This window comes from Solanum verrucosum, unplaced genomic scaffold (genome assembly GCF_900185275.1).
Source record: "Solanum verrucosum unplaced genomic scaffold, falcon-dt-bn FXZP01000231.1, whole genome shotgun sequence".
Taxonomy (NCBI): domain Eukaryota; kingdom Viridiplantae; phylum Streptophyta; class Magnoliopsida; order Solanales; family Solanaceae; genus Solanum; species Solanum verrucosum.
The window spans coordinates 1,000,805-1,072,893 of record NW_026020176.1 but is presented as its reverse complement, the minus strand read 5'-3'; the positions used below and the strand labels follow the sequence as shown (position 1 = coordinate 1,072,893).

General features: G+C 37.5%; 1 protein-coding gene and 2 pseudogenes across 1 annotated transcript; 2 read left to right on the top strand and 1 right to left on the bottom strand.

Annotated features, from left to right (window-relative positions):
* Positions 1-28,636: 28,636 nt before the first annotated feature.
* LOC125828983 (uncharacterized) lies at positions 28,637-38,315 on the top strand (annotated as a pseudogene).
* Positions 38,316-45,274: 6,959 nt separating this feature from the next.
* Positions 45,275-45,883, bottom strand: LOC125828981 (secreted RxLR effector protein 161-like). Its single transcript, XM_049508276.1, has one exon. It carries the CDS (start codon positions 45,881-45,883, stop codon positions 45,275-45,277), a length of 609 nt encoding a protein of 202 aa, XP_049364233.1.
* Positions 45,884-51,137: 5,254 nt separating this feature from the next.
* Positions 51,138-52,969, top strand: LOC125828997 (transcription factor GTE4-like; annotated as a pseudogene).
* Positions 52,970-72,089: the final 19,120 nt, after the last annotated feature.

Genomic DNA, 72,089 nt, shown 5'->3' with positions numbered 1-72,089 from the left:
ATACCGATTGATCATTTGGGAATACTTTCGGAAACTCGTTAACAAAGGGACCGACTCAAGAGTAGGGGTTTCAAAATCTACATCCCTCACCCTAACTAGATGGTAAATGCAACCCTTAGTAATCCTCTTTCTAGCTTTTAGACAAGAAACAAATTGACCCTTAGGCATATAATTTCCCCCTTTCCATTCCATTCTAGTATAGGCTCATTCGGGAACTGAAAATTAACTACACGAGTTCTACAATCAACAGAAGCATAAAATGAGTGCAGCCAATCCATACCATCTAAATCTAGAGGACATATCTAGCTCTACCAAGTCAGCACAAGTAACTCTTTGAGACAAGGAGACTGGACACTTTCTATAGACTATCTTAGCCACAGTAGAATCACCAACATGAGTAGAAACAAAAAAGGGTATCAAACCTCATCGCCACATATGGCGTCACAAAAGACTAGGTAGCACCAGGTCAAGTAAAGCATAAACATCAAGTTGGAAGACTTTCAACATATCGGTAACCACATCGAGAGAACCCTCTTGTTCCCTACGAGTCTGGAGTGCATACAATCTGTTTTGCTTGGGAGCATTGGAACCCGAACCACTAGGAGGTGCTTGCTTACCCTCTCTTCCTTTAGCCATAAGCATTGGACAGTCCCTCATCTTATGACCACTTTTACCACAATCAGAGCAAGCATCCGTGTCGGTTAGGCACATGCCTCGTGCTTCTTCCCACACCTAACACAAGTAGACATAGGCAATGATGATCCACTACTACTCCCTCCTTGAGGCTTAGGGTTAGACACCCTATTTCTGTTGAACTTAGAAGGAGCATTGGAGGAACCTTGGCTGAAAAATCTTTGTCGAAACTTGGGACGACCATGTCCATCAGACCTTGCATGAGAGAAATTACCATCATTGGTTTTAGCCGTCTTTGCCTCCCTAGACCTTTCCTGAAGTTTCTCCTCTTCGATCTGTTGATCATGTACCATGAGATGAGAGATGTCCATGTCATTGATGAGCATGACGGTACGACATTCTTTAACCACCATTTCAGACACACCCGAAACGAATTTACTCATCCTTACCCTAGGATCGGCAATCATGGTGGGAGCATATCAAGATAGTTGTGTGAACTTCGAAGCATATTCTTTCACACTAATATTTCCTTGACGGAGGTTGATAAATTCAAGCACCTTTGCCTCCCTCATTTCAAGGTGAAAGAACCTATCAAGGAAAGCAACCTTAAACTTTTCCCAATCAGGAGGACCCACATCAACTGCCCTCTCTTCCTTCCATTGGTTGAACCAAACTTGAGCAACACCCTTAAGTTGGTAAGCAGCCAATTTCGTCTTCTCCACCAGCGTCACTCCCATGATCTTCAACGCGTTATACATTTCATAAATAAGCTCTTGAGGATCTTCCTCAACCTTGGACCCATGAAACTATGGGGGATTCATTCTAGTAAAGTCCCTCATTTTAGATGTCGTCGTACCCACATTTGGGTTCACGGGGGCCAAAACATTCCTATACCAAAACTTGAAAAGCAGCCCTAATCTCCACATTAGTCAGTTGCTCGGCAAAAGGGTCGATCGAAACTTGAGGAGGAGCTTCTTGTTCCACATTCTCATTCGCGTTCCTTTTAATGTAAACTCTTCGAGGGGCCATAGCCTGAAAATCACCGGATAAGGATTAGGAGAAAGACATATAGAGTTATACTCTACCGCATGACTTTAGAGTAATGAAAGAAGTGGAGTTTCTTAATCATCTTATAACATCTTATTCATAAATGTGGCGCGCTTCACACTCATGAACAAGACTACTGGACGTGGATTATGAGACTTTCTAGGACCTTTTTAAACCTGGTTCTCAGATTACTAAGTTTGTCACGAACCAAGGTCCCCTTAGGCGTGACATGGCGTATAGGATCCTGAAAGTCCCCATCTCCGACCCACCTATATTTTACTCTCAATTCTCTGCATTTGGAGAATAAAATAGAGAATGGGCTCTCCAACCATTCTCGAAATGATTGCGGTTGTGCTTGTTGATTTTGTTTTCCAGTTATTTGTTGTTGTTCTTGTTGCATGAAAATCTCGGATTTGAACAATCTATAGCTAGACATAAAATAATTAAGGGTAAAAATGTTAATTTTGAACTTCGGAATGCATTAATAGAACATTTATGGGAGCAATATAATAATCTTAAAAGTAGAGTATTTATGTAATTATATTTCATTAATAATTTCACTTTTATTTGAATTGTCCATTAATTTGTATATTATATAATATTAGCTTGCAATATATGTTTTTTAGAATTTGAGGAAAAAAATATAATTTTATATGAAGTAAAAATTTGAAAAAGTAAATTTTTTTATTACATGAAAGTTATAAAAAGTGATTATTTGAAAAAAAGAAATAAAGGATGTAGATTATGAAATAAGAAAATAAGAATGAAATAGAAATAATAATTGTTAGAATAGAAATATGTACATATACTCCTACTTAGAATAGGAATAGGAATCCTAGTTAGAAAAGGATTTCAATGTATTGTTTATAAATAGGGTTTCAATGTAACAATTTAGATACACAATTCAATAATATCTTCCCCATATATTTCTCACATGGTATCAGAGCATTGGTGAGAAATTTTAAGTCATCGTGTCAAATTCCGGCGACGACGGTTGGGATTGATTTGTGTCATCTTTCGTTCTGAAGGTGTTGTGTGAAAGACAACACCATCACGAGGCTTGAGAAGCTCAGGCGACCGGACCCCAATCAGATGCACCGAAAAACAACCCCCCACGCGCCTCCACGCATCGGTCGGAGGTGGAAACTTTCCGGCGAGATCTGTTCACGCGCTGGCGCGTGACTGCTGCTCCGGTCATCTGTTTTTGAGCTGTTTTCTTCTGTTGAGGTCGCCCAGTATTTCCGACTAGATTCCATTCAGTTTTCTCTAGATCTGATCACCGGAATTAGGGTTTCGGTGATTTTCAGGCAGTTTCCGGCGAGTTCCCGGTGAAATCAGATTTTTCAGGCCACTGTGGGTAGATTCCGGCAGTTTCCAGCTCTTTTTTTTCAAGTCAAATTTCGAAAAATGTCTTTTGGATGTGATGTTTTTGGCTCCAAAATTACGGGGATTGGAAGTTCAAGCCTTACAATCACTTCAGAACCATTAATGGGAAGTTCAAACTATTTTGCTTGGGCTTCTTCAGTTGCGTTGTGGTGCAAAGGTCAAGGTATTCACGATCACTTAACAAACAATGCTTGGGTTGAAGATGAAAAGACAAAGTCTAGTGACGAAGGTGCAAAAGCCAAAGCACAATGGGAGAAAGTGGATGCCCAATTATGTAGTCTCCTTTGGCGCTCTATTGATTCTAAGTTGATGCCCTTGTTTCGCCCATCCCAGACATGTTATTTAGTTTGGGAAAAGGCACGTGCTTTATACACTAATGACATATCTCGATTCTATGATGTGATATCTCGGATGACCAACTTAAAGAAACAAGAATCCGATATGTCTACTTACTTGGGACAAGTACAGGCAGTTATGGAGGAATTTGAAACATTGATGCCTATCACTACAAACGTGGAAAAGCAACAAGAGCAAAGACATACATTGTTTCTAGTTCTTACACTTGTTGGACTTCCTATTGACCATAACTCTGTGCGTGACCAGATTCTAGCCAGTCCTACAGTTCCCTCAATTGATGAATTATTCTCTCGTCTGATTCGTCTTGCTGCACCTTCTAGTCACAAAGTGGATGACTCCTCTATTCTTGCATCTCAAACCACAGAAAAGCGTACATACCAGTCTATGGAGAATCGGCGAGGGGGAGGGCGTTTGGGAAAACCTCGATCCAAGTGTAGTCATTGTCATAAACCTGGACACACTCGTGATATATGTTATATTTTGCATGGTCCACCACCCAGTTATGATCCTATTGTTCTTAAGGAATATAATGAGTTCCTTTGATATCGCGCAAGTAAACAGACATCTCCACCAGTAGCATATGGTGCTCAACCTAATCAACCATCCAATAATGCTCATATTGCTCAGACAGAATATGATGAGTTCCTTCAGTATCGTGCAAATAAACAAACGTCTCCACAAGTAGTTTCGGTTGCACAACTTGATGTTTCTGTTGCGGGTAATTCTTTTGCTTGTGTGTCAGAGTCTAGTACTCTTGGATCATGGGTCATGGACTTAAGGGCTTCTGATCATATCTCTGGTAATAAATCACTTTTGTCCGATATTGTTTATTCACAATCTCTTCCTGCTATTACTTTAGCTAATGGGATCCAAACAAAACCAAAAGGGGTTGGAAAAGCCAAACCCTTATCTTCTGTCACCCTAGACTCTGTTCTTTATGTCTCTGGTTCTCCTTTTAATCTAGCATCTGTTAGTCGTTTGACGAAGGCTCTACATTGTAGCATAACTTTTTTTGATGACTTTTTTCTCATGCAGGACCGCAGTACGGGACAGACGATTGGAACAGGACATGAATCACAAGGCCTTTACTACCTTGCCTCTCCAAATTCCTTGAAAGCATGCTTCGTTACAAATTCCCCAGATCTAATTCACAAACGTTTGGGACATCCGAGTCTATCCAAACTGCAAAATATGGTGTCTAGTTTATCCAAATTAGATTGTGAGTCGTGTCAACTTGGGAAACACACTCGTGCTACATTTTCACGTAGTACTGAAGGTCGTTCAGAGTCTATATTTTCATTAGTTCATTCTGATATTTGGGGTCCTAGTAGAGTCAATTCCACCTTAGGATTTCGTTATTTTGTTAGTTTCATTGATGACTATTCAAGATGTACTTGGGTTTTCTTAATGAAAGATCGTTCTGAGTTATTTTCTATATTTAAAAGTTTTTTTGCTGAAATAAAAAATCAATTTGGTGTTTCTATTCGTACTTTTCGTAGTGATAATGCCTTAGAATACTTATCCTCCCAATTTCAGGAGTTTATGACTCACCAAGGCATTATTCACCAGACTACTTGTCCATACACCCCTCAACAAAATGGTGTAGCAGAAAGGAAAAATAGGCATCTTATTGAGACTGCTCGTACTCTTCTCCTTGAATCCCATGTTCCGCTGCGTTTTTGGGGAGATGCAGTTCTTACGTCTTGTTATTTAATAAATAGAATGCCCTCATCTTCTCTTCAGAATCAGGTTCCACACTCCATACTGTTTCTTGAGTCACATCTCTATCCTATCCCCCCTCGTGTCTTTGGGAGCACATGCTTTGTTCATAACTTAGCCCCAGGGAAAGATAAATTAGCCCCTCGTGCCCTCAAATGTGTCTTTCTTGGTTACTCTCGAGTTCAAAAAGGGTATCGTTGTTATTCACATGATCTTCATCGTTACCTTATGTCCGCTGATGTTACATTCTTTGTCTCAGCCTTACTATACGTCTTCTGATCATCCTGATGTTTCTATGGTCTTACCCATTCCTCAGGTTTTACCTATACCAACTTTTGAGGAATCTGCGATTACTTCTACATCTCCAGATGTAGTGCCACCACTCCTAACTTATCATCGTCGTCCGCGTCCAGCACTAGTACCAGATGATTCATGTCTTGCGCCAGACCCTGCTCGTACTGCGGACTTGCCTCCTCCTAGCCAACCACTTGCACTTCAAAAAGGTATACGATCCACTCGAAATACTAACCCTCATTATACCTTCTTGAGTTATCATCGTCTATCATCACTCCATTATGCCTTTGTATCATCTTTGTCTTCTATTTCCATTCCTAAGACTACAGGTGAGCACTTTCTCATTCTGGATGGAGGCAGGCTATGGTTGATGAGATGTCTGTTTTGCATAAGAGTGGTACTTGGGAGCTTGTCTCTCTTCCTGCAGGTAAATCTACTGTTGGTTGTCGTTGGGTTTATGCAGTCAAAATTGGTCCAGACGGTCAGGTTGATCGGCTTAAGGCTCGCCTTGTTGCCAAAGGGTATACTCAGATATTTGGGCTAGATTATAGCGACACTTTCGCCCCTGTGGCTAAAATAGCATTTGTCCGTCTTTTTCTATCTATGGCTGCTGTTCGTCATTGGCCTCTTCATCAGTTGGACATTAAGAATGCTTTTTTGCATGGTGATCTTGAGGAGGAAGTCTATATGGAGCAACCACCTGGTTTTGTTGCTCAGGGGGAGTCTAGTAGCCTTGTATGTCGATTGCGTAGGTCACTCTATGGTCTGAAGCAGTCTCCTAGAGCTTGGTTTGGGAAGTTCAGCACAGTTATTCAACAATTTGGCATGACTCGTAGTGGAGCTGATCACTCTGTGTTTTATCGGCATTCTGCACCAAATCAGTGTATCTATTTGGTTGTGTACGTTGATGATATTGTTATCACTGGTAATGATCAAGATGGTATCACCAAATTGAAGCAACATCTCTTTAAGCACTTCCAGACTAAAGACCTTGGCAGATTGAAGTATTTTCTAGGTATTGAGGTTGCTCAGTCTAGATCAGGTATTGTTATTTCTCAACGCAAGTATGCCTTAGACATTCTTGAGGAGACGGGAATGATGGGATGTAGACCTATTGACACTCCTATGGATCCGAATGTTAAACTCCTTCCAGGACAGGGGGAGCCACTTAGTAATCCTGAAAGGTATAGACGGCTCGTTGGAAAATTGAATTATCTCACAGTAACTAGACCTGACATCTCTTTTCCTGTGAGTGTTGTAAGTCAGTTTATGACTTCCCCTTGTAATAGTCATTGGGAAGCAATTATTCGTATCTTGCGATATATAAAGTCAGCTCCTGGTAAAGGACTACTCTATGAGGATCAAGGTCATGAGCATATCACTGGATATACAGACGCTGATTGGGCAGGATCACCCTCTGATAGACGTTCGACATCCGGATATTGTGTTTTAGTAGGAGGTAATTTGGTGTCGTGGAAGAGTAAGAAACAAAGTGTGGTTGCTCGATCTAGTGCAGAATCAGAATATCGAGCAATGGCAGCAGCAACTTGTGAGCTAGTCTGGATCAAACAGTTGCTGGGAGAACTAAAATTTGGCGAAATTGATCAGATGGAACTTGTGTGTGACAATCAAGCAGCTCTTCATATTGCATCAAATCCAGTGTTTCATGAAAGGACTAAGCACATTGAGATTGACTGTTCACTTTGTCAGAGAAAAGATACTCTCAGGAGATATTGTTACGAAATTTGTGAAGTCAAATGATCAGCTTGCAGATATCTTCACCAAGTCCCTCACAAGTCCTCGTATTAATTACATCTGTAACAAGCTAGGTACATATGATTTGTATGCACCAGCTTGAGGGGGAGTGTTAGAATAGAAATATGTACATATACTCCTACTTAGAATAGGAAGAAGAATAGGAAGAAGAATAGGAATAGGAATCCTAGTTAGAAAAGGATTTCAATGTATTGTCTATAAATAGGGTCTCAATGTAACAATTTAGATACACAATTCAATAATATCTTCCCCATATATTTCTCACAATAATATAATATTGAGGAGAGAAAAAAAGATTCTTTTTTAGATAGTAAACTAGAGAATTGGGTTGGAGTTGGTTGTCTCATAAAATAGAGAACTCTATATTTGGAGAGTAAAATAAAGATTAGGGTTGGAGATGCCCTTAGCCATCTAGTACATAATAATCAAATTGGGCCTAGCCCATATATCATGTCCAAAACTGAAAGTAAGAAAGAAAACTAAAACAATGAAAATTCATCCTCGAAGCATGAGGACTCACAAAAGCTCGAAATCTCTCAAATCAACCTCTAGCCACGAAACTGAGAACCCTGACTGTCAGACCCTACATTTGGGAACATGTAGGCAAGAGTACGTGTTTATACAAAACAATGTACCAAGTATGATAGTTATGCAAAAAACATTTAAGCATGCTAAAAAGGGACAGTTTCATAAGTAAGCAATGATCAAGCTAAAACATAAATCTTGAGAGATAGAAACCATAAGTCATAAAACATGATCAATGCAAATAGACATCATTTTTGTCACGACCCAAGGGTACCCCCTAGACGTAACAACGCACATAATACTCCGAAGGGCACCAAGTAAGCCACTTAGCATATCATGACATAAATCATTATAACAATGAAGAGAAACACATTTAAGTCCAAATATCTTTATAAAGGAAAAGTGAAAGTCTAGACTTGTCTCAATTAGCCATCTATTACAATAGTTCAAATGAAAGGGGCATAGCCCATACAACATAGTTCGAAAATGAAATACTAGAGATGACACTCAAAATGAACATCCGTCCTCAAATCTTGGGGACTCACCACAAACAATGAGATTAGTTAAATCCAAGCTTGAACCAAATGAAGATCGCCTTAAGAACCGGACCCTACACTTTATGGAAAAATGTAGAAGAAATATGGGTTAGTACAAAAATGCACTAAGTATGATAGTCATGCATAAAATCCTTATCCTTGAAAACATGCTAAAAATGACATTTTAGTTGAATGCATGCAATTTGTAAGTTAAAACATCATTTAGAAGACAACGGAAGAGCATAAGTCATAAGCATGTTCATTACATAAATACTCATATCATAAGAGAACCGCACCATTTGTACCCTCAAAGCATACTTGTGCAATGCATGAATAAGATCCCATAATTCTACCCAAGCTAAGTAAAGCTTATTCGGTAACCATCATTCATAGTTTATGTTCTTGTTCATAATCTTGTCATGGTGGGATAAGCCTTAACCGACATAGACCATGTGAGCTTAACATGGAATTCGGTGTCATGCCCCACACCGAAAAGAGGTGTCCTACTTTCCTAAGGTAGAACTAATATGTATTAGCTTTTAGGTGGGTCCACTAGCTAAATAACCTATGGGGGCACATAGTTATGGAATAAGGAGATTGTTACTAGAAACTCGGACTCAACTGTGGTAAAAGGTCTCCATCTCATGAGATACATGTTTTGGGAACCCGAACTCAACTGTGGCAGAAGGTTCCATCTCATATTTAATATCCACTCGGTGCTAAGCATTACTTCCCACAATTTCATATTTAGTCTTGAGTCAAGTTCATTATTATGGAAGAATGCCTTGACAGTCAATCCTTCATGGTTCATGAGATAGCTCTTAGATTCAATAGGTGAGAATAGCCTTTCAACCTTAGAATCATTGCATTGTGAGAAAACCTTTCACATCATGTTCATTATGTGTTTATGAGAATGACCTTTCAATCAACACAACAATTAGAATATAATCATGTTCATAAAGCTTATTATACAATGAGCCCACAATCATGTATAATTCTCACGGTTCACCCCTCTTGGGTCAAGGATCACATTCCATAACACATCTAGACTTACTACATTAGATATGGATTATAACATGATTCGATTAACTAAATTACTACAAGCATAATCTCATAGTACTATTCCTTCATCAATTCACCGACATCACAAAGACATAAATTGGGGGATATGGGGTTTCATGGTTCTTGGGATAATTCATCATAAATCAACAATAAATCATTAATTCAATCATAATCCATCATAAATCAACCATTAAAAATATTTTTGGAAAGAACCAATAAGATTGACGTCAAACCCTAACTTTTGGGGAAAATTACTAGTTTAGAAATTTAGTTTGGAAGGGATCCATGGATGAAGGAGTATCATACCTTAGTTATGATTCTCCAAAGAAATTGAGTGAAATAGCCTTGTTTCTTCAAGCCCTATCTCCAATTCTACTCTTCTTCTTCTTTGAGTTCTAGAGAGAGAAATTTTGTATAGACGATGAACTTTGTGGTTTTGATTTGAGTGTTGGGAAATAATGGAGTGAATGGGTGTATTTTGACTTAAAAGACTTACATACGGTCTAGGATTAGGATTATAAAATGATTTAGTTTAGGTATTAGATGCATAGGATATGACCCATATAACCTACAAAAAGTTAACTGACGGGTACGTTTCAATGGCGGCTTTCACCGGCCATTCTTTGATTCACGGCCAGTAAAGGCTCCCGTGAAGTAGAGGCTTGCAATTTTTTTCTAAGTAAATCTGCACGGATGGGTCTACCGTCTGTGGACCATTCTACCGGCCGTGGACACGCCCGTGAATCATTGCCTTAGAAAATTTTTCTACAAGGCTTGGGTTCAAGGACGGGTTCACTGACCGTGGACTCTTCCACCGTCCTTGAACCCTTCCTAGACCCTTGCCTTAGAATATATTTCACAAGGCTTGGGTTCAAGGATGGGTTCACCGGTCGTGAACTCTTCCACCATCCTTGAACCCTTCTTTAGAACCTTGCCTTAGAATATTTTTCACAAGGTTTAGGTTCAAGCAAGGGTTCACCGGCCTTAGACTCTTCCACTGTCCTTGAACCCTTCCTTAGAACCTTGCCTTAGAAAATACTTTTCACAAGGCTTGGGTTCAAGGTTGGGTTCATCGGTCATGGACTCTTCCACCGTTCTTGAACCCTTCCCTGGACCCTTGCCTTAGAATATTTTTCACAAGGCTTGGGTTCAAGGTTGGGTTCACCGGCCATGGACTCTTCCACCGCCCTTGAACCCTTCCTTGGACCCTTGCCTTGGAATATTTTTCCCAAGGCTTGGGTTCAAGGTTGGGTTCACTGACCGTGGACTCTTCTACTATCCTTGAACCCTTGCCTTAGAATATTTTGAGGTGTTACAATCTTAAGTCACATGTGAGATTCTTTTTTGAAGTAACCTTAGTTCATTATTGTGGGAGATTTACCTTTAACCGACATATAAGACTAGGTGAAATCATGTGTCTACCCCACACCAAAAATGAGTGTACTACTTGCCATGGTAAGACCATGAACTTCCAACTTATGTGGATCCACTAACTAATGTCTATCTAAATGTCTATCTAAGACAATCATCCTATGGGGGCACATATGTATGGGATAAAGAGATTGCTTCTAGAAACCCAACCTCTACAAACGGGAGAGCTCCCATCTCAATATCCTCTCGATGCTAAGCGTAAATCCCACGGAATAGTCATTTTCTTAACTTGTCTTTATTATTCATAGAAGGGCATGTCATCTTATCAATCCACGCTATGTCATATGTCATCCATGGAAAGGTACAATGAAGTAACCAATCCAATCTAGGTTTCATTAGAATAACTCCTTATCTTTGATTCATTTTAGGTGAGAAGACCTTTCAACCTTAGAATCCTTAATGTGAGAAAACCTTTCACATTCATGCATGTGTTAGTTATGTGAGTTATGTGAGCAATCATTTCACAATAATTAACCACAACAACAACATATATGCTTTTACTCTCAAAACAATCTACTTCATGTCTCATCAATTCCATAAGAACATGCATAATTCCATAATTCACCTTTCATAGTTCAAGATCCACATCATATCATCATAATTGGAAAACATGGGATATGGGTTCATGGGAAATTATCATAAAAATCATAGTATTTCATCAATTCATGCATAATAGATCATAATTCAATCATTTAAATCAACATTGAAGAGAACCCATGACAATTGAAGAAAACCTTAACTCAGTTGAGGATTTCTAACTTTGAAAATAATAGAATTTGGGAACTCCATGAATGGAAGGAATCCATGGATGAAAACTATCATACTGTGATGCCAAAAGCTTGCAATCAATGGAGGATTAGAAGACTTGGTCTTGAAAACCCTAGCTTGACTTCAGCTTCTTCTCTTAGAGAGAAATATTTGGGGAAAGAACTTGGAGAGATTTGGGGAAATTTAAAGAGTGATTTAGAATGGTTAAATGTTAGGCTTAAAAGCTTATATAGGGTCTAGGATTTAGATTAAAACGACCTAGTTTTGGTAGTTGATGCATAGGAAAAGACCCATATACCCTTGAAAAAAATAACTGACGAGTTTCATATTTTTAAGTCAATCTCCACGGACGGCTGTGAATCATTGCCTTAGAATATTTTTTCAGTGACCGTGGACTCTTCCCCCTTTCCTTGAATTCTTCCTTAGACCCTTGCCTTAGAATATTTTTCACAAGGATGGGTTCACCGACCATGGACTCTTCCACTGCCCTTTAACCTTTCCTTAGACCCTTTCCTTAGAATATTTTTTACAATACTGGGGTTCAAGGATGGGTTCACTGGCCGTGGACTCTTCCACCTACCTTGAACCCTTCTTAGACCATTGCCTTGGAATATTTTTCACAGTGCTTGGGTTCAAGAATGGGTTCACTTACCATGGACTCTTCTACCGTCCTTGAACCCTTCCATAGAACCTTACCTTAGAATATTTTTCACAAGGCTTGTGTTCAAGGATGAGTTCATTGAACGTGGACTCTTCCATCTTACTTGAATATGCATAATTTCATAATTCACCTTTCATAGTTCACGACCCGCATCATATCATCATAATTGGAAAACATGGGATTTACATGGGTTCATGGGGAATCATCATAAAAATCATAGTATTTCATCAATTCATGCATAATAGATCATAATTCAATCATTTAAATCAACATTGAAGAGAACCCATGACAATTGAAGAAAACCTTAACTCAATTGAGGATTTGTAACTTTGAAAATAGGAGAATTTGGGAACTCCATGAATGGAAGAAATCCATGGATGAAAACTATCATACCTTGATGCCAAAAAGTTGCAATCGATGGAGGATTAAGAGACTTGGTCTTGAAAACCCTAGCTTGACTTCTTTTTCTTCTTTTAGAGAGAAAAATATTTGGGGAAGAACTTGGACAGATTTGGGGAAATTTAATGAGTGATTTGGAATGGTTAAATTTTAGGCTTAAAAGACTTATATAGGGTCTAGGATTATTTTTGGCTTAACTGACGAGTTTTATTTTTCTAAATCAAACCCGTCCGTGGACCATTCTACCATTCTTGAACCTGTCCGTGAATCATTACCTTAGAATAATATTTTTACAAGGATGGATTCACTGATCGTGGACTCTTCCACCTTCGTTGAAATTTTCCTTAGACCTTTCCACCGTTATTGAACCCTTCCTTGCAAGTCATTTTTTTTTTGGAGGTGTGACACCTTTCATTGCACCACATCACTTGATGAGGTGCAATGGATTATGCATTGGTAGTTTTGCTTAATTGTATTATGTTTTATTCTCGGCACCACTGGGACTGTATGCATTATCAATTGTTCTTAACATAAATAACATGAGTTGGGTATGCATTTAACATGAATATGTTGATGAGGTCAGTATTTACGGATATGAGTCTACATTATTCCTTTCTAATAACTTTATGGTCATGTTGTTCAGGACTATGATCTTGGATTTCCTACATGAATAATTTTAGTTGTGTGTGGATTCTTCGTTATTGTAAGAGTATATTTGATAGTAGAAGTGTCTGCCCCGAGCCTACACCCTGAACGTGGACGACACTCGTGAACAATTGTTGCGAATCCTTGGTCTGACTTACTACTTAACGGAAGAGTGACTCAAGCAGATATAGACTTTATAACTAAAACAAATCACTAAGTCAAATCACTCAATTAAACTGTCTGAAAATACTGAATGAAAGTAGTAATAGTTTGAAGAAAACATTTGAATAGCAATACTTAAAGACTCTCAATACTATCTATCTATGAAGCCTCTGCCGTTTTAAGATAGGCGTCGTGACAAGACCCACGACAACCTTAACAACTACTAAAAGTAAACTAGAAACTGGAGTCCTCTAAAAGCTAGGAGGCCTTACCATAAGTTGTCGAGTGACCGGGTGATCTCTATGAAATACCTGTTGATAATCCTGAGCACCTGTATCTGTGTAAGAAAATAATGCAGGCCGAATGACATTAATTCATTGAATGTCTGAGTATGTTATATGGCTGAGTGAAACAATAACTGAACTGAAAAGCTGAAATATAACTCAATTGAAGTAAAGTATAAGCAAAAGATAAAATTATTTAAGCTTCACAAATAAAATGTAATAATAGCAAATACTGAACTATATATATATATATATATGTATATAATTACTCTTTACTTTACTAGGGAGTTTCTCTATCGACAACCATTACTATGAGCCTTGTGATGATACAACGTGTTACCCACGTTGCCAGAGCCGTCCTATACCTTGTCGGAGTATAGAACACAACTAAACTGATTGATCCACTAAAAGGGCCTTCTTGAGGCAATAAGGAGTCATCCAAATGTCCGTACAATCCTATCCTACGCTGGCTACGTAGTTTATGGGATTTGAATTGTCTGAACTCTTACCCCATATCGGTGCTCAATACTACTCCCAAAAATATATATAACTGAAATGCTCACGTACAATATTCTCTGAGTTGAGATAATTTCTCAAAGACTTCTTTAAGAAGTGACTAAAGTTGTACTAAGTAGTTTTGAATTACTCTGGAAACTCTTTGTACTTTTCTGAAAATAGTGTGCTCTTTTCAAGGTAAAAAAGAGACTTTGATTCTACACCGTTGGAGAGTGCAGTTATATAAGTACTATACTTGTTTGATATTTCATCATAACTCATGTATTGTTGCAGACCATAGCTTTAATCCCGATGGATGTTGAGAGATACAAATTCTTTCATCAAAATAGGTGGCTTACTGCCTCCAGTGGATCTCCTTTCTGGTTGATTGTTCTCAGGAGGTGGCTGTACAGGTAACTGTAATGGTTCACCATTCAAATCAACTATCAAATGATTGTGTTGATCTTCCTCTTTGGTTATATCATTTGTTATCCTAGACCCTTCCTCAGTGCTTGTATATTTACCAGGTTGTCGTGAACTAACAGGAATGCCTAGGCCAATGAGTTGAGTAATCCAAAACTGAATGAGTCTCAGTCTTTAAAGACAGGAACTGGTGTAGCTTTTTCATTGAAGAATAGAAACACTGTTTCATTGAATAGTACAAAGAAGACTTTATCAATTAAATCATACAAAATGTATCCTTTTTTTAATTCAGAATAACCCATATGGACAGATATGCTAGACCTAGACAATAGCTTATCATGTTGATTAGGCATATCAGCAAAAGCATAAACAACCTAGTACTTTCGAATGAGTAAGAGATGGATCCGTTTTCATAGAATTTGGCAAATGGCGATTTACCATTTAAAGCTGATTTAGGAAGCTTATTTATCAAATAAGCTACAGCCAGTACACAATTTCCCCAAAATTTAGTAGGTATATTAGCTTGTAATCTAATGGCCCTAGTCACTTCAAGAATATGTCTATGTTTCCTTTCAGCCACATCATTCTGTTGAGGATTGTAAACCCATGTTGTCTGATGAACAATTGCTAATTGTTTAAATAATTGATCGCATATTGTGTTGATGAACTTAGTGCCGTTATCAGTCTTTATTATTTTTTACTAATTTTCCAAACTGATTTTTGGTATAATTCATAAAGTATTGAAGGGATATACAAACATCAGATTTCCATTGTAAAAGAAACAACCATATATATCTTGAAAAATCATCTACAACTGTCAAGAAATATTTGTTCCCATCATATGTATCAAGTCTTGTAGGGATCCCAAAGATCTACATGAAGCAATTCAAAACAACTAATACTTTTTATGCTACTAGACTGGAAAGGTAATCTACATTGTTTAGCACAAGGGCACTGTGCGACACTGGACAACTCACTCACGAAACTTTCACGATTTTGCAAGCTCAAGTAAGCCTTTTTATAGTAGATCGCTAAGAGAACGAAGAAAGACACAAGAGAGTCTATAAGAAGACTTTTTGTATTGCTTTCGAAGTTTGCTTGCTTTTGCTTGGTCGATTCACAAATGGATGTCCCTCTATTTATACTACTAACTTAGGGGCTAAAATGTAAATAATAATTGTAAAATAAGTCCCTATATATTTACAAATAAACCATTTTCTCTAGAATTCTCTAAATGCGTAGAATATTCTAAGGCTTTTCAAGAATTCTTCCTAGATATTCTAGAGTCTTTCCAAGAAGTTCTTCATCGTTCTAGAATCTTCTCATAAAAGCTAGCATACTTATGCTTCCAAATGGACAACTTTATGCTACGTGGCGCTTATGTGGTGTGATAAAGTGGCGGGTCATGACACTCTTCCCCACCTGATATTGCGACGACCGTGGCACATTGTTGTTGTATGAACATCTGAATCTTGCCTTCTCACATGTGTGGCCAGTAGAATATTGACTCGATCAGTGCCCTTGTGCAACTCCTTAGACATTACATCCTTATTCTCTTCCAGTATTTTCTCTATACGTGGTGATAAAAATGCTCTAGGTCTATTATTTTTAGTCACTCTAAGAATGGTGGCTTTGAGCGTGACTCCTCTTTCTTAAGGCCCATCATGAGCTACATAGCCTATAGTTGAGCTTGTCCTTCTATCTTTAGTTCCTTAATCAGGGGCATTATACATGATACTTTTTGCTCCTTGACTAAGAGTTGTTGGAGGTAAGAAGTGGTCATCGTGTGACATTTCTAGAAGATATTTTGCCCAAGAATTATGCCAAAGATATCTAACAGAGCGACAATAAAGTTGATTTTACCTTGACACGTGCCTTTCGTGATGCTTACTCCATGAGTGAGTTAGCACAAAGGAGTCAATGGAGCATTGACTGTCTTGAGGTGAGTGTTACTTGGATTGTAACTCAACCTCAACTTTGTTGCTTGGCTCTTGGTAATTATGTTGGCCTCTTCACCTGTGTTGACCATATCATGAGCGGGTCTTCCATTGATCGTGATGTCTACTTATTGTGCACCATATTCTTTTGGATTCTCTGATTGTTTTGTGATGGATCCACATAGACAAATCAAGCCCAACTGCGTCATGCCCAAACCTTGCCTAGGTTCTTGTGTATCTTTCTCCTTCCATTCTTGTTATATGTCACAAAGATGATTTTGTTCAGGGCGTCTTGCATAGCCATGCAGCCCACCACATATGTAGCAACTGTTTCCCTTTGTAGTGTGTGTTTTCCTGTAACATCACTCTAACGTCCAAACTTTTTCCCATCAGACTTATAGGTGTCATGATTCTTGGGATGTGGTTGTTGCTCTCTGCTTTTTACATGATCTCCTCTACCTTGGTCATGACTACCTCTGTTCTCTTCTCCTTTTCCTCTGTCATGCTTAAAGGATCCCGAAAGGCCCATCTCCAACCCACCTCTATTTTACTCTCAATTCTCTGCATTTGGAGAATAAAATAGAGAATGGGCTCTCCAACCATTCTCAAAATGATTGCGGTTGTGCTGGTTGATTTTTTTTTTCAATTATTCGTAGTTGTTCTTGTTGCATGAAAATCTCGGATTTGAACAATCTTTAGCTAGACATAAAATAATTAAGGGTAAAAATGTTCATTTTAAACTTCGTAATGCATTAATAGAACATTTATGGGAGCAATATAATAATCTTAAAAGTAGAGTATTTATGTAATTATATTTCATTAATAATCTCACTTTTATTTGAATTGTCCATTAATTTGTATATTATATAATATTAGTTTGTAATTTATATTTTTTAGAATTTGAGGAAAAAAATATAATTTTATATGAAGTAAAAATTTGAAAAAGTAAATTTTTATATTACATGAAAATTATATAAAGTGATTATTTGAAAAAAAGAAATAAAGGATGTATATTATGAAATAAGAAAATAAGAATGAAATAGAAATAATAATAATAATATTGAGGAGAGAAAAAAAGATTCCTTTTGGGAGAGTAAAATATAGAATTGGATTGGAGTTGGTTGTCTCATAAAATAGAGAACTTTATATTTGGAGAGTAAAATAGAGATTAGGGTTGGAGATGCCGTTAGCCATCCAATACATAAGAATGAAATTGGGCCTAGCCCATACATCATGTCCGAAACTGAAAGTAAGAAAGAAAATTGAAACAATGAAAATCCGTCCTCGAAGCATGAGGACTCACCAAAGCTCGAAATCTCTCAAATCATGATGTGGTGCAACACAATTATGCATTGAGAGTTTTGCTTAATTGTATTATGTTTTATCCAAGAATATTTTTCACAAGGCTTGGGTTCAATGATGGGTTCACTGACCGTGGACTCTTCCACCTACCTTGAACCCTTGCCTTAAAATATTTTTCACAAGGCTTGGGTTCACTGACCATGGACTCTTCTACCGTCCTTGAACCCTTCCTTAGACTCTTGCCTTAGAATATTTTTCACAAGGCTTGGGTTTAAGGATGGGTTCATTGCACGTGGACTCTTCCATCTTCCTTGAACCTTTGCCTTAGAATATTTTTCACAAGTCTTGGGTTCAAGGATGGGTTCACTGACCGTGGATTCTTCCGCCTTCCTTGAACCCTTCCTTAGACCTTCCACCGTTCTTGAACCCTTCCTACAAGTCTTTTTTTTTGAGGTGTTACACCTTTCATTGCACCACATCATTTGATGTGGCGCAATGCATTATGCATTAGGAGTTTTTCTTAATTTTATTTTGTTTTATTCTTTGCACCATTGAGACAGCCCAACATGAATGCAATCACATAAATGCACATATTCGAGGAGGAAAATCAACTCTAAGACAAAACATATTCAAAACATCATCTCACAAGGTCTATATGCAACTCATACTCAAATGCACATAAACATGAAGAAGTCAATCAACTAACTTATTATTTTTCCTTTTCCCAAAAAAATTAAACTTTTTCATGAACTTGCACAAATGAGGAAATCATGGGAATATCTAAAACACATGACACCAAAGGAGTAAACCATGAGGGACTAAATACCTCAAGCTAGAGTAGGGATGGGGAAAGAGATGAGTATATTGGGATATCATATCGGCCTCGGCCTCCCAAGTAGCACCCTCAACTAACTGATTCCTCCAAAGAACTTTCACTGAAGTAATTTCTTTATTTCTCATGTTTTTAACTTGCCGGTCTCAGTGTTATCGAAGGCGCGCCTTAAGCGCGCTTAAGCTTTGAAGCGAGGCTCAAAATGTGTTGAGCGCTTCGCCTAGCTTTATGTGTGCTTCGGTGTCGTCATCAAGGTTCAAAGACAAGCTTTTCCTTGCCAATGAGCCTTTTATGAAGAAGTGATACTAAATAATTTATATTTGACTTAACTATAAAAAATTTTCAATTTCTTTGGTCGTATATTTGTCGTTCATGTTTATAATTATTAGTCTTGGACTAAACATATATATTTGTATTCTCTTCTCTCTTTGCACCTTTTTTCATTAAAGCCTATGCTTTATTTGCGCTTAAAGCCCCCAAAGACCTTAGAGCTTTTTTGCGCTTTTCGCCTTTGATAACACTGGCCGGTCTAAAATCTCAACTGGAATTTCCTCATATGAAAGATTCTCCTTAACTCGCAAACCTTCTAAGGGGACTATAGATGTCGGATCTCCAACACACTTCTTCAACAAGGAGACAATGCACTAGGCAATTCAAGTTCATAAGCGACTTTGTCAATTCGTCTCAAAATCTGATATGGGCCCACATAATGGTGACTAAGCTTCCATTTCTTCCCAAATCTCATTACACCCTTCATGGGTGAAATTTTCAAGTAGACCCAATCATTTACCTCAAACTCAAGATCTTTTCTTCTCACATCGGCATAGGACTTTCGTTGACTTTGAGTTGTTTTCAACCTTTCTCTAATAAGTCGAACTTTCTCCATAGCCTCATGTACCAACTCGGGACCTATAAGGGCAACTTCACCCACCTCAAACCAACCTATTGGAGATGTACACCAACCATATAGCTCCTCAAATAGAGCCATACCAATGCTTGAGTGATAGCTATTGTTGTACGCAAACTCCATCAAAGGTAAGCGATCGTCCCAATTACCATTGAGGTCAAATTACACATGCTCTCAACATATCTTCCAAGGTTTGGATAGTACGCTCCGCTTTCCTATCGCTTTGTGGGTGAAAGGCTGTACTAAGCTTAACACGAGTACGAAGACCCTTTTGGAAAGATTTTCAAAACTGAGAAGTGAATTGGGTACCACGATCAGAGATAATGGATAAGGGCTCTCCATGCAACCTTACCATTTCCTTCAAATATAACTTGACATAGTCCTCCGCCGAAAAAGAAACCTTGACGGGGATAAAATGAGCCGATTTTGTCATTCGATCACCAATAACCCAAATTGAGTCATGTTGTCGCCAGGTGTGAGGCGAACCAACAATGAAGTCCATGTTCAAATCTTCCCACTTCCAAGTAGGTATACTAATATCTTGAGATAAACCTCCCTGCTTTAGATGCTCAACTTTCACTTGTTGACAATTGGGACACTTAGCCACAAATTTCGCAATATCTTTTTTCATCCCATTCCACCAATACATTTCCCACAAGTTACAGTACATCTTGGTGGTTCCCGAGTGTATGGAATATCGAGAATTATGGGCTTCTTACAAGATTTGTTATCTCAAGTCGTCTACATAAGGAACACACAAACGACCTTGATATTTAACTATACCATCTCCCCTTTGGGAAAACACTCTACGGACTTTTTAAGCACTGTTTCCTTCAATTCAACTAAAGTTGGGTCTAGACCTTGCTTGGCTTTCACATCGGTCACAAAAGACGATTCTGAACTATTGTGAACCATAACACCACCCTTGGTAGAGTCAACTAACCGAACACCCAATCGGGACAATCTATGAACATCTTGAACTAACTTTTTCTTATTATCTTCAATGTGAGCAACACTACCCATCGATAAACGACTAAGAGCATCCGCCACCACATTCGCCTTATCGGGGTGATAGAGAACACTCATGTCATAGTCTTTCAATAATTCAAGTCATCTCCTTTAGTGAAGATTTAGATCTTTCTGGCTAAACATATATGGCAAACTCTTGTGGTCGGTAAAGACATCCACATGAACACCATACAAATAATGCCTCCAAATCTTCAAGGAAAAAACAACCGCCGCTAGTTCAAGGTAATGGGCCGGATAATTCTTTTCATGAATCTTAAAGTTGTCTTGAAGCTGGGAGTCTGATGGATTATCTTGGTTACTTTGGGCTGGGAGTTCGATTTTCTTCTTTCTCTGTAGACTTAGCTTTTCTGTGTACCTGTCGGGCTTATGGGGGTCCGTTCAGATTTTATTTGAACTTGCGCACGAGTGTACCTTCTGGGCTTATGGGAGTCCAGTTAGGTTTGGTTTAGTTGTACTTTGTTTACTTCTGGTATGCTCATGTGCTTTCTTTTCATTTCCTTTTTGACCTCTCTGTGTCTAGATTCTATCCTTTCTTTTTGTTTTTACCCTTTTTGCCATGTTGCTTTGGTACTCAGTGCTAGTTCTATTTCGTGATGCAGTTCCCAGTACCAGTTACCAGCGGTGATTTGTTCCAGCCTTCTTTTGCAGCTGTGATTCGGAGATGAGGGCGAGCACTTGGCGTTTTGGGTTTGTTCTGTCTTCTTCTTTTGTTTTAGCTAGTCTTGTTGCTTTTGAGACACTTTGTTGTAGTCCACTTTTGGGACTTGTACTCTTTATTAGATAGCTCTGTACTAGTGACTTCCATGTTCTGGGAAGGATTTCTGTATATATTTATTTTGGGTTGCTTCCGCCTTGTTATTCTTGTTTAGATTTGTTGTTTTCGCTAGTTTCTGCCCTTTCGCTCATTGCTTGATGTTTTGGTTACGGGTTGGCTTACCTACTGGTAGGGTATAGTAGGTGCCATCATGACTCGAGAAATCGGGTCATGACACAAACACTCCTTGGAAGAAGTAACCAGCTTCGTCGCTGAGATTCGACAGTCTGTGGATGCTAGTGTGGCTCAGGCCATGGATGAATTTTGAAGATTGTTGGCAACATCTACGAACACCCATGGTGGTGTTAGACCCCTAGCTGAAGGAATTCCTAGGGATGAAAATAGACCCGGGAATTATCAATTACCAACTCGTAATTACCAGATGGATTTCCCTAAATTTGATGGACAGGGATTGAGGGAATGGCTTTATAGATGTGAACAGTTTTTCGATGTAGACGAAACCCCAGAAGACTTAAAGGTTAAGCTGGTGGCTAGCAACTTCGAGGGCAAGGCACTCCAATGGCACCAATCTTATGTGAAGCACAGACTGTCAAGGGAATGACCACGTTGGACTGAGTATATAGGAAGCCTCTATGCTAGGTTTGGGGCTGAACTATTTGACGATCTAATGGGCGACTTCAAGGACTTGAGACAGATAAACTCTGTTCAAGACTATGTCGATCTTTTTGATGAATTACTCACTAGGGTTGAACTATTAGAAGATCAAGTTGTTAGTTGCTTTGTTCGAGGGTTGAAACCAGAAATTGGCTTACCTATTAAAATGCTTGCACCAAGGTCACTAGCTAAGGCAGTTAACTTAGCTAGAATACAGGAACAAACCTTAGTTGTCCAGAAGCAAGTATTTTCTGGATCTTCAGTACTTTCCAATCCCAGAACTACTCCCACTTTTTCTTATGGATCCACCTACCAATCCAGTAGAAGTCATCCAAACCCTTCCAACAATTCCATGACCTTCTCTAATAACCCCAAACCTAACCTGAAAAATGTCAAACTATTAACACCTGCAGAGATGGATGAAAGGAGGAGCAAAAGACTATGTTTTAATTGTGATGAAAAGTATGTTTATGGGCTTGTTGGTAAGAAGAAGCGACAATTATTTTCTATGGAAGTAGAGGAGGACAGTAAGGGTGTTGAGGAATTAGAGCAGGAAGTTGCAATAGACCCTACAAAATTCTTGACTATGATAGGCCATTCCCTGGAGACTGATGATCAGGGGGCCATTCTGCCTCATGTGTGTGTTCATGCAATGAATGGACTGCATGACTTTAGGGCTATGAGAGTTACAGTATCTATTAAAGGCAAGGTTGTACAAGTCCTAATTGATACAGGGAGTACTCACAATTTTCTAGATTTAAACACTGCCAAAAGGTTAGGATGTGTTTTAACTGCTATCTCCCATTTTCCTGTGTCTGTGGCTGATGGAAAGAAGATGCATTGCCAGTATATATGTAAGAAGTTGGTTTGGAAAATGCAAGGGGTCTCATTCGATTCTGACATGTTAGTACTGCCTATTGGAGGGTGTAGCATGGTCCTTGGGGTCTAATGGTTAATTACCTTGGGGGATATAATGTGGAATTTCAAACAACTTAAAATGGAGTTCAGTATCATGGGACACAAGGTGTCTCTGAGGGGTGTCAAACCTCCTGCAGCTAAGCTGGTACAACAAAGTGGCATGGATAAATTGTTAGCTAAACCAGCCGACCTATGCTTGATCTCTATGGGTATGTATTTGGGGGAGGAATACAGTGGGTAACCAAGTAGTTTCTTTTCTATAAACACTTGTGATGAAGTTCGTAAGGATAAAGCTGACATACAGGAGATGCGGCGAGATTTCAATGATTTGTTTGAGGTACCAACTGAATTACCACCATCAAGAGATCATGACCATATAATCGTCTTGAAGAAAGGCACTTCTCCTATCAACATTAGACCCTACAGGTACCCTGCAATTCAGAAGGATGAGATTGAGAAGTTGGTCAATAAGATGATGGATTCAGGAGTGATAAGGCCTAGTACTAGTCCATATTCTTCACCCATAGTCATGGTTAAGAAGAAGGATGGTTCATGGCGATTACAGAGAACTGAATACTCGTACTATCAAGGATAAGTTTCCCATTCCATTGATTGAAGAATTGCTAGATGGACTACATGGAGCTAAGTATTTCTCTAAGTTGGATCTACGATCAGGTTATCATCAGATTAGGATGTTCGAGCCTGACATCCCAAAAACTGCTTTTTGAACCCATCAAGGTCATTATGAATTCATGGTCATGTATTTTGGCCTAACCAATGCCCCCTCTACATTTCAAAGCTTGATGAATCAGATTTTTCTTCCTTATCTCAGAAAGTTCATTTTAGTATTCTTTGATGATATCCTTGTCTACAGCTCTAAGTGGATTGATCATCTTTCTCACCTGAGGGAAACTTTCAAGGTTCTTAGAGCAAATGTTTTGTATGTGAAGCAAAGTAAATGTGCATTTGGGGTTCAACAGATTGACTATTTAGGTCATATCATCTCTCAAGAAGGGGTTGCTATGGATGGAAGCAAGGTAGATGTTGTGGTGAACTGGCCCCAACCTACAACTTTAAAAGGATTGAGAGGGTTTTTGGGACTTGCAGGGTACTACAGGAGGTTTATCCAAGGTTTTGGTATTATAGCAAGACCCTTGAATGACTTATTGAAGAAAGGAAATTTCAAATGGACTGAAGCTGCTACTCAAGCTTTTGACAAGTTCAAATTGGCCGTTACTTCAGCACCTGTGTTAGCTTTACCAGATTTTTCCACAGAATTCATAGTGGAAACAGATGCCTCTGGAGGAGGTATTGGTGTTGTACTTGCACAAAATCACAGACCTATGGTAGGCTCTATGGCTACAGTGAGAAAAGATCTGATAGCTTTACACCATGACAGTGCTAGTTGAGGTCATTCTGGTATCACAACCACCTTACAGAGGCTTAAACGACTTAAATAGGATTTTTACTGGAAGAAAATGAAATAGGATGTCTATGCCTATGTTAGATGTTGTGATGTTTGTCAAAGGTGCAAGGGTGAAAATGTAGCATACCCGCCTTCTTCAACCTCTACCAATTCCAAATAAAGTGTGGCAAGATATTTCGATGGATTTTATAGAGGGTCTTCCTAAGGTCGCTGGACATGAGGTTATTTTTGTGGTAGTTGACAGGTTGAGCAAAGCAACTCACTTTATGGCACTCAAGCACCCTTATACTACAGTGGAGGTGGCTCAGGTTTCATGAATGGGGTATTCAAACTGCATGGAATGCCAAAAACCATAGTCTATGATAGAGATCCAGTATTTACAAACAGGTTTTGGAAAGAATTTTTCAAATTGCAGAAGGTCACCTTGCTCACTTCCTCGGCATACCGCCCTCAGACATATGGGCAGACTGAAGTTGTTAATAGATGTCTTGAGTGTTATCTCAGGTGCATGACGTTTGAGAAACCTAGGGAATGGCCCCAATGGTTGGCCCTAGCCGAATGGTAGTACAACACTTCATTTCATTCTGCTATTAACATGACACCCTATGATGTTGTTTATGGTCAAACACCTCCTCCGCTCCTTCCTTACATGCCTTTCGACTCCCAACTTGACATGGTCGATAGGAGTTTACAAGCCAGAGAGGCTACCTTGAGATGCCTAAAGTGTCATTTAGCTAGATCGCAAAGTAGGATGAAGTCTCAAGCTGATAAAGGAAGGACTGATAGGTCTTATGTAGTCGGGGATTGGGTCTACATAAGTTACATCCTTACAGACAAACATCATTGAAATCTCATACTTTCCAAAAACTTTCAGCCAAGTTTTTTGGTCCTTTTCAAATTATAGCAAGGGTGGGTTCAGTTGCGTACACTCTCCAATTACCCCCTGCCTCTCGAATTCACTCTACTTTTCATATTTCTCAGCTCAAAAGGAAGTTAGGGTCCCATATTGTTTCGGCTACCCTCCCTGAGGTTCATGTTGACGCTGGTCACATCCTCTTAACACCAGTTCTTGATAGAAGAATTATCAAGAAGCATGGCAGACCTGCTACTCAGTTGTTAGTCAAATGGTTCAATGCGTCTGAAGATGATAGCATTTGGGAGGATTATCAGTCTTTCACCCAGCGGTTTCTATATTTTAATCCTTGAGGTCAAGGATCAGATGAAGAGGGGGAGTATTGTTACATGTCAATTGATTAGAAATCGAGTTAGTCGTTAATTTTGTATTTGAGTCTGTTAAGTGGGACACGTGACTGACACGTGAGTTGTAATAGTTGTATAGGAAGTCGGTTACAAGTTGTTATAACTAATTTGTGGATAGCTGTCCCTTCTTACATATACTCGTTGATTTCATTATAAAGGTATCAATTTAGATCAATAAGAAATTCTCTTTCTCTCTCTATCTCTTCTCTCTCAATTCATCTTCTTCCTTGGAAGAATCGAGTTCAGCTGTTCAAGAGCAACTATCAATCTTCTATGCTCTTTAGGCTTACTCAATTGACATTGTATCACATCATTCTGTTGAAGAGTGTAAACCCATGTTGTCTGATGAACAATTGCTAATTGTTTAAATAATTGATCGTATATTGTGTTGATGAATTTAGTACCATTATCAGTCTTTATTATTTTTTACTGATTTTCCAAACTGATTTTTGGTATAATTCATAAAGTATTGAAGGGATATACAAACATCAGATTTCCATTTTAAAAGAAACAACCATATATATCTTGAAAAATCATCTACAACTGTCAAGAAATATTTGTTCCCATCATATGTATCAAGTCTTGTAGGGACCCCAAAGATCTACATGAAACAATTCAAAACAACTACTACTTTTTATGCTACTAGCACACTACACAGTCTACTATTTTATTTCTAACAGTAGTGACATCAGTAGCAAACAGTTTACTAAGGACTGAAGTAAAAGTGTGTCCTAGTCTTTTATGCCCTAGTGTCACAGCCTTAGACTTCAACTAAGAACACCGTGCGACACTTGACAACTCGCTCACGAATCTTTCACGATATTGCAAGCTCAAGTAAGCCTTTTTATACTAGATCGCTAAGAGAATGAAGAAAGACACAAGAGAGTTTATAAGAAGACTTTTGTATTGCTTTGGAAGATTGATTGCTTTTGCTTGGTCGATTCACAAATGGATGTCCCTCTATTTATACTACTAACTTAGGGGCTAAAATGTAAATAATAATTGTAAAATAAGTCCCTATATATTTACAAATAAACCATTTTCTCTAGAATTCTCTAAATGCGTAGAATATTCTAAGGCTTTTCAAGAATTCTTCCTAGATATTCTAGAGTCTTTCCAAGAAGTTCTTCATCGTTCTAGAATCTTCTCATAAAAGCTAGCATACTTATGCTTCCAAATGGACAACTTTATGCTACGTGGCGCTTATGTGGTGTGATAAAGTGGGGGGTCATGACACTCTTCCCCACCTGATATTGCGACGACCGTGGCACATTGTTGTTGTATGAACATCTGAATCTTGCCTTCTCACATGTGTGGCCAGTAGAATATTGACTTGATCAGTGCCCTTGTGCAACTCCTTAGACATTACATCCTTATTCTTTTCTAGTATTTTCTCTATACGTGGTGATAAAAATGTTCTAGGTCTATTGCTTTTAGTCACTCTCGGAATGGTGGCTTTGAGCGTCGACTCCTCTTTCTTAAGGCCCATCATGAGCTGCATAGCCTATAGTTGAGCTTGTCCTTCTATCTTTAGTACCTTAATCACGGGCACCATACATGATCCTTTTTGCTCCATGACTAAGAGTCATTGGAGGTAAGGATTGGTCATCGTGTGACATTTCTGGAAGAACTCTTGCCCAAGAATTATATCAAAGATATCTAACAGAGCGACAATAAAGTTGGTTTCCTTAACACTTGCCTTTCGTGATGCTTACTCCATGAGTGACTCAACACAAGGGAGTTAGTGGAGCATTACCTGTCTTGAGGTGAGTGTTACTTGGATTGTAACTCAACCTCAAATTTGTTGCTTGGCTCTTGGTAATGATGTTGGCCTCTGCACCTGTGTTGACCATAGTACGAGCGGGTCTTCCATTGATCGTGATGTCTACATATTGTGCGCCATATTCTTTTGTGTATCTTTCTCCTTCCATTCTTGTAATATGGCACTAAGATTCTTCAGTTCAGGGCATCTTGCATAGCCATGCAGCCCACCGCATATGTAGTAACTGTTTCCCTTTGTAACCTGTGTTTTCCTATAACATCACTCTAACGTTTAAACTTTTTTCCATCAGACTTATAGGTGTCATGATTCTTGGGATGTGGTTGTTGCTCTTTGCTTTTTCCATGATCTCCTCTACCTTAGTCATGACTACCCCTCTTCTCTTCTCATTTTCCTCTGTCATGCTTAAAGTCTGTCAGAGCTTTGGCCTGCGTGATGACTTTCATCAATAGTCCTAACCTATTGGTGCTCCAACTCCATCTTGGCCCAACTTCGCAGCCCATCCATGAAGTGGAACAACATATCTTCATCCGTGAGGTTGGGAATCTGAAGCGTGAGGGTGGTGAACTCCTTCACATATGCTCGTATGTTGTTTGTTTGCTTCAACTCCCTAAACTTGCGTTTTGCCTCATAGATGACGTTGTTGGGAAAGAATGTCTTCTTGAACTCTTCTCAGAATTGCTCCCAAGTGTTGATGGTGCAAAGCCCCTTCCGTATCTCGGACTCTTTACGCCTCCACCAAAGCATGGCCATCTCCAAGAGGTACAACGCGACAGTGTTGATCTTGTTCTCATCGCTCTTCACCCTATTGCACTTGAAGTAGTTCTCCAAATGCCATATGAAATTCTCCACCTCTTGCGTATCACGGACGCCTTTGAGGTGGCTTGGGAGCCTCAACCTTGGCCTCCCTATATCTGTCGAACAACGAGGGTCCTTCAACTTCAATGCCCACTTTGAGTGCTTTCATCTCGGCCTTCATGGTTTTAACTGTGCTTAATGCATCCATGAGCCGACATCCAAGGAAGAGATGATGTTTTCTCTCATATTCCGCATGCCTATGCGCCTCCAACTCTTTGAAGATGTTTTCATTTTTGTCAAAGGTGAAGTCCTCAAGAGTCTTGAACTTTTAATCGACCCCGTTGAAGCGTCTGTCTAAAATCACCACAACCTACCTTGTTGTGTCAACCCCACAATCCACTCAATTCTAGGCATAATGTCTACGGGTTGTTCCCACGTTCATCATCACTTGCCTCAGTGGCTGAAGGTGAGTGGGATGTTAATGCTTCGCTTCGTGTAGGTTCACACAACAATTCCTCATTCTTCTTAAGATTTTTCCTCCCTTTTTTGGTGCTTCATCCACCATCCGGCCTAACGTTGTCGGTGCTAGCAGCGTTAATGTCTCCTCATTTGCCATTCCCATTAGTATCAAGTTTTGCTTTGATACCACTTTGTCAGGGCCTTAGACTTCTATGAAGCACACTGTGCGGCACTAGACAACTCGTTCATGAATCTTTCACGATCTTGCAAGCTCAAGTAAGCCTTTTAATACTAAATTGCTAAGAGAATGGAGAAAAACACAAGAGAGTTTATAAGAAGGCTTTTGTATTGCTTTGGAAGATTGCTTGCTTTTGCTTGGTTGATTTACCTATGGATGCCCCTCTATTTATACTACTAACTTAGGGGCAAAGTGTAAATAATAATTGTTACATAAGTCCCTACATATTTACAAATAAACCTTTTTTCTAGAATTCTCTACATGCGTAGACTATTCTAAGGCTTTTCAAGAATTCTTCTTAGCTATTCTAGAGTCTTTCCAAGAAGTTCTTCATGGTTCTAGAATCTTCTCATAAATGCTAATATACTTATGCTTCCAAATGGACAACTTTATGCCACGTGGAACTGACATGGCGTGATGAGGTGGCGGGTCATGACACTCTTCCCCACCTGATGTAGATGCATTTCTCTAGGATCATGCATAAATAGGCTAACAACGCTTGCAGCAAATGCAATGTCTGGCCTTGTATTGGACAAGTAAATCAATTTCCCTACAAGCCTTTATCTACCACATAATCTTTTGGAGCATTGCACAATCTATGATATTGGTGTAGCCACTGGTTTATACCCTAATTTTTCTGTTTCTGAAGCAAATCAAGCACATAATTTTTTTGGGAAATAAAGATTCCTTGTTTTGAGTGTGCCACTTCGATTCCCAAAAAATACTTTAATTTACCAAGCTCTTTGATGTCAAATTCCTTGAGTTAACACTTTTTCAAATTTTGTATCTGCTCTGAATCATCACTTAAGTGTCGTATGAACAAGGTGTGGTCTGCTTGACTTTGTCGATACCCTAGCTTGATCATAACCTTTGTAAATCTTCCAAACCATGCACGAGGGAGGTGATTGCTTTAATCCATAGAGTGCCTTCTTCAGTCAACACAACATTCCCTTCTTGCTTTCAAAACCAGGTGGCACCTCCATATTGATCTCCTCATCTAAGTCTCCATGTAAAAAGACATTTTTTAAATCAAATTGTTGTAGGTTCCAATTAAAAACTGCAGCCAATGATAATAAGATTTTCACTGTATTCATTTTTTCCACTGGGCAAAAGTCTCCAAATAATCAAATTCCATAGGTCTGTGTATAACCCTTTGCTACCCAATGTGCTTTATATCTTTCTTTGGACCCATCTGACTTATATTTCATAGTTAACACCCATTTGCACCTGACCAACCTCTTTCCTTTTGGTAATTCCACAACATCTCAAAGCCGAAAAGAGATGTTCTATTTGCCTAGGTAAGGACCATGAACTTCTAGCTTAGATGGATCCACTAGCTATGTCTTTCTATGATAATCCTACAGGGGCACGTAGTTAGGGGCAAGTAGATTGCTACTAGAGACCCGTCTTCTACTAATGGGAGAGACTCCATCTCAATGTCCTCTCGGTGCTAAGTAAAAATTCCAACATAATAGGCATATTCGTAAACATATCATCATATATGGAAAAACATAATTAAGTCACTAATCCAAGCTTAAGTCATCATAGAGTAGCTCCTTAAATCATGATCCATACATGTGTGAGAAAACCTTTCACCAATCATGATTTCTTAATATGTGAGAATCTTTCAAAATTCTTATGCTGTGAGAAAGCTTTTCACAATTTTATTGATGCTTATCTTGAAAGCAACCTTAGTTCATAAACATTCTTTTCATAAATCATACATAACTTCAATACATCATCATTCACAAATTCGTAGCTTTCTTCATAAATTCATAGTCAAAATCATGAATAATGCATGGGTCCATGTGAAATCAATTGGAAAACGTGTAATTGAATCAAACCATTCATAATAAGATTAAAATCAAACAATTGAATCATAACAAATAGGACCCATGGAGAATTGAATGAAACCCTAATCAAACTTGATGAAATTGACTTAGAACTTGGAAATCTTTTGGGATCCAATGGATGAATTGAACCATTGGTGAATTCTCACATACCTTGATCATCAAAGCCCAAAAGCAATGGAGGAAAAAGGAGACTTGAAGCTTGAACCCTAGTTTCTTCCTTGAACTTGAGAGAGAATTGGGGACAATGAACTTGGATGGGATTTGGGAATTTGAGAGAATAAGAGGGTTCGGATAGAACTAGGGATAGAAAGGTTGTTATAGGACTTAGATTTAGGGTCAAAATGACATAGTATATATGTTAAATGCATAGAAAAAGACTCAAATACCCTTAAGAAATAATTGTCAGTGATCTACGGTTAGGAAGAGGAAAAAGAGAAGAAAGTACAACGTATGTTGTTAAGCTAGTTAGGATACTCATACCAAAGGTCGATTCTCCAGGATGTTCGAGACAGTGATTTTTTCATCTGATAGTCTCGTATTGTATAACCTGAGTGATATGATTAGAACTGAAACATCCTTATGGCTTCCTCCCATGGGCAATTCCAACTAAGAAGTAGGAAGTATAATAGGAAATATACGAGCAGTCATCAGTCCCTGATTATTCCTACAGGGGATAGTTAACAATTTCATAAGCTTATTTTCAGTGCCAAGTTAGCTTTGGGTCCTTCCAGACCCATCTTTATGCAAATTATTTACATATACTTGCCTTGTGTTTCAGTGTATCACCTCTACTTGATGAAAAGAAAAATAAGTTCCTTTCTCTTCAATTCTAGATTTTGTTTTTCTCACTAACGTTTCCCCTTTTTCATTGTCATGCTTTCTTTGAAAGGGGTTATTGCTTATATCGGCAAAATAAATTGGAGGAGGCTTTAGAGTCCTTGAAAGGGCAAGAAGGAAGTACTGAGTCAATGCTGTTGGAATCTCAGATTTTGAATCATTTAGGAAAGATGGGTGCATCTGTCGATATTTATCAAAAGCTCCCGAAATATTTAAACATTCTTTGTTCGCAAACAAAGATCCCACAACTATTTCATCCAATGAAGCATCTTCTCTCAAAATCACACCTGACAAATCGTCTGTTTTACTCCTCGATATTTTTCTTTTTTTTGATACTTTTTTGTTCTGGGCCCTTTTTCTCAGTTTCATACCATGAGATGATTTTGTTTCCAGAGGTTCAAATTCTGATATTGGCTCAACTGGTATCGATGTCTCATCTCTTTCAATCTGCATTTCCTCACGTTGTACAATATTGACTGCATACAAAGAATTATTTTCCGCAATAGCAACAATGAAACAGGAAGTCTTGAAGTTTGGATCATTTTTCAACAAGTAGATGGAAGTAGTAACTTCCTCATCATTTGTTACTTGCATTCCTTTCCTTGTTTCTAGATTCGAGTCAAACCAAATATTTGCTTTAATCTCACCCACTTTCAGTTTTAGACCCTGAAAAATCTTCTCGGCGAGACCTTCAAATGTTATCCCATCATTCACAAGAATTAGCTTGATCTCATGATCCAAATACTTGTTATCTGTAGTCCATTTTCCATTGTAAGCAATATATATGCAAACCCTATCCATCCTACATCAAATAAAACAACCAAACATACTAAATACTTGCAAGCATTAACTTTTAAAATTAAATCTAAAATCACAAATTTCAAATCTTTCGGTGATTAAAAAGCACTAGCTTTTACTTCTTAATCTTAACAACCAAACACATTAAATACTTTGAATCAACAACAACTACGCCTCAGTCCCAAACAAGTTGGGATTGGCTATATGAATCCTGATTTCTTCATTTAAGCTCATATCATATCATCATCATAACAAATAAGGTCCATATGAGTGTAAAATATATCCTCAACTAATGGCTATCACCTTAAGATCTTTTCTTCCATTGTGCCCTATCGTTAGCTAAGTCTATAATTATACCAGGTCTTTTGGGATTACTTTCTTCTATGTGATTTTAGGTCTACCCGGTCCCTTTTTAACATCTTCACTTACCATAGTTTCGCACCTACGGACCAGCACATCTATAAGTACACATAGTGCCGGCAAAATGAGCCTATATTTTTGTAACCCGCCCATATTTTAATGGATTGGGTGATTGACTTTTTACATGGGTAAAATATGGGTTGATACCCATATTCAACCCATAAATCTTGGAGATAAATCTTGTTGCTGGTCTGGTTTCTGCTGGAAGGTTTTCTGAAGTGCAGGGAACCTTGGATTCACTGAGAGTTGAAGCAACTAGCAGTTTTGAATTGGCTTACAGTACTGCCTGCTCTTTAATTGAAAGGGAGAAATACAAAGATGCAGAACAACTGTTATTGTCAGCTAGAAGGCAAGTTTGACTCTAACTAGCTGATCATAACATCATGAAAAAAGTTAGATTCTGTTAGTCCTGACTTGCTTTATTTGTATGACTTTTATCCATTTTATTAACACTTGATGATGCACAATCTATGACTAGTAAAAAACATCAGATATTTCCTTGCTTGGAAGTTATTTTGGAGGGTTTAAGTTGTCATCAAGATGTACTTACTTTAGCAATTGATTTATTCTTGTCTCTATGAACTTAAGGAGAATCTTAAGCATCTTTTATTTTCTTATTTGTGTTTAACTTTTTGTTGGTTTGTTAACCCTTTAGTAATGATAGACTAACAATTTAGAACCAGTCTAATTGAAAAGATGTGTGCCATTACAGTCAAAAGTGCTTGTATGTTGGGGGTTAAAATATCTGCAAAGCCGCTATATCTTCTTATTTGTTGTATGAAAAATGGAGTTTACGGTTCTTTATACAAGAAATAAAGTTTTTTTTAGCCATTCCAATTTTCAGGATCATGCAAATAATGCTTCTGTGTTTTTGATTGGTTATAATTGTTACTTGCCTTTTTATTTTAAGTCTTAATGTCTTCTCTTTGATTTGGTTTGGTTTGGTTTGGGGGGGCGGGGGTTATTAAATAGGGGGCATGTTTATATGAGGCTGTAAATTATAAGTTGCGTTTTGTAGGATGATCTCCTCTTTATATCTTGTAGACAATTGTATGCAGTTTGTTATTTGATGCCAGAGATCATAGGGTAAACTGGAATATCTATTTATGAGATGTTACAAGGGACAAACTGCATTCTGGTCTATTAATTTGGAACAATCGTATATTGATATTTTCTCTCCTTTGTCTTTTTATAAACTTTATGCATTTTTAGAAGTGTCAAATTAAATGTGGTAAAATCTTCCACTTCTTTGCAATTCTCTGTGAAACTTCCAGTTTTTGCATGAATGAAATGAAAATATAGAAGAAAGATGAATATCTTACTGTGGACAATGGAATTACAGAATTGGTCAGGAAACACTAATGGAAGAGAATTTCTCTCTCCAGGATCTAGGGAACGCCCAAGAGGCCGTTGCATCTTATACTGATTTTGTCAAAAGAAATTTGGCCGACGAGTCTTCACTTGCGGTGGCAGTAAATAATCTCATTGCTTTAAAGGGTCCTAAAGATGTCTCTGATGGCCTAAGGAAACTTGATAAGCTAATAGAGAAAAGTGATGGACCAGAGAAGTTCCAGCTTGCTCGTGGACTGAACTTGAAGCTCTCACAGAAGCCAAGGGAAGCAATATATACGAATATGGTGTTGCTGCTACTTCATTCTAATACGATGGATCAGGTATATTATCTGTAAGATTTACATCAGTTTGCAATGGTTCTCCTTTGAACAATTGATGCATTAGAAACAAGGGGACCCATTAATAAACATCCAACTGCTACTGTTTATTCCCCGAGTCTTTTTCCAGCGTTTATTTTTGTCATTGGATTGTTACAAGCTAGAGAACTAGTTGGCGCTCTACCTGGGATGTTCCCTGGTAGCTTGATGAAGAAAGAGTTGAAATAATTGAGAAATTTTTGTGTGTCTTTTCATTGAAATATGTACAGTATTTATGCTAATACAAAAGGAATCTATTCGTAACAAACTATACAGCTGTAAAATTTCTATTTGCCTAAAAATAAATAAATCTAAATGAATATTTACAAGTTTGTTACAGAAACTTCTAGAGGCTAAAATAATCAGATGACTATAAATCATCCAACACATTCTTGATCAATGTTGAGATTTCATTCCACGTGTCCAAGATATATATATACCCAGCTACTACTCTATTTATGTCTTAAACTTGGAGCTTTGTCTGAAATCATCACTCGCCTTCTTCAATTCTTGTAGCTGTTGTGAACCAAGGATAACATGGGAATTATTTTGTTCAACACCCCCTCTCAAGTTGGAGGGGAAAGTAGTGAGACCCAACTTGGCAAGGATTGATCGATGAGATGGTCCGGAAAGGGGTTTAGTAAAGAGATCAGCGACCTGTGAAGGAGACGGAACAAAAGAGAGAGATATCAAGCCAGAAAGAAATTGTTGTCGGACAAAATGGCAATCCAACTCGACGTGTTTGGTTCGTTCGTGAAAAACTGGGTTTTTGGCAATATGAATGGCAGATTGACTATCGGAGTGCACTGGAATAGGTAAAATTGGAATGACGGAAATATCTTCAAGAAGACGAACCAACCATGTTAACTTAGCCACAACACGACGCATGGACCTATACTCTGCTTCAGCGGACGACAAGGAAACAGAAGTCTGTTTTTTTTATTTTCAAGAAATAGGGCAGTCGCCAAGACTGATAAAATAACCAGAAACTGAGCGGCGAGAGTCTGGACAAGATCCCCAGTCAGAATCACAAAAAGCAAGGATCTTGAAGGAAGGATTTGAAGAAAAGAAAAGACCTTGGTCTGGGGAAGACCGAAGATAACGAATGACACGGAGTGCAGCAAGAAAATGAGGCAAACGAGGATTTTACATGTATTGGCTGAGATGTTGTACTAGGAAAGAGAGATCCGGACGAGTATGGGTAAGAAAGTTCAATTTTCCCATTAGACGTCGATATATACTAGGATCAGAAAGAAGCTCCCATTCATCTGCTCGAAGTTTTTGGGACGGATCAAGAGGAGAAGAAACAGAGGGAGACTCAGGAGTATCAAATTCAGCAAGCAAATCAAAAGTAAACTTCCGTTGGCTCAAAATCAGTCCTTGAGACTCTCGAAGGACTTCCATTCCCAAGAAATAGTGAACCTCCCCGAGATCTTTAATTTTGAATTCATGATCAAGAAATTGTTTAAGTGTATGTAGGTCCGTGGGATCATTTCCAGTTAACAATATGTCATCGACGTAGACTGCGACGATAGAAACAGAGGTCCCTACCTTTTTATAAAAGAGAGAATAATCATTGAGTGAAGATGTATATCCTTTGAAATTAAGAGCAACAATCAATCTGGCATACCACTGTCGGGATGCCTGTCGCAGCCCATAAAGTGATTTTTTTAGACGACAGACCAGATTGGGGTGAGGAGGTTCCATTCCAGGTGGAAACTTCATATATACTTCCTCTTGTAAGGTTCCATGTAAAAAAGCATTATTAACATCTAGTTGGTAAACTCTCCAATCATTCTTGACAGCCACAGTAAATAAGCAACGAATGGTAGTCATTTTTACCACCGGAGAAAATGTTTCATGAAAATCAATCCCCTCACGTTGTGTATCCCCTCTTATAACCAATCGGGCTTTGAGTCTTTCAATTCCACCATCAGATTTATGCTTTACCTTGTAGACCCATGGGGAAGTGAATAAGCCTCTCATCTTGTAGAGACTTAGTGATTTTTGCCTTACCTCCACAAGAGCAAGTGCATCCACAATTAACATCAGCATTTAGAGTCTCCAATTCATCACACAGTCTTTTGAATTTGGTGAAATATCCTGCTATGTCACTTGATCCTTGAACTAAGTCGCTTAGCTCCTTTTGCAGGTGATAGAGTTCAGCCCCAATTGTTTGGCCAAAACGTGCCTCCAGATCTGCCCAGAGGTCCCGTGCAGTCTTCGAATATATGACACTTCCAGATAAATCCTTGGATAGAGAGTTCAACAACCAAGACAACACCATGTCGTTGCATCTATTCCAAGGTTTGAAGTCTGGTGAATCTGCAGATGGTTCCAAAGCAGAGCCATCTATGAAAGCAATCTTATTTTTTGCTGAGAGAGCTATCAGGACTGATCTACGCCATCCACCATAGCCCTTGCCGTCAAAAATGAAATTAATAAGACTCATTCCTGGGTAATCCGAGGAATGAAGGAAAAGATGGTGATTAGAATCCTTAGAACTGGATCCTGAGTTAGTGATAGTTGGAGTTTCATCAGAAGAAACCATAGCAGCAGATATAGCGTTGAAAGAAGAAGAATTAGGAAGATGAAATCAGGAAATTTAGGATCAGATTTCCTGCTTTGATACCATGAAGAAAGAGTTGAAATAATTGAGAAATTTTTGTGTGTCTTTTCATTGAAATCTGTACAGTATTTATGCTAATACAAAAGGAATCTATTCGTAACAAACTATACAGCTGTAAAATTTCTATTTGCCTAAAAATAAATAAATCTAAATGAATATTTACAAGTTTGTTACAGAAACTTCTAGAGGCTAAAATAATCAGATGACTATAAATCATCCAACACATTCTTGATCAATGTTGAGATTTCATTCCACGTGTCCAAGATATATATATACCCAGCTACTACTCTATTTATGTCTTAAACTTGGAGCTTTGTCTGAAATCATCACTCGCCTTCTTCAATTCTTGTAGCTGTTGTGAACCAAGGATAACATGGGAATTATTTTGTTCAACACTTGATGCTTATACTTCTTCAAGCTGCTGTACATGTGAGAGAGAACAAGGCTGCTAAAGCTGAAGAAATACTTGGACAGTATGCAGATAAGTTTCCTGACAGGTCCAAGGTTATCCTGCTTGCAAGGGCTCAGGTTGCTGCAGCTGCTGGCCATCCACAGATTGCAGCTGATTCCTTGGCGAAAATACCTGACATTCAACACAAGCCTGCAACTGTTGCCACTATTGTCTCTCTCAAGGAACGGGCTGGAGATACTGATGGTGCTGATGCTGTGTTTGATTCCGCAATCAAGTGGTGGTCAAATGCCATGACTGAAGACAATAAGCTCAATACCATCATGCAGGAGGCAGCTGCTTTCAAGCTCAGGCATGGAAGGAAAGAGGAGGCAGCACGCCTTTATGGGCAGCTAGTGAAAAGCCATGGAAGTAAGGTCCAAATGCTGGTGCCACTGAAACATACGGAGGGAAGAGTAAGGATAAGGCGAAGAAAAAGACGAAGAGAAAGCCGAAATATCCGAAGGGCTTTGACCCAGCTAATCCAAGACCTCCACCTGATCCAGAGAGGTGGCTTCCCAAGAGGGAGAGGTCTAGTTACAGACCAAAGAGAAAGGATAAGAGAACAGCTCAAATTAGAGGTTCTCAAGGTGCAGTGGCTAAAGAGGCAGCGAGCAATAGCGATATGAAGTCAAACCAGCCAGCTAATCCAAAAGGAGCCTCTCAGAATGCAGTGCAATCAAAGGCATCATCCAAATCTTAACTTTGAAATTTGTTGCAAATAAATTGGCACGCCTAGTGGGACCAAATCTGTCATCCATCTCTTCTCTCACAAATCAAATATGCCACAAAACCTCAAAGGTGGAAGAATGTATACTTCAAGCTCCGTCTTTGAGTTTATCAAGTCTACCCTCCGACAAGCCATGAAGCAGGGGACATTTGTAGACATTGAAATCTTGTGGGACTCTACAAGACGTGTCCGATTTCAATTTGGATTCTACAAGAGATGTTCAATTCCAGTTAAGGTTCTTGGAGGCTATCCACCCTAAAGCCTAGTTCATGCCTATATAAAGGATACTATATTCCTTGAAAAGAAATCTCAAAAATTCCATAAATTCATGGGATATTCATCAAGATGTAGCCTCATATGTTCGAGAAATAAGTCACTAACGATCCTCGAATTATGAAGATCAAGTGCAAATCATATTCTTAAGAGGGAGAAGAATCAAGGAAGGAACGGATTTGTACCTACACTGTTTATCAATATTTTTTTTATGTTTCTTCATATTTTATTTGTGATTACAATTTGTTTTCTATCACCTTTAAAAATTGTTGCAAACAGTGTGCATATGGCATTTCATTCAATTGAAACCTTTCACATGTGTAAATTTTTTGTTTCAAGAAGACTATGTCATGATTCACTCCATCAATCACTATATGTCGATAATTTGAAGAACTCGTCACCTACTTATGTAATACAGTTTATTAATTGACATGTGAATTGAAAGGTCCCACAAGATTATTTTAAAATAAATTATAAAAAAGACAATATTGAAAATCTATATTATTCCTAATTAGAATGCCCAAGTAGAAGACAAGAAACAATTTTTTTTTTTGAGAAAATGGTCTAAAAACCTTCCAATCTATATCCGAAATCTCAACTACACACTTCAACTTCACAGGTGTCCTACCCCCTGAACTATTTAAAAATGAAATAAATAACCCCTTAAAACGCTATAACCACTCATGTGTCTTGTGGTGAAACACACGCACTTGACACGTGTTTTTCACCAATTAATCTTTTTTAATTATTTTTTCTCCTTCTTCTTTATCCTTTCTTCCTCAATTATTTTTCAACCTTAATTCTTTGTGAAAGTTTCGATTTAAAATAATATTGAGGGATTTGAATCCAACTTGGGAGAATTTATTTTTTTTGTTGAAGATTTAATTACCCAGTGTAGTTGTAGAGAAATGTAGACTTGCCACCTCTTCCATCCTTTTCTTCAACCCCGCCGCTAAAAAAATCGATATCACCGCCACCATCTCCCCCTCCACCTCCACGACCCCTAGATGTTTTACTAGGGATAAACTATGATCTAATCCTTTCAGGTTAACTTTCTCATTATCTCTTAGTTATAGGAGTTTTTTTTCAAAAACAGATGAGGAATTTTGAATAGAGATCTAGAAGCCAAATGGTTTTTGAGGAGTTTAAGAAAATGATGAACGCGGCGGCGGATTTTGAATAGAGATATGATCCTTGGTTCCGCCTTTATCACCTTCCATCTCTTCACCAATAACCCTTTCACTTTCTTCACCTGCTCAAAGTTTTAACCCAAAAAATATTTGTTATCTTGTCAGTGAATTGAATACAAAGTTTAGTCTTCTATAATAAATAAATTTAATCTAAACTCTCTTTAGTATATAAAGTAGTTGAATTTATATTCAACAGTAAAAAAGAAGTATCTTTCTTCAAAAAGTTAAGAACATTGTTATGTAAAGACACAAAATCTTATCAAGAGAAGAAAAAGTTTGATGGATTGGTTTAGATTACAAATTAATTCTTTACAAAGATTAATAATTAATTAGGAGATGAATTTCCAAAAGGTTGCCGGAAAATCTTCAAACTCCGACCATGACAAAATTTAGATCAGAAAAATAGTTTAGATAATAAGAAAGAGAAAGAAAACAATGAAAAAAGAAAGAGAAAAAACTATCAAAAAGATAATAAAAAGGAAAAAATAGGCAGTCCACTCTCTCAAAGAGAGTGAATGCACTCTCTGTGCCAACTCAGTTATTTATTTCATTTTAAATAGTCCAAGGGGTGTGATAAGACACCCGTAAAATTAGAGTGTGTAGTTGAGATTTCGGGTATAGGTTGAAGTGGTTTTCGACCATTTTCTCAAAAAAATATTCATATTAATTAACAAGAAGGCATAGCAGCACCGTTTTAAAATTTTAATAACTGCTATATAAAAAAATTGTTTTCATTCTTTTATTAGAGTTTATCATTTTAAATATTTAAGTATAATTTAAAGTACGAGTTATTTTTATATTTGCATATTTCAACTTCTTTCCATGCAATCAATTAAGAGAACAATAAGAATTTTAACTCTTAACTCATAGTGTTAGTGATATGATTTAGTTGGTTTATTTTAAAAAGTTATATTATATCGATACAATTTTAAAATCACATTATTTTTAAGTTACTTACATGATGCTGGCATGCCTTCTTTTTCCTTGATATCTAATGGAGATCTTTTTTTTTGTACATTTAAGTTTTTTTATATTGTCCTCTAGTTAAGCATTCCAATTAGAAACAATATAGACTTTTAAAAGTTTTTTTTAAAATTTACTTTTAAATAATCTTGTGGGACCCTTCAGTCCACATGTCAATTAATCAACTATCTCACATAAGTAATGTTGATTATGGGACTCACAAAAAAAAAATTCTCGTTCATAACTTCTTTAGTTTTCTTCACATCCAGAGAAGATGAGAGAGAGCAAAGAGTAGCAGTTTCTAGCATTTCTCCTTTTGGAACAATATTTGCACTTTTATTGCTGTTTTTTTTTATGTGTAAGTTGGGTTTGGGCCGCCTGTTGATGTGAGACCAAAATACATATTTTTAATCATTATTTGCCTCACATTTATTATTTATATTTGTCCTTTTTGAATATAGAATTTATGAATTGTACTTAATAGTATATTTTATTTGTAGGATTAAATTGATGTGAAGATAAAGGAATTTGGAGCTAAAACGAATTAAAGATGAAAGATTGAAGAAGGAAATTAAGCAGACAGCTGAATAGATTAAATTGAATATATTAATATTATATATTATATAAAAGTTGCAAAGAATCAGAGTTGAATTGAAATCATGCATGGCCACGTGTCAACATTTGAAGACACGCAACATTGAAGCGGCGGAAAGACGCACGGAACTGTTCACGCAGAATCTTTTAGGTTTTTGGGTTCCTAATTTGTTTTGGATTCGATTATTTTATTCAGCTTTTTTATATCTATAAATAGTTCATACGAATAAATTATGGAAAAATTGTATATAATAGCAAATTATTAATTTAAATTAAATGTTATAAACATAGTTTGATTTAATTGTACCCTATAGCAAACTATTTCTATTTTCGCCTCTCCCTGGTGGAATCTCGCTCGCCCCTCTCGTTTTGGTGGCAGTCTCGTTCGCCTCTCTCGCTTTTATACAAACACAAATGTATAAAATGTGTTTGTGTTTGTATAAAGCGAGATGCAACTGTATATATACATATATTTTCATTCCCCTCTCCCAGATCTCACTCGCCACTCTCACTCGCCTCTCTCACTTTATACAAACACAAATATATACATTGCGTTTGTGTTTGTATAAAGCGAGAGAAAATTGTATATACAATACAAATGCATGTATTTTCGTCCTATACACTTATGATTATACAAATACAATCTTTCCCTGCCCAATTTTCCTTTGTCTTTCTCTCTTTCTCGCTTTATACAAAAACAAATTATACAATTGATCTTTTGTGTATGTATACCGAAATAGATTATACAACTGCTTTCTTTTGTATATGTATAGCGAATTATGTATAGTGAAATATACATATTTATGTTTGCTATGGAGCGCAATTATGCAAACTATAACTATAAATTATTAAGGGAGGAGGATACAATGTAGAAATTAACTTTTAATTTAGGGTTTCATCTTTTCTTCTCTTTTATTTATTTTACATCTTTTCTTTGAATGATTCATTGTAATTGCTCTATGTCTATGCGGAGTTAAACTTCTCGTTCTTGGATTATATTTACTTACAATATGATTGTTTGGTGATTTTAATTCGGCATAATTTCTTTATCATATTAGTTGTTCTTATATTCTTGTTTTTCGTATTTCGTGCCTGATCACCATTGAAATAAACACATTGTCTGAATTGAACTCGGGAGAGGAATAAGAGGATAGAACGTGGAATATAAAGAGCATGATCTTTTCTTGCATGTCACTTGAATTGATTTGTGTCTAGGATATGGATATACCTAGGTGTCTTGCTTGGCTCAAATACGGGAAGACAACTTAATGCTCCATAGTTTATCCAGTCTATCCCCGCTCAACGATGTAGTTAGCTGTCAATTGTGGTAGATGGTTAGAGGTCGGGATATCATGACTATATTATCAACCCCGTGAATCAACAACTAAATAATCAAATAAGTTGATGAAATTGATGTTAAACATGATTGTTAGTTAAATCATAATCCTAGATCGATTCATTCATTGATTGCGAAAACATCTATCTTTTCTTAGTTAATTGATTTTTAGTTATTTTATCTTTATTTTTAGTTTAGCTAATATATATTCATCTTTGAAATCCTCCCCCTTAAATAAATAATTAGAATTAGTATAATTTAGTAAATAGTTAATCGACAAGTCTTTTGGGTTCGATAATCCGATTCTTTTAAGAGTCACTATATTAGTTGTGCGACCACGTACATTTGCGTGTGAAATTGAAAGCAACACTTGTTCGGGCCAAATCCTTTTCTTGATTTGCTTTATTGGGTTGTTGTGGCCATTTTATATGTTATTATGAATAATTATGTATTTCTACTTCCTTTTTATATTAGTTGATCATTTTTCTTTTTACACGCTTATTAAGAAATCATAAATAAAAATATAATTTTACTAATTTAGTCCTTAAAAAATTTCTTGGAAATTTTACAATAAAATGTGAACACTTTCATAAAAAAAATAAAATTACAACAGTGATAAAGAGGAAAAATTTAATTAATCCTTTCTTGATTTAGAGGTGGACAACTAAGAATCTGTTTGTCGTTGTTGTTAGGAGGCCAGAAGTGCTTTTTTTGAGAAAAAAACACTTATTTTGAAAAATTAAGTGTTTGACAAATTCTTAAAATTGCTTTTAAATGGAAGCATGAGCAGTTTTTCTACTGTTAGGAAGAAGCTAATTTTTTGCTTAAAAAAAAGAAGCAAAAGTAGAAAATCAATTTTTTAAGACTAAAATATCCCTTACATATATATATATATATATATCCCTTATTAATTGATTAACATATCTCATAAGTTTGACCCTTTTAAAATCAGCAATGCCAAACATGCTCTAAGATGAGACACTTATTTTTAGTAAGATGATCAACTAATATGAGATGGAGGGAGTATTGCAATGGAAAAGAATAAAAAAATATTCTTAAAATACACGAACTTGAACAAAAATACCCACATTAACAATTTGGTTTTAAAAATGCACTTGTTGTAATACTTTGGTCTAAAAATGGCCTTGTCATTAATTCTTTGATCCAAAAATATAAATATTGTTACTTTGGGGTAAAAAATGTCTCTTTTCCGAATACACATATTGTTTATTTTTCCTTTTAAACACATTATTTTCCTAATCAATATAAGACATATATATAAGATCATAATAACCTCATCACTAATTTTTGTTTAGATAATAATTTTTAAAAATTCTAATAAAATAGAAAATATTATTATTTTTTAATCTTTCTTGAATTGAAATAGGATAAACATTTCCTAAATATTCATTGATTTTAAGTTAATATAAAAAAATTATCAACAATAACTCCATTGATGATATTTTGTTTATTTGAAGCAATGTAATAAAGTTTATATTTTATGGCATTATTGTTGAACTTTAAAATCAATGATCATACTAGCAAATGTGTTTTCTTTTTCAATTTGAAAATATTGAGAAATAAAAAAATTTCTTGTTTTATTAGGAAAATGAATTTATCGTTATTCAAATGAAAAATAATGATAGATTATTATGATCTTTTCTATGAAAATTAATGATGAATTATAATATTTTATCAGAAAAAGAATGTGTAAATAAAAAAAACTATGTTTTTATTAGGAAAAGACATTTTAATCCAAAAATAGAAATAAGGATATTTTTGGACAAAATTATTAGGGGGCTGTTCGAACCAAAACATTGAAAAAGAAGAAGATAATTTTGAACCAAGATGATATTTATTGACCGTTTTTTCCGTCTGTTATTCCATTGTTAAGTCTGTTCTAGCGTATACCAACTTATACCAAAAGTCCATTATAGCACAACAATGTCTTACCAAAAGTGTTCCCTTTGTTTGTCATCATCTTCCCATTACACAAATTCTTAAACCTAAATAGAGCAAAATTCCACAAGCGACAGTTTCTGGCGATGATTCTTTTGAAGCTGCTCTTTACATCGCCATCAATTTCGACATTGAAGTTTCTCTTCAGGTCAATTCATGTAGTTAATTTAGGTGGAAACCCAAAAAAAGAACAAAGGAGAACTTAAGAATAATGAAAATTAGAACTATAAAGCAATGAAGAACAAGAAAGAAGAGATAACTTTATTTGATAATACAGTCTTTTCTCACTGCCTAAGACTTACACTTATAATAAAGAACTAACTTCATGGTCCTTAAAATCAGCAACACATTTGCTGAAGATAAACAAACTCCTAGAGACTAGGTAAATAAGTTTTTTGAGGAAAACTAAAGCTAATTTATTGCAGTAAATAAAGAAAAGGCAGCAGTCCTAAAACACAACAACTAACACTCCTCCTTGGTTTAGGAACTGCTGATTCCTAGTTTTTCTCTGAAAAACTCAAACTTGCCGAGGGAAAGGGGATAGGTGAAAATGTCAGCAACCTGCTCATCACTCTTGAAGTAAAGAAGCTTCACATCTCCATGTTTCTGCACGTCTCTTAAGAAAAACAACTTAATATTGAAATGCTTCGTTTTTGCATGAAAATTGGATTATTAGCAATAGAAATTGCAGCTTGGTTATCAATAAAAACCTCAGTCCCTTCTTTTTGCTCAATATTCAGATCACACATAATTTTCCTCAACCATAGTGCTTGATTCACAACAGCTATTGCAACAATAAATTCTGCCTTGGCTGTTGATTGTGCTACTATATCTTGTTTTTTGGAATACCAAGAGAAAGCTCCTGACCCAATATTGAAACAGAAACCTGAAGTACTCTTCATATCAGGTGCACCACTCCAATCACTATTGGAGAATCTGTTAAGTCTAAACTTCTGACTTTTGTGAAACTTAACACCATAGTTGATAGTTCCCTTGATGTATCTGACAATTCTTTTAGCTGCTCTCAAGTGTAAATCACTTGCACAATGCATGAACCGAGACAAAAAACTCACTGCATACATAATATCATGCCTAGTTGCAGTCAAATACATCAAGCAGCCAATAAGACTTCTATAATATGCCTCATCCACCTTTTCAGTTCCATCATCTTCAGAAAATATTTCCTTTTGGTTCATTGGAGTACTCATAACTTTGTAGTCTTCCATATGAAACTTCTTTAGGATTTATTTAGCATATTTTCTCTAGCAAATGAACACATTGTCTTCATTTTGTTTGATCTCCACTCCAAGAAAGTACGCCATCAGTCCAAGGTCTGTCATTTCAAAGACCTTCATCATTTCCAACTTGAAGTCCTCAATTAGGCAAACCATACTTCCTGTGACAAAGAGATCGTCAACATACAAAGAAATAATAAGTATGTCTGCACCTGAACACTTAATACAAAGTGTAGACTCAGATAGGCTCTTCTTGAAGCCTAAACTGAGAAAATGATCGTCAATCTTGCTATACCAAGTTCTTGGTGCTTGCTTTAAACCATATAGAGCTTTCTTTAGCAAATAAACCTTATTTTCTTGCCCCTTGACAACAAACCCATCTGGCTTCTCAATATAAATCTCCTCCTGGAGAAGACCATTGAGAAAGGCTGACTTAACATCAAGTTGATAAACTCTCCAACTAGTAACAATCTGATTGTGTCAAGTCGAGCAACTGGTACGAAAGTTTCTGAGTAGTCTACTCTAAAGATCTGAGCGTAACCTTTCACTACAAGCCTCACTTTGTGTTTGTTAATGGAACCATTAGCATTTAGCTTTGTTCTGAAGACCCATTTTACACCAATAATCTTTCTGTCTAGAGGTTTCTCAACAAGTACCCATGTCTGATTTTTTTCGATCATCATTATCTCCTCCTTCATTGTTGCCACCTATTTGTCATCCCCTTCTGCTTCCTCATAGCTTGCGGGCTCACAAATTGCAGTATTGCATCTCTGATAGATATCAGAGATCAACCGCGTGCCTCTAACATGAGGATCATCTACTAGATCTTTTGGATCTAATAGACTGTCAACTGGTGGATTGTTTTCAGGCTTTTCCCAGTTCCAGTGCTGGTCCTTAATGAAGTGGACATCTTTACTTACGACAATTTTCTCTGTTTGAGGTTCATAGACCTTATATGCTTTGGAGAAAACACTGTAGCCTATAAAGATGCCAAGAACTGCCTTCTTATCAAGCTTATCTCTTTTAACCTGTGGTATATAAGAGAAACACAAGCAACCAAAAATTCTGAGAAATTGCAATGAGGGTTTATGACCATACCATGCTTCATATTGTGTTTTATCCTTTACAGATCTAAAAAGAAGTCTGCTTTGCAAAAAAAAATAGCAGTGTTGGCAGCCTCCGCCCAGAACCTTTTTGATAGATGTTTCTCATGTAGCATGCACCTAGTCATCTCCATTATAGTTCTGTTTTTCCGCTCACTAACTCCATTTTGTTATGGAGTATAAGGGACTGTTAGCTGATGTTCTATACCAGCTTTGTCACAGAGTAATTTGAACTGATTTGAAGTGTACTCCTTCCCATTATCAGACCTTAAAGTCTGAATTTTACAGCCACTTTGACTTTCCACTTTTGCCTTAGAATTCCAAAACACATCAGCTACCTCAAACTTGAATTTTAAGAAAAAAATCCAGGTTAGTCTTGTTAGATCATCAATAAATACAATGTAATAAAGACTACCATTTAAATATAGTGTTCTATGAGGTCCACACAGGTCCGTTGAAGTTTTTTTTATGCTCTCCAAGTTGTTTTGGGAAAGGGCAGCCTGTTCTTCTTTCCAAGTAAACAAGCTTGGCAATCTGTCTACCGATTCTGCAATCTTGGTAGATCATTCACAAGTTCCTTTCTTTGCAAGAACATCATACCTTGATGATGAAAATGACCCATCCTTTTATGCCAAACTTCGGTAGAGTTGTCTGTCATAAGAAATGATGTCTGCTCTTCTTCCAAAGGATTGAGCGGGAAACACCTCCCCTCCATTTTGACCTTGAATATCTCATTGCCTGATTGATCTTCTATCACACAAGTTTTTTTTTTGAAGAACATATTGAATCCATTCTCCATTAATTGACCAACACTGAGAAGGTTTCGATGAAGGTCTGGAACATACAAAACATTTGAGATAAGCTTAGTTCTAGAGCCACTAGTAATGGCTATGGTGCCCTTGCCTTTCACAGCAAGACACTCACCATTTTCAATTCTAACTTTCTTTGTCTCAGTGTTCCACAATTCTTTGAACAACATCTTATTAGATGTTATGTGGTTAGAGCAACCACTATCAATTAACCAACTTTCACTTGAATCTAGGCTTGTGAAACAAGTTGCAACAAAAATGTGATCTTCTTCTCGATCAGCAACCTGAGCTTCAACTTCAGGCTACTAAATTTTGTCTTTACAAATTATAGCTTCATGACCCTGTTGATTGCACTTGCTGTATTTTGCATCAGGTCTCCTCCAACATTTGAAAGGAGGGTGACCTTTTTTTCACAATGCCGACAAGAAGGATAGCTAGCCTTCTTGCTTTTAGCAAAATTCTCACTATTTTGTCCTTGTATCTTCTTGTTCTGCTTCTTCTTGTTTCTTCCATCATCTTGATGTTTAACTAATAGGGCTCTTTCAACAACTCCTTCCTGTCTCATTACACGTCGTTGCTCTTGTGCTTGAAAAGCACTTAAGAGCTCTGCTAGTGTAATTTTGGACAAGTCCTTAGTATTTTCTAAGGTTGTAACAGTAGCCTAAAATATTTCAGGTACTGTTACAAGGATTTTCTCAACAATCCTTGAATTGTTAAAAGTGGAACCCAACAATCTGACTCGATTTGCTATATTAAGAAGTCGGTCAGAATACTCCTTTATGGTTTCACTTTCCTTCATCCTTTGCAGCTCAAACTCACGTACTAAATTTAGCACTTGCATCCCTCGAATTCTTTCATCTCCTTCATACTCAGTCTTGAGATAATCCCATACCTCTTTTGCTGACTTCAGGGACATAATACGAGAAAAAATGGTGGATGAAACTGTTGTATACAAGCATGCCTTTGCCTTTGATTTCATGGTTTTTATTTCCTTGTGATTTTTAATCTGCGCGATTGTGGGATTGTTTGGTAAGGGAACAATCTCGTAATCATCTTCTACAGATTCCCAGAGATCCAAAGCTTCTAGATATGTCTGCATTCTGACTGCCCAGATCTGATAACTTTCTCCATTAAAAGTTGGTGGTGCCATTGAAGAAAAGCTTGCTTCTCCGTCCATGGAATTCACTAAAACAGATTAATGAACACACACAAGTCCCTCAAGAATAAAAAGCTCTGATACCAATTGTAGTTAATTTAGGTGGAAACCCAGAAAAAGAACAAAGGAGAACTTAAGAATAATGAAAGATTAGAACTATAAAGCAATGAAGAACAAGAAAGAAGAGATAACTTTATTTGATAATACAATCTTTTCTCACTGCCTAAGACTTACACTTATAATAAAGAACTAACTTCATGGTCCTTAAAATCAGCAACACATCTGCTGAAGATAAACAAACTCCTAGAGACTAGGTAAAGAAGTTATTTAAGAAAAACTAAAGCTAATTTACTACAGTAAATAAAGAAAAGGCTGCAGTCCTAAAACATAGCAACTAACACTTCAATTCTCACTTCTCTTCAATTTACTTCTTTTTTGTCACAGAAAGCCTAAATATCTACAGCCTACTCCTAAATTTAAACATTTGAAGGCATTTGGGATTAGAAAGCAGATACAACTTAGAAAGAAAAAAATAGAGCGTCTTCTGTGAGGATCAGTGCAGATATTCGAAGAATAAAGGGTAGATTAATTGAGGATGTTCCCAAATTGCAAAGATTGGTTGTGAAGAAGGTGTGTTCATTTTGTTATCCTTCATAATTTGGTCAATTGGGCTTTACTGATATGCATTCTTGAAGAGGTTAAGTACATGTTTTTTGGCCTAATATTTTACTTTCTAAATATTCAGTATGTTGTAATACAATGTAGATCTAGGATATATAGAAAGAAAACATTATTGAGGTTTGCGCATTACTCTACTAATTTTTTCTCTGATGAATTTCTGTTTTGGGTTTATTGAACTCAATTGTAGCTCAAGAGGTGGGGAGATTGATAAGCAAGCATATATTAGTAGAAAGAGGCATATTTGGGTTTTGAGACGTTAGACACAGATCCCCTCACTATTCTACTCAAGCAATAAATCAATGTATTGTGGACCACCAGACGAAATTACATGGAAAGTTCATTTCTTGAAGTAGAACCTAAGAAGAGTTTTTATGAGTTATGTTAATCTTGTTGTTGTCATACTTGCTTACTTTACCTTTAGCTCCGTGAAGGGTAACTTTCTGTTTTATTATCAGTATTAAAGGGTTGTTACTTGTTAGCTCGACAAAAATAGTACGATAACCTTAGAGTATGTGTAACAAACTAATTGACAGAAACAAAAATTGGGACATAATTTTCTGATTTTCTATTAATTTGAGAAACACCAACTACAATGAAGGAAAAATAACCAATCTAACTAATGTAGTCGTAACGAATAGAATGAGTTGTACAACATGAAAGCATAAAGAGAATATGAGGGGCTCCCTGGACTGCATCACTCACTATCCTCACTCTCGGTGCCCTCACTGTCATCAACATCATCATCCTCAGACAACTGTGCCGGAACATCATTACTCTCATCCGGTCTTAATGAGGAAATCAGATCATTAGACTTAAGGACCTTTTAAATCCCTTTCACCCCCTTCCACACTCGGGTGAAAATTTTATCTCTTTTCTTCTCTCTTCTTCATCTTTTCGTGGGAGCGACTCAACTCACCATGTGATTTAGCAAGATCAGTGTACGCCTTCTCCAACCTCAATAGATGAGCTTTTTGCTTCCTTTGATCCTCCAAGAAAGCATCCAACTCCTGTTGTGGGACAAAGAATTAGGTCCCGCAGATGTCTCACCTGGCCCTTGAGGCAGCTTGGTCGCCAACTCTCGGACTACCCTCAACTCTTCGGCCAATGACTCAAATGGTCTCACCGCCGATGGTCTAGAAGAGCCATCCTCAATACTCAACGCCTTCCCTGAATCCATCTTTCACTTCTTGCTTTTGGTGGCAGTCACTTCACCTCGCTTCTTTAAAGGAAAGATTGGGATTTTTGGGCTTATCCAATTGTCGCCAGAATACTCCTCAACTTCAGCCCGCTTGCTCAGTTCAGTTATCAAAGAAGGAAACACGAGAGAGGGGCAATCATGGAGTTTGAACTCATAGAATTCATTGATGTTAAGAAGTCCCACATCGGTAGAGGGATGAAAAATTGGTCTCCTTGTATGGAATTGGACAAACCTCCCCTCATGAGCTAGCTTTTGGGGTTGAGTTAGGCCTAGGTGTCATATCTTTACATAATTGATAAATGGTGGACAAGGGCACGAAGATACCCTTGGAACACAGGGAGATTTAGATGGTAGAGATATGGTTGAGGTTGGTGGCCGCCCAATTGTGGAGCCTAATAATGATGGGGAAGTTCGGGGGGAAGAGGATGCTATGGCGAGTTATACAGATTGATTAAATAGAGAGCATGCTGAGCTGGATTCGACAGTTAAGCCTGTAATTTCTAGGGTTTGAGATAGAATTAGGATTAATATAGAGGGAGCGACATCAAGAGTTGAGATTAGAGGTATCAGGAGGGACTTAGTGGGTGAGCTTGATCAGATTAGGAGTTTAGTTACAGATCTTGAAGTTAAGGAGCTTCAGCTGACCACACATGATACAAATACTAATGGTAGTTTTAATAATGTTGGTAGGATTACTGCTATTCCTAGTGGTACTGTTAATTCTTATAGTCAATCACGATATATCGATAATTATGTGATGAATAGTAGGGCTTTAGTGCGAGTGAATTCAGAGGTGGTTTGGTGGGGCACCCTTGATTGAGACCATTCCAGTGACCAAGGGTTGCAGCTGTGGAAACAATAATGTAGGTGCTGAATTTGCGGAGAAGGAGAAGAGGACCCCGAAGGCCAATCAATATTACACTAATTCCGAATTCTTACTTGGGAAGAACCATTGCCTCCGGAAAGCAATAAAAAATTAAGCCAAATAGTGCTGGGAGGAAACACAATGGTGAGTCGGAGCAGGGGTATCCATTTGGCGTTGGCTTTAGCTTTGATAAACATAGAAATCAGGTGTTTAAGAGATGCACCACTGTTTCAGAGGTTAATGAAGCACAAGCATGGGTGGGTGTTTAATGAGCCAGTGAATGTGAAGGGCCTTGGGCTGCATGATTATCATGCTATCATCAAGCATCCTAGGGATTTGGGCACTATAAAAGCTAGGCTATCTCAAAATTTGTACAAGTCTCCCAGGGAGTTTGCTGAGGATGTGAGACTTGTCTTCTGTATGCCATGACTTATAATCCTAAAGGACATGATGTTCATGTTATGTCGGAACAGTTGTTGAAGATTTTTGAAGACAGGTGGGCAGTTTATAGATGCCGAGTTTAATCCAGATTGGAGGTATCAAATGTATCATGAATTCATGATGCAGGTTTGCCTACCCCCACTTCAAGAAAGGTCCCTCAGCCTTCTCCCTTTTCCCGTGCTTCTGTAACTTCTCATGCCGCTCCCCCTGTTTCTCAAGCAAGGACTTTGGATAGGTCTGAGTCAATGACTGGACCAGCTGGTTTCAGGTTCAAGCCATCACGCGTTGCTCATGTTGGTAGGGTACCAGTTCCTAAGAAACCAAAAGCAAATGATTCCAATAAAAGGAATATGACCTATGAAGAAAAACAGAGACTCAACACACATCTTCAGAGTTTACCTTTAAAAAGCTTGATGTTGTTGTTCAGATTATTAAAAAGAGGAACTCAACATTTTATCAACATGATGATGAGATTGAAACTAGACATAGACAGTGTTGATGTGGAAAGCCTCTGGGAGCTTGAAAGGATTGTGACTAATTACAAAAAGAACTTAAGCAAGCAGAAGAGAAAGACTGAACTTGCTCTGCAAGCCAGAGGAACTGCACGGACTGCCCCAGTTATGAATTCTGCTCCTATGGTTGCTGGTGCACTGAACAGTAATACTGGTAGAAATAACACTAGTGCTCTTGCTACAAATGCAGAAGCGAGAAGACAGATGGATAATGCAAGTAGTTCAAGCAGTTCCAGCAGTGATTCGGGTTCATCCTCACGTGATTCCGATAGCTATAATTCCTCTGGATCCGGATCAGAAGTGGGCCATTGATGCAAATGGCCACTTAGTGCAGGAATTCTTCATGGATTTCTTTAAGTGTGTACTCATCTGAAGGTTCCAAGATGAAGGTCCCCTTCTGGTTGAAGGATGGCTGCAATCAAGAACTTTAAGTTTTATCATCAAAGTGCCTTGTCTTGATGATTTTGGAAGAGTTAGACATCTCATTCTTAACATTATTTGTGATGTTATCTCTATACAAGTGTTATTGGTTATGGTAGTCATGTGAGAGATGTAGGACCTGTAAATTGCTTAGATTGCTTAACCAGTTTTGTTTATACATGTGCTAGGATTTCCATTCATATTGTTGAACACACTTAGAGCAGCTAGGTTTGCTTGTGCGATGTCCTGCAGCTGGACCTGGTTGTAGTTGTAGAAACCAAGTATGATGGTAGGATTGCATATTGTAAAAATTATGAGGGATCTTAAGTGGAAATGATAATGGGGGTGTGTACATATTTTCCCATTCATCTTCCAGGCAACTTTTTGCAAAGAATTTATATGTATTTTCCCCTGAAGTAGACGCAACCAGGATTGATTTGGTTGAATGTCAGTTAAGCTCTCATGTTCATCCTCTTGTATGTCTGAAAATGCAACTGTTTATGCTGGTCTTTTGACTTGGAGTTAATAGAAGGTATTCTGAGGGATCTTGGTTGATTTTTCTAGTCTTTGATAGAATCTGGGAAGAGTCTTGGGGACCTTTTCAAGAGAAATCCCTCTCTCAGCGAACACCTTCTTTCTGATTAAGTCCCCATAGTAGATGTTCTGACTCTGAAGAGAAACGAATTGAGTCCTATCATAGTCATCGTTGACTTCTACTTCATCAATAAGTTGATTCACCACTCTCGACTTTTTTAAAACCTCAAAATATCACAATAGCATGAAAACATAAGAAATATGTGTTAAATGATGCAATGCTACTGATAAAAGCCAAAGAAAGGAGTTTAAAATCATCTCGGGACCAAATTGCCACATTTCAGCAATTAGGAAAACCTACAGAAACTGGCTTCTGATGTTGCAAAAGCGACCAAAGGCAGCTTAAGAGAACATAGCTTTAGAGGCTTAGTACCGCGTTAGCGGGAATCACAAAAGCGAGGGGAGGCCGCTTTAGCGAGAGTTACTTTAGCGCCTAAAGGTTCGCTATTGCGGCCTGTCGTCCCCAACTTACCCATCTGACTTTTGTACCTATCAACTCATATGATTTCGACTACACAGTGATCAACAAGTAATTCACAGTCTACAACATTTCATCACAAAACTTTCACCCAACAAGGTCGAATTCTCACAAACAATTCATCAAACACTTGGGCAGGCACACTACTTATCAACTTATTTGAACACAAAATAGGTACTCAAGACTTCCCCATGTGTTATACTACAACCCAAACTCATTCATTCTTAGTTTAACAAACAAATTTTGACAGACATAAGGAAGGGTTCTAAGTCAATCTCCATGGACGGGTCTACCGTCCGTGGACCATTCTACCATCCTTGAACCTCTCCATGAATCATTGCCTTGGAATAATTTTTACAAGGCTTGGGTTCAAGGATGGGTTCACTGACCGTGGACTCTTCCACCTTCCTTGAACCCTTCTGTAGACCCTTGCCTTAGAATATTTTTCACAAGGCTTGGGTTCAAGGATGGGTTCACTGACTGTGGACTCTTCCACCTTCCTTGAACCCTTCCTTAGACCCTTTCCTTAGAATATTTTTCACAAGGCTTGGGTTCAAGGATGGGTTCACTGACTGTGGACTCTTTCACCTTCCTTGAACCCTTCCTTAGACCCTTCCACCGTTCTTGAATCTTTCCTTACAAGACTTTTTTTTGAGGTGTTACAATATCTCTCCCTTGGAAACATTCGTCCTCGAATGAGACTCGAGACATCATAAGGAGGATAGAGAGAAGATCTAACATCCCAACATAAATGCAATCACATAAATGCACATATCCGAGAAGGAAAATCAACTCCAAGCTAAAACATATTCAAAGCATCATCTCATAAGGTTTATATGCAACTCATACTTAAATGCACATAATCATGAAACAATCAATTAATTTAAATCATATTTTTGAAAAATAAAATTTTCCATGAGCATGCATGCATGAGGAAACATGAGAATGACGAAGACACACGAATCCTAAAGAGTGAACCATGAGGGCTAAGGCCTCAAGCTAGACTTGAAGATAGAAGGAAAAGAGATAGGGATACTAAGACATAACGCCGCCTTTGAACTTTCACCCACCAAACCATAACAAGGAGCTCTTTCAAAAACAACATAGTTCTACTCACGTACCAATCATGAAGCACACTATCTCCCCCTTGGGAGAAAACTACACTAGTTTTTTCAAATCCATCTCCCTCAATCTAACAATAACACCAATGTCTTAACAACCACTAAACCATTGCTACAAGTAAACACTTAAGAAGTTTCCACAAAGATTTTAAGGACTACTCCAAACACAATCACCATATATGGAGTCTTATGTCACGCCCCAAACTAGAGAAGGCGTGATTGGAACTCGACACCTTAACCAATCGAGTTAGCCACATAAACATACCAACTGACTCAACTGAGGGCTTAGAAGGTCGGGCAGCATAACATCTAAAATACTATGACTGTACCCTTAAGGTCATAACCTGAATATCGGTAAGTCATATAGACGAAGGTAGATAAGCCAAAGATAATAAGGTACTAGCTAGCCGACAAGGCTACAATGAAGATATACACACATACATACATATCTATACATGCCAAGCCTATGTGGCTGGAAACTAAAAGTTGCAGAAAGAAACCCAGAATACTGTGTCCACAATAGCCTCGATGAGTGAAATACGTACTGGTCGGGACAAGGCCCTGATTATACCCAAACTGTACAATATAAGTAACATCCTATGAAAGCTCCAGGAAGAAGTGAAGCTTACCAACTCAAAGCTGAACCCCGAATCCTAACAGAGGGGTCAATCAGAATCCCTACCTGGACCTGCACGCACGAAACAAAAATGTGTCCTCAGGCAACGGGACGTCAGTACGAATAAAAATGTACTGGTACGTAAGGCAGAAAATAGAATAATAAATAGTTACTATAAAAAGGGAAATACAAATACCACCTAAAACATAAACTCTGGTAGTCGCCATGACTGACATCAAACTTTATATAATTAAATATGCATGGTATGCTTGCATAATCGTATGTCATGAATATACTATGAATGCATGTCATACCCAACCAAGTGCTAGCAATGGTGGTGCCTTCTGGTAGCAAACCGGGATCATATTCGCCAACTTGTGGCCATCTGTGTCTCATACGTATAAATATAGGCAATAGGCCCCATACCTTCCGATTATAGCTCGGAAGTAGAATGCATAGCATCTAATGTCATGAATCAGTAATGCATTTGTTACCTGAATCATGTTGCCAATCTTAGCTCATTGGTACTCTTGTCCTCATAATCTCGTAATCACTTTCGTATCACATGTAAATATCTCGTGAAACTTATATACTTATAGATTAAACTGGAACACTTAACTTAGATTTAGAAAGGCAACCTAAACTTGAGGATGTTCATAAAGAGCTTAAAGTTCTTCACTTTGTATCTATATATGTTTCCTTAGTGGTTTGTAAAAGAAAGTATTTCAGAAAACCCGCACTTTAATAGTTTAAACCTACGATTTATATTTAAGAGTTTTGGAGATCGACGTTTTATTTTAAAGTTTTCAAAAAATATAAATTAGCGAGGAAAGAGGGCTGATTTCAAATTCATATTGTTCATCTCTAATCATTTTAAGTTACTACACCTAAAGAAGAATAAGAATTTGTACACATGGACCTATAGTCAAGAGAATCAACAAAATGACATAAAGACGCCAAATACCCTATCTAACCGAACAAGTGGTATAGCAACATAATGGAGTCACAAAAATACACCAGCTGCAATAACAATGCCCTTCATCAAAGGTCTTTCTAGTAATAGAGTAGTAAAACAATATTTGATGATTTGGGATTCCAAAATTCGTGCTCAAAGGAAGTACAGTGCTTAGCCTTAACATACCTCAATTCTGGGTCTTGTTGTATCAATATGGATTGTACCCCTTCCTTACAGTATGTAATCTACAGAAAATGATGTCATACAACCATTACAGGCAGAATATTAACACGGCAAGGTTAAAGTAGCAATTTAGATTTTACTAGCAGAGTAATTAGCTCGCCATACCCTTTTTAAATGTATGCTTCATTACCTTTTCTTCTCCAAATTACAACCCCAAATTAATGACGTAACATACATTTTTGCAACAGCTATTAACAAGTGGAGGCCTACACAATATTCAACAACAACCAAATAGAATATGCCTGCACAATAATAAAAACTCGGCGTATCGCCACACCCCTCCTCTCCAACCACAAAATAACCACAACCAAATCCAAACCACGAGTCTTCAAACCATTAAAGCCAGAAAAATATATGTAATACAGTCCTATAATTGTTCAATATAACCATAATAACTCGAACTTACGGCTTCCAATCACCATCCTGTGAGTTTGTCCAATAATTACGTTTAGAATCACGTCTTTATCTTCATAAGCAATACGAGAATAAAAGGGCAGAACCTTAACTTAAGATTGATGGAGCTTATAGTATTTTAGCATGTCTCCTCAATTACAAAGAGTCTCCTCAAACACAAGATGTTGAACTAAGAAGAAGTCATTTAAAAATTGCAATGCAAAAATAGAACCAACGTTACACTTATTTATCTTATAATTAATTACCCATCTATACTTATTCATCTCTTCCAGACTCATATCAACAACAACCACACACAACCAAATCATTTCCAAAAATTCCAGCAACAACAACATCAGAAAATACTTCAAAAACAACCCAACATCTCATAAATATTAAAATACTATTTTCCAGCCGTCTATTCATGTTCTTGCTTATATAGCATAGCTATAACTTGGAATCACTCAATAACGAGACTCCTTCACCACAAAGAATCCTTCAAATCACAACCAACGAGGAGGAAAGAAGTAATACAATCTCTATGAACGTTCCGATGGTGAAACCACGTTGAAATCTTGTAGATCTTTGCTTGGATGATAGGGGAACCTTTAGAGAGGATTTAGGACTGTTTTCTTCTTATTTTGGTAAAAAAAAATGAGTTAGAACAAAGGGAAACCAAATCCTATAGAGCTAAACCGACATAGGGGTGAGGGACCCACCTACACGTGCCTGCTTGTGCAGTCTCACTAAAATTCAAATATCTCTCAATTCTGAAGTCGTATGGACAAATGGTTTAGTGCGTTGGAAAGTAGACTCATAGATCTTCAATTTCATATATTGGGGTCCTTCTAAAGCTTTATATATTGGGAGAAAAGCTTCGAGACATTTAACCCAAATTTCAGAAGGTTTATTAAAGAAACTTACTCTAACCTTTGTCAACTTTTATTTCCCAACTTGCTTGACTTCAAAACTTAACTTACGATCATTGGGAGACTATATCACCTTATAAAACATCCTCATTAGCATATAAGACACTCTTTGTCTTACCCTAAAGGTACTGGTTAACTTAAACCTTACGAACGGGTGGGGTGTTAGAAGAGACATTATTTAACTCAAACTTGTTTAAGGTCATCCTTGACCCATAACGTTAGTTAAATTCTATCATTTTTTACCACCACTATGCAAACTTATTCTTCTAACATGATACACCAAGTCATATAAACCTTATACGCTCATGCAATGATACGCATACTATGCGGAAGAACCACAGGGTCTCACATTCTCCCCTCCTTATGAATATTCGTTCGCGAATGGATTCGAACAATCTCTTGGTTGTATTCCTTGCTGCTTTTGTGCTGTTTGCAAGGCTATACTTGTTACGTTCGAAAATCTTAAATCCAGTTCTGAAAATCCACTTATAAGGCTTCGTATATTTAGCTTGTGACAAGCCATATAAACTACATTTTTTGGTATTTAACATCCAATTAAGTTTGTGTACACGAATAATTGTCAATTATTGAAAAACAACTTAACTTAAGTCGTCAATAGTTGGGGGGGTAATTCTTCCCTATTTCCTCCTCGGCTTCTCAAGTTATTTCCTCAATGTTGTTATTCCACCATAACAATTTCATAGAAACCACTTCTTCAGTCCAAATCTTTCTTACCTGCCAAACTAAAATAGCCACTAACACCTTAGCATAAAACAAGTCTGTAGAGACAAGAATATCCTCAATGGGCATAATTCAAAGCATTTTCGATGCACTTCTATAAACTAGATACATTGAACACCGGATGAACTGCTTTAAATTCTGAAGGGAAATCAATCTCGTAAGCCACCCTACCGATCCTCTGAATAATATTATATGGCCCTACATTCCTTGGACTCAGCTTTCCTTTCTTGACTAATCACATGAAACCCTTCATAGGCTATACTTTGAAGAAAAATCAATCTTCTACATCAAACTCTAAGTCTCGCAGTCAAACATCTGCATAAGACTTCTAACTACTCTATGGTATCTACAATCGATCTCTACTAAGCTTTACCTTCTCCATAACTTGTTAGATTAGATCATGACCTAGCAACTCTACTTCCCTGATCTTGAACTAATAAATTGGTGACATGCACTTCTTCCATATAGTACTTCATAAGGAGCTATTTGAATACCTGCTTGGAAGTTGTTATTATAAGAAAACTCAACCAGTAACACGTGATCATACCAGTTTCCACGAAAATCTAGCACACATACCCATAACATGTCCTTGAGCATTTATATTATACGTTCAGCTTGGCCATCAATCTGAAGATGAAAATCCGTACTAAGATTAACTTGAGTCCCCAAACCCTTCAACAAGGATCTCTGTGTTGTGCTATAAAATATGTCCATCTATTTGAAGTAATCTATACTGAGACATAAATGAGTATTAATAACTCTCTTATGTACATCCCAACATATTCCACCAGAAGATAATCCTGACTAGATAGAAATGGGCTGCTTTCGTCAACCTGTGAATAATCACCCAAATGGAATTTGATCTTCCCTCGTGAATGCGGAAAATGTAACACCCCGTATCCAAAAATAGAGATTTCAGATTTCTGGTGTTACAGGTGGCACTCACGGACACCATCCATGGACCGTAGATGGACTCACGGTCCGTCCTGCATGTCCGTGGTTCGTGACAAAAAACTTCCCCAGAACTCAGTCAGAAAATTTGGCTAAGTCCCGACTCACGGACAAACCCACGGTCCGTAGATCAGACCACGGTCCGTGGTCTGTGTCCGTGGATCGAGACTTACCTTACCAGCCTCTAACACAAACTACGGTCGACCAGCACGGACCGTCATTCGATCCACGGTCCGTAGGTCTGATCGTAGATGAGGTTAGCAGCTAGTTAGATGAAAAATATTGATGGGTCAACTTCAGATGGTCATAAATTTTAGCACAAAACGAATTATGTGTCCCATGACCTATGGTTAGATAGATAATTGAATTATCTTTCCAACGCCACCGAGTTTGGTAAATTCCGACCTCCGAATAAAAAGTTATGCCCGTTTTAGTGAAGCCCTGTCGGGCAAACTCGACCTACGGACCCAATCGACGGACCGTCCATTGATTGACGGGACCGTCAGTCCCGTCCGTCAGTCACTCCGACAGCAGCTAATTCAGGGTTCGTTTGGTCTTTTCCTATTTCATTTAACCCCTAAAATACGTCGTTTAGACCCTAAATCATGAGGTTTTAATCAGTTTAAGCCTAGAAACATAATTAGAACTTACCTTAGTCAAAATCATTAATCAAAACTTAGAAAATTAGAATCAAGAAGGAGAAAAAGGTCAAGAACCCTAGTTCAAGAACGCAGCGAGGTTTCTTCAGTTCCAGCCCCGAAATCGAAAGATTTCTCCGTGGAATTTGTCACCAGGTATGTGGGATTTCACTAGTGGGTTCCTTTCGCCCATTAGGTCCCTAGAATTCAGTCAGATTCTTGATTCCATGATTATGAACAAACCTAGGGTTTCTAGAATTTCAACAGATCATCATGAATTAGTTATTTAAATGTTCCAAATCAGATTATCATGTTATTGCTCAGTTTATCGCATGAATTTCAGAACCCTAGCTATGTATTTCTTTAGTCTTGAATTACACATGCTAGGTCAGATATTTCAGTATTCAGTTATACATGCCTCAGTTTATGAATGCATCATTATCAGATTAATTGTTGCATTCTCAGTTTGCATGTTCAGTTCGAGCTATCCAGTATTTACAGAAATTTAGTCATAACCAGTTAATTACTTAATTCATTGGGAGTAGCATCATACCGAGTTGGACTATGGTTTCAGCGTACCCATATAGTCCCAGAACTACGAGCCACGTAGGTGTAAGTCCCCTCTGTGGGCAACATCAGTTTAGTGATCACGCCAGCATGCCTTTATACCTCTGGCAGGGTATATTGGGTCCTCTCGATGGGGCGTATACATCGGACTCCACATTTAGCTCATGTGGTTTTATGTCGGTTATTAGTAGCTCCCACAGTTCAGTCAGACTCTATTGCATTGACCACATTTACAGTTTATTCATTATTCAGTCAGCATGTTATAAATTGGTCATTGCATTCAGTTAGCTCAGTATTCAGTATCTATATCATGTTCAGATTATTTCATTGCTTTATTGCTTTGTTCAGTTATATGTTCTTTCAGCTTTACTCTATTCTGCCTGCTCAGTACCTTTCAAGTACTGACGCATACGTGCGCTACCTTTTCTCGTGATGTAGGTTCAGGTTCTCAGCATCCAGATCACACTTAGATCGATTCCCGATCTTCAGTTCAGCAGCATCAGTGGTGAGTCCTAATTCTTCGAGGACTAGTGACATGTTTATCTTTATCGCTTTTAGTCTTTAGTTTCAGTTTTGCTAGATCTAGTTGGGGCATGTCCCAACATTTCTAGTCAGTTTAGAGTCTTATTTCAGACATAGTTAGATTCAGCTTAGTGTCTTGAGTTTGATATTTCTTTTGTATTAAACTCTCAGATTCGATATATTCAGTTATAGTATATGGGTATTCCCCATCTTTTCAGATTTATTTATGAATTAGCTTCCGCATCAGTTTATTTTCTTTAGTATGCTCATGATCATGCTAGCAGGGTTAGCTTGGGATCACTTATGGTCCTAGGTCCTGTGTCCACGTCTTGGGGGTAGCTCGGGGCGTGACAGAAAACATGTGACAAAATTCACATTTATCTCCTTCCACTTCCACAATGGAATAACTATCTCTTGAGTTAGCAAACTAAGCTTCTGATGCTCTACCTCTCCCTATTGACAACATATCTCCTTAATACCATGACACATTTTCATGGTTCCTATGTGAACAGAGAAGCGAGAATGGTTCGCATGTCCCATATTTTTCAATAGAAGCCATATGGCATTCAGAACATATAACTGAACTCTGAATCTGAAGACTGTCTCTCCTACTCTATCAAAGGTGAATTTATTTTTTTTGCTGCTAAGTCTTGCCTCTGAGCTGATCTAAGCTAGGATCTTCACTTTGTCAAGCCTTCACCTCCACAAATAGAGATGATATTACCTAGTCTTGAACTGTGACTCTAGTAACATTGGAGTTTTATAATATAACCCCTAACCAGCTAGCTGATGGAGCTCTTAGGCCATCTCCTGGTTCTCAGTTCCCAAAGGTGATAAACTACCCATAGAATTACGACTGAGGGCATCCGCTACTATATTTTACTTTTCTTGGATGATATAAGATATCCACATCAATAACTTTCAGCGATTCATTCCATCTGCACTATTGTAGAATTACCTTTTTCAGTCTAAAAATATACTGAGGGCTCTTATGATCTGTATAAATATCAACATTAAAGACATTCAAGTAATGCCTCAAAATCCTCAAGGAATGAATAATTGCAGTCAACTCTAAATTGTAGGTCGAGTAGTTCTTTTCATTCTTCATTAACTATCATGAAGCATAAGCAATTACCTTTCTTTAATGTTTCAGAACATAAACCAGCCTAATTCTTGAAGCATAATAATACATTACATTGTCCTTTTGATCATCTTGTAGGGTCGGAACTGGTGTTGAAGTCATTTGATATCTCAGCTCTTGGAATCTCCCCTCGTAGGCTATTGTCCACTGAAACTTAACTTCTTTTTAAGTCAACTTTGTTAGGGGTGCTGAAAGTGGAGAAAGAAAAAAAAATACTTCCACAAAACTTATATAACACTCCACTAACCCTCAGAAAGATTCGAACTTCCACCAGGTTCATAGGTCTAGGCCAAGTCTTCACGACCTCAGTTTTCTGTAAGTATACCTGAACACCAGCATCTAATACAATATGGCCCCGGCAAGAAACCATTAAATACAACCAGAACTCATACTTTGAGAATTTATCTTACAACCTCTAACCTTGGGGTAACTGAAGCACTACTTAGTGATGATCTCTATGATTTGCCTCTGAATGAAATGTACCAGAATATCATTAACTAATACAATTACGAACAAGTATAAAATGACATGGATATACTATTCATCAGGTTCATAAATATTGTTGGTCATTTGTTAATCTAAAAGACATTACAAGAAACTCAAAATGGCCATATCTAATCCTGAAAGTTGTCTTTGAAACATTACTCTCTCGAACAAGTACCTAGTGGTACCCTAAATGTAAATCAATCTTTGGGAAGCATCCAACATCATATAGTTGGTCGAAAAAACCCAATATTTGTTCTTTATAGTCACCTTATTCAGTTTTTTTGTAGTCTATACACTTCTACAATGATTCACCTTTCTTCCGAACAAATAACATTGGTGCACTGCTTGGTGATGCACTAGTCCTATTAAAGCTCTTATCTAATATATCCTTCAATTTTGTTGGTGCAATTCTAAATGGGGAAATTGATATCAGCAGAGCATCCGTAATGTATCAGTAGAAATATTTGTCGCTTGTTCCAGGGAAATAGCAAGAAGCTCACCTGGAAATACACCTAGAAACTCATTGCCCACTATAATAACTGAAGAGTCGAGATTTCAACATCAATATCTTACACTCGCTCGGAAAATATGATAAGTACAACCATTGGCAAACATTTCCTTGCCTAAAGATTGCAAATAAACTTGCCTTTTGGCATTGTACCATTAGCCTTCCATTCTCATACTACTTCCCCTGGGAACTGAAATCTAACAGTCTTCTCTTGGTAGTCGACATCGACATAATAAGGTTTCCACTAATCCATGCCCATATCAATAACAAAGTCGCGCATCTCTAGCCCTATCACGTCTAAAAAATTTTGATGGCAAACAATCTCTACCGTCGAACCTTGATAAATCCTCTTGAGTGTATGTGAAACACAAAGCACGATTTAGATTTCATACGTACTAATAACTCAGCTCAATAGCACGATCTATAAATTGAAACAAATGTAACTAGTCTTAAATGCCCTATAGCCTCTTGATTACAAGTGTGGTGCACAACACACCCATAAACAAGAATCTACAAGACACGGCTTGTGGACTTCCTAGGACACGACATGCTCTAATACGAAGTTTATCAAGCCCCAAAGTAGAGAAGGCGTGACTGGCACTCGACACCTTAACCAATCAAGTTAGCCACATAAACCAACCAACTGACTCAACTGAGGGCTTAGAAGGTCGGGCATAACATCTAAAATACTATGACTGGACCCTTAAGGTCATAACCTGAATATTGATAAGTCATATAGACGAAGGTAGATAAGTCAAAGATAATAAAGTACTAGCTAGCCGACAAGGCTACAATGAAGATATACACATATACATACTTATCTATACATGCCAAGCCTATGTGGCTGGAAACTGGATGTTGCAGAAAGAAACCCAGAATACTGTGTCCACAATAGCCTCTATGAGTGACATAAGTACTAGTCGGGACAAGGCCCCGATTATACCCAAACTGTACAATATAAGTAACATCCTATGAAAGCTCCAGGAAGAAGTGGAGCTTACCAACACACAATTGAGCCCCGAATCCTAACAGAGGGGTCAATCATAATCCCTACCAGGACCTGCATACACGAAACAAAAATGTGTTCCCAGGTAATGGGACGTCAGTACGAATAAAAATGTACTGGTACGTAAGGCAGAAAATAGAATAATAAATAGTTACTATAAAAAGGGAAATACAGATACCACCTAAAACAGAAACTTTGGTAGCCGCCATGACTGATATCAAACTTTATATAATTAAATATGCATGGTATGCTCGCATAATCGTATGTCATGAATATATATATATATATATATATATCGCAAATGCATGTCATACCCAACCAAGTGCTAGCAATGGTGGTGCCTTCCGGTAGCAAACCGAGATCATATTCGCCAACTTGTGGCCATCTGTGTCTCATACGTATAAATATAGGCAATAGGCCCCATACCTTCCGATTATAGCTCGGAAGTAGAATGCATATCATCTAATGTCATGAATCAGTAATGCATTTGCTACCTGAATCATGTTGCCAATCTTGGCTCATTGGTACTCTTGTCCTCATAATCTCGTAATCACTTTCGTATCACATGTAAATATCTCGTGAAACTTATATACTTATAGATTAAATTGGAACACTTAACTTGGATTTAGAAAGGCAACCTAAACTTGAGGATGTTCATAAAGAGCTTAAAGTTCTTCACTTAGTATCTACATATGTTTCCTTAGTGGTTTGTAAAAGAAAGTATTTCAGAAAAACCCGTACTTTAGTAGTTTAAACCTACGATTTATATTTAAGAGATTTTGAGATCAACGTTTTATTTTAAAGTTTTCAAAAAATATAAATTAGCGAGGAAGGAGGGCTGATTTCAAATTCATATTGTTAATCTCGAATCTTTTTAAGCTACTACACCTAAAGAAGAATAAGAATTTGTACACATGGACCTATAGTCAAGAGAATCAACAAAATGACATAAAGACGCCAAATACCCTATCTAACCGAATGAGTGGTATAGCAACATAATGGAGTCACAAAAATACACCAGCTGCAATATCAATGCCTTTCACCAAAGGTCTTTCTAGTCATAGAGTAATAAAACAATATTTGATGATTTAGGATTCCAAAATTCGTGCTCAAAGGAAGTACAGTGCTTAGCCTTAACATAGCTCAATTTTGGGTCTTGTTGTATCAATATGGATTGTACCCCTTCCTTACAGTATGTAATTTACAGAAATTCATGTCATACAACCATTACAGGCAGAATATTAACACGGCAGGGTCAAAGTAGCAATTTAGATCTTACTAGCAGAGTAATTAGCTCGCCATACCCTTTTTAAATGTATGCTTCATTACCTTTTCTTCTCCAAATTACAACCCCAAATTAATAACGTAACATACATTTTTGCAGAAGCTATTAACAAGTGGAGGCCTACAATATTCAACAACAACCAAATAGAGTATGCCTGCACAATAATAAAAACTCGGCGTATCGCCTCAACCCTCCTCTCCAACCACAAAATAACCACAACCAAATCCAAACCATGAGTCTTCAAACCATTAAAGCCCGAAAAATATATGTAATACAGTCCTATAATTGTTCAATATAACCATAATAACTCGAACTTACGGCTTTCAATCACCATCCTGTGAGTTTGTCCAATAATTACGTTTGGAATCACGTCTTTATCTTCATAAGCAATACGAGAATAAAAGGGCAGAACCTTAACTTAAAATTGATGGAGCTTATAGTATTTTAGCATGTCTCCTCAAATACAAGACGTTGAACTAAGAAGAAGTCATTTGAAAATTGCAATGCAATAATAGAACCAACGTTACACTTATTTATCTTATAATTAATTACCCATCTATACTTCTTCATCTCTTCCAGACTCATATCAACAACATCCACACACAACCAAATCATTTCCAAAAATTCCAGCAACAACAATATCAGAAAATACTTCAAAAACAGCCCAACATCATATAACTATCAAAATACGATTTTCCAGCCATCTATTCGTGTTCTTGCTTATATAGCATAGCTATAACTTGGAATCACTCAAATGATGGGTAAGAATTAATTATTACCTCCAAACAGCAGCAACACCACCTAAAAACGAGACTCTTTCACCACAAAGAATCCTTCAAATCACAACCAACGAGGACGAAAGAAGTAACACAATCTCTATGAACATTCTGATGGTGAAACCACGTTGTTGAAATCTTGTAGATCTTTGCTTGGATGATAGGGGAACCTTAGAGAGGATTTAGGACTGTTTTCTTCTTATTTTGGTCGAAAAAAATGAGTTAGAATGAAGGGAAACTAAATCTTATAGAGCTAAACCGACATAAGGGCGAAAGACCCACCTACACGTGCCTGCTTGTGCAGTCTCACTAAAATCTGAATATCTCTTATTTCTAAAGTCGTATGGACAAATAGTTTAGTGTGTTGGAAAGTAGACTCGTAGACCTTCAATTTTATATATTGAGGTCCTTCTAAAGCTTTATATATTAGGAGAAAAGCTTCGAGACATTTAACCCAAATTTCAGAACGTTTATTAAAGAAACTTACTCTAACCTTTGTCAACTTTTATTTCCCAACTTGCTTGACTTCAAAACTTAACTTACGATCATTAGGAGACAATATCACCTTATAAAACATCCTTATTAGCATATAAGACACTCTTTGTCTTACCCTAAAGGCACTGGTTAACTTAAACCTTACGAACGGGTGGGGTGTTAGAAGAGACATTCTTTATCTCGAACTTGTTTAAGGTCATCCTTGACCCATTACGTTAGTTAAATTCTATCATTTTTTACCACCCCTATGCAAACTTATTCTTATAACATGATACACCAAGTCATATAAACCTCATACACTCATGCAATGATACGCATACTATGCGGAAAAACCAGAGGGTCTCACATCTGACCTTATCCAACGAAACACTCAATATCAAGCAATATATAACCACAAGCTAAAAGACCATAACTTACCAATTTCCGCATCCAAGGAACCCTCATGATCTTGTCGAGTTTGAAGAGCATAGAACCTATCTCGTTTCCAACCACCACTAGGACAAGAGGAAGGGTAGGGATGAGCCCGTCAATGATTATCTCTCTCATTCTTTGCAACCGTAGGACTATTCCTTAGCTTATGATCCATTTTTCCAAAACCAAAACATGCATTAGAACCGGCTAGACACTCACCCTTATGTCTTCTCCCACACTCCCTACACTCTAATGACATTTGCTCACTAGAACCTTTACCTTGAGAATGATTACCTCCATCGGACCTCGAATGTGAAGAATCACCATCATCCCTTCTTGCCCTCTTTGAATCCCTAGTTTTCTCCTTAAGCTTTTCTCCTTCTATTTGTTGTGCATGAACCATGAGATGAGAAATGTCCATATCATTGATAAGTATAGCGGTACGACATTCCTTAACTACGATCTTGGACACACCCGAAACAAACTTACTCATCCTTGCCCTAGGATCGGAAATCATAGTTGGAGCATATCTAGACAATTGTGTGAACTACAAAGAATATTCCTTCACACTAGGGGTGTGCATCGGTCGGTTCGGTTCTATTTTATGTATTATCGGTTCGATTTATCAATTTTCAATTTTTAAATACGCTAAACCAATAACGAACCAATAAGATAATTTTTTATCGGTTTTCGGTTTATCGATTTTGGTCCTTAACGGTTCAGTTTTCCGTTTAACCAATAAGAAAATGCTTATAAAACAAATATATGACTTCTCTAATAAAGTTGACACGACAAAACAATAATGTAACTTTACAAAAGCTCATAAAATAGAAATAATAATAACAAACATGAAAAGAACTATATATGTGTAACACAAAGAGAAATCAAGAGGAATATGGTTCTTACTTTAGGTTTTGACGATTTGTATAATGTATAGTTATGAACTCAAAGTCACAGTGAAGTATGAATTGATGGCTAAATGACAAAGACATAACTATTAAGATATTAGTTTAATATTTACTAATATGTATGTATATGTAAAAGTAGTAAATTACTATAGTCTTAACTCTTAATGGGATATCGGTTTACCCAATAACCCAATATTAAAAACCAATACCGAACCGATAACCCGATAATTTTTTTTATAAAACCATTAACCCAATAACCCAATAGCAATAAACCAATAACACTTTTTTCGGTTCGGTTTTTGCACACCCCTACTTCACACTCATATTTCCTTGACAAAGGTTGATGAATTCAAGCACCTTTGCCTCCCTTATTTCAAGGGGAAAGAACCTGTCAAGGAAAGCAACCTTAAACTTTTCCCAATCGAGGGGACCCACATCAACTGCCCTCTCTTCCTTCCATGGGTCGAACCAAACTTGAGCAACACCCTTAAGTTGGTAAGCGGCCAATTCCGCCTTTTCCACTAGCGTCACTCCCATGATCATCAACACATTATACACTTCATCAATAAAAGCTCTAGGATCTTCCTCAACCTTGTACCTATGAAACTCCGGGGGATTCATTCTATTAAACTCCCTCCCTCTAGATGCCGCCATACTCACATTTGGGTTCACGGGGGCCACAACCTCCCTATTGGCTTGAGCCAACACTTGAAAAATAGCCCTAAACTCCGAATTAGTCACTTGCTCGGCCAAAAGGTCGACCAGAACTTGAGGAGCTTCTCGTTCCACATTCTCATTCACATTTCTCCTAACGTAAACTCTTCGAGGGGCCATATCCTGAAAAGCACCGAATAGGGATTAGGAGAAAGACATATAGAGTTACACTCTATTGCATGACTTTAGAGTAATGAAAGAAATGGAGTTTCATAATCATCTTATAGCCTTTTATTCATAAATGTGACGCGCTTCACACTCTTGAACAAGACTCTACTCGACGTGGCTTATAAGACTTCCTAGGACCTTTCTAAACCTTGTACTCTGATTACTAAGTTTGCCATAACCCAGGGGTACACCCTAGATGTAACATGGCATATAAGACCCTGAGAGGCCCCATGCAAGCCACTTAGCATTCATAATATAAGAAATAGAACAAAAGATATAAAGACAACATTTCAAGTCCAAAAATTTTATAGAAGTAAAGCGAAAGTCTAAAACTCTCGTCTCTTTACATATCTAATACAATATAATGAAATTGGAACTAGCTCATACATCATGTCCAAAACTGAAATTAAAGACCAAAGGGGAATCAAGCTCGGTTCTCGAAATATGAGGACTTACCGAACTTCAATCTTCTATATAAGATCCCTAGCCACGGAAGTGCGAATCTGTAAGGTCGGTCCCTACATTTGGGGAAATGTAGGCAAGAGTATGTGTTAGTACAAAATATGTAGCAAGTATGATAGTCATGCATAAAACACTTGAAGACATGAGAAAAGGGACATTTTCATAAAGTGCATTGACCAAGCTAAATCATGAATGTAAAAGAACTAGAAGACATTAGTCATAAAACATGGTCAATGCGAATAGACATCATCTTAAGTCACATGTGAGATACTTCTTGAAGTAACCTTAGTTCATTATTGTGGGAGGCATACCTTTAACCGACATATAAGACCATGTGAGCTATCAACACAAAATTCGGTGTCTACCCCACATCGAAAAAGGGATGTCCTACTTGCCAAGGTAAGGCCATGAACTTCTAGCTTATGTGGATCCACTAGATAATGTCTATCTAAGTCAATCATCCTATGTGGGCACATAGGCATGGGATAAAGAGATTGCTTCTAGAAACCCGACCTCTACTAACGGGAGAGCTCCCATCTCAATATCCTCTCGGTGCTAAGCGTAAATCCCACTGAATAGTCATTTTCTTAACTTGTCTTTATTATCCAAGGAAGGGTACGTCATCTTACCAATCCAAGCTAAGTCATATGTCATCCATGGAAAGGTACAATGAAGTAACCAATCCAAGCTAGGTTTCATTTGAATTTTTCCTTATCTTTGATTCATTTTAGGTGAGAAGACCTTTCAACCTTAGAATCATTAATGTGAACAACCTTTGACATTCATGCATGTGGTAGTTATGTGAGAAATCCTTTCACAACAACAACATATGTGCTTTTACTCTCAAAGCAATCTACATCATATCTCATCAATTCCATAAGAACATGCATAATTCCATAATTCAGCTTTCATAGTTCAAGACCCACTTTCAACCATCAATAACTAGAAAACATGGGTTAAGGATGGGTTCATGGGGTATTCACCTTAAAATCATGAGATTATATCAATTCATGCATAAAAGTTCATAAATCAATCAAATAAATCAACATTTAAAAGAACCCATGACATAGAGGAAAAACCCTAACTCAATAGGGGATTTCTAACTTTATAAATTGGAGAATTTAGGAACTCCATGGAGGAAAGGGCTCCATGGATGAAGATTATCATACCTTGATGCCAAAAGATTGCAATCAATGGAGGATTCGGACACTTGGTATTGAAAACCCTAGCTTGATTTCTTCTTTTAGAAAGAGAAATATTTGGAGAAAGAACTTGGAGGGATTTGGGGAAATTTAAAGAGTGATTTAGAATGGTTAAATTTTAGGCTTAAAAGACTCATATAGGGTCTAGGATTAGGATTGAAACGACCTAGTTTAGGTATTATATGCATAGGAAAAGACCCATATAACCTTCAAAAAATAACTGACGAGTTTTATTTTCTAAGTCAATCTCCACGGACGGGTCTACCGTCCGTGGACCATTCTACCGTCCTTGAACCTGTCCATGAATCATTGTCTTAGAATAATTTTTACAAGGATGGGTTCACTGACCGTGGATTCTTCCACCTTCCTTGAACCCTTCCATAGACCCTTGCCTTTAGAATATTTTTCACAAGGCTTGGGTTCAAGGATGGGTTCACTGACCGTGGACTCTCCACCTTCCTTGAACCCTTCCTTAGACCCTTCCATCATTCTTGAACCCTTCCTTACAAGCCTCTTTTTGAGGTGTTACAGAGTTAGGCCCGGATCTAGATTCTCCCGAGCTCTAGTCAAATAGTCAACCCAATTCTCAAATTGTGCTAATCGATCTTTCCTACACTTAATCCTCTTTCTCAAGCTAGATCAAGATAAATAGGCAAGTCCTTGGGTTGATCAATCCCTTGGAAAGTCAATTTAAGCATGGAA

Excerpts from the sequence above, each read along its gene's own strand:
- LOC125828981 (XM_049508276.1), bottom strand. The coding sequence starts at position 45,883 with ATGGAAGACTACAAAGTTATGAGTACTCCAATGAACCAAAAGGAAATA.